The 72,089-nt window shown below is 38.1% G+C and overlaps 1 pseudogene across 1 annotated transcript; it reads right to left on the bottom strand.

Annotated features, from left to right (window-relative positions):
• Positions 1-18,111: 18,111 nt before the first annotated feature.
• LOC149194383 (uncharacterized) lies at positions 18,112-36,164 on the bottom strand (annotated as a pseudogene). The gene is made up of 6 exons (XR_016255088.1): positions 35,995-36,164; positions 19,968-20,075; positions 19,626-19,811; positions 19,465-19,539; positions 19,190-19,330; positions 18,112-18,405 (listed from the first exon to the last, which is right to left on the bottom strand). The product of XR_016255088.1 is annotated as an uncharacterized LOC149194383 (transcript).
• Between the last annotated feature and the right edge of the window lie 35,925 nt (positions 36,165-72,089).

Genomic DNA, 72,089 nt, shown 5'->3' with positions numbered 1-72,089 from the left:
CAGTGTCAAACCAAAATCCTACATACTAATAATTTTACCCTTTTAATTAAAGACTTTAGTTTTTTTATCATTTTTAAAAGAAAATAAAATTATTAAACCCCAAAAATAATATTTTAATCAATTTGATAACATATTAGCGTTAATAATGGCTTAAAGTTCGGGATACAATGTGAGAGCTGTGGTGTGGCTTAGGTAGGTCATCGAATGAGTTGTGTTCTCATCTTAACGATATTACTAAAACCTAACCCGAAGTTTGAGAACTAGAGAAACATGTGTGAGAATTAACATTAATGATCTTCCCCCTTAATGGAAGTGATTTTGTGGTAAGCTTTAGAAGAGTTTCATAATGACGTGTGAGTTTGAGAATCGAAGGGTGAGGGGTAAGAGACACTAATTAAAAATGGAGTCGTTGAGGGGTAAGAGACACTAAGTAAAAATGGAGTCGTCTAACGAGGTGGAGGAATTGCTTGGACAGTTAAAAGTGGCCAGAATCCAGATAAAAAAATTTCAAAAAATCTTGTAGGGGCATTGTTTAAATCGTGTTTTTGATGGTGGAAATGGATTCAGTACCATAAAAAATGTCTAGGACACCTAAAATTTTGAAGTTTAACAACTGTTGTTTGGATTTACAAAAATCCTTGCGGGATTTTCTCTAAATATAATGAGAATTTCCATAAATTTCTAGGAAACTCCTCCGCCTCATTAGACTACGTGGGTAAAAATAAATCATTGTCTCTGGCTTGGTAAAAATAAATCGTTTTCTCTCGCTTGGAAACTTGATCAGAGAAATCTCTATATTGGCCCAGAAATCTCTGTAGATTCAGTCGTCCCCTCCAGTGGGGTGTGTGGGGTGTTGGTAGGACCTGACTTTATTGAACATAAAGGTGAGTTTGTTTAACTTGAATGGCATAAACATGAATAAATTTGGAGGCATCTTGTGGATAAAGTTAGAAGGTAGTAAACATTGTTTACCGATGTGATGACAATTTTGATGATAATTTTGTTGGAATGGTTTTTTTTTCAAAAATTTTAATTGTAAGAGTGTTTGAATGGTGTCTTTGATAGTGGAAATGCATTCAGCACCATTAAAAACCCCTTGGGTCTCAAAATCCTAAAACTTGCAACTGTAACTCAAATTTTTAAATTTTCTACCAAATTTTATCAAATTGTTCCAAAATTTATGTTGTCTTTTGCACAAAAATATCACTTTTTTCAACTACTTGAAGGTAAAATTGCTATAAGTCTATTTTCCATGAGAAGATAAGGAAAATGATGATTTTTTGCAAGAAAAATTATGACATCCACTGTAACGAATAATGCTATGTATAAAGTAGAGTACATTTATTCCAATGATGTTACACATTTAATATTTTAACAAATGGTAACTTGAAGAGTGGTACTTCCCTCTTTTGCAAATGGATTGTCTCCTTTAAATATAACACACCAAGAACGTTTTATTCTTTTATTACCATTACAATCTTTTACAACATAAACTCATGGAAATTATGTCTTCGATTTATTTTTGAATATACAGTTGTGTCTATTTGATGGGTTTTCTCTTTCAACAAGCTCTACACTATTTGATTGATCATCTTCATTTAGATGAGCGACAACTTCATTTTTATGATTACATGGTTTATTAGAATGTCGCAGGAGACCCAATGCAACAACAATTGGCAATTGTTTTTAATCCTTTTTAGGGTGACCAATAGGAGACATTTTTCAAAATTTACACTTATTCAATCGAGAAAAACAATAGATCCTGGAGCATTAATATCTTTCCTAGGACGACACAAGGATACATGCACATTAAAGGTGCAAGGAGCTAGATTAATCAAACCAAGAACAGGTGTGAATTATTTCCATGTGAATAAATTAAGTTGAATTTGAAAGTGGGGTAAGCCTAGTGGATCTAGGAGAATTGATCTCTCTCCTAGTCCTCCCCAAGGAAAAATATGATAAGGGAATAAATAACTAGGGTACAAATGATTTTCAACATTTCAGAAATTTCCAATAATAAATGTTGGTGTCGACATAAGTGAAAATCTCATAAGGGATGTACAAAAAATAAGAGAGTAACTAGGACATGTACTGACATGGGAATTTTGAAAACCGATGGACGAGGTCATTTTATCAATGGGGATTACTTACTTTGAACAAAGCATATACAATGATGGTTGACACTAACAACATCGGAAAGTACCATTTGGGTGTTGAAAAAGGGATGGGAGTGAAACCAATGAGACTAACATGATGAAATGGTAAAAGGGGTATCATGGGGAGTACTGGTGTGCTGAGGAAAAAAATATTCAAACAAAGGGAGACCAATATTAACAATGATTGATGGTTCATCCTATCAAAGATGACACAAATAGAAAAATGACAAGGGGTATTGTGGAGGTGATGACAATAAAAGTTAAACAACAACGACCAACATTAATAACAAAATATAGTCAAACCTACACAAGTGACTCAATGCTAATGCTTTGAACAAAGGTGACACGTGATTGTTGTTAATGTAGAATTGTAGTATCAAGTACTCGAAATAAGATGATGTGAATTGGGTATCAAGTACCTTAGGCCTATTTTATAGGACCCTTTGGTGGAGATAGCTATAGAGTTGTGTGGTGACCCAATGCGATTCATGAGGGAGAAGTCCGCATAAAGGCCATTCAACGCCTTACACTCTGAGCATCATCAAGGATTACTCATATATATGGTTCAACATCATCACATTGGATCGACAATGGATAGTTGGCCATGTTATGAGCAACATATAGTGTTGTCCACTATAGCCAGGTAGATATCATGCTCCAGAGCATCCAGAGCAAGCTCAAGGAGTCAAGGATCGATCATCGATAAGACAGTTGCTTTAGATCAATACTATGATGATTCCTCATGGAGCATCTTCCATCAATGCAACCAGGTGTGGTCATGCCACATTTGGGGTGACAGACTCCCAAGCTATGATGGTGGGTATAATTGATGCCATGCGTGGGTGAGAGACCTGTTGAGTGGATCTACGATGCTTGATTAATGGAGTTTTGGTGGACACAAATAGGATTGATTAATTGTTATTCATATGTTGGTATGGATTTACGATTTGGTCCAGAGATGCCAATCATTCTAGAGCCGCTATGGGGAGAGTAGGTTGTACATTTATATCCTTGCCCTTAGTTAGTTTTATGCATTATATTTTTGTTATGCACATTTATGTATATGATTATGGACTAAATATTTTTGTGTGCTTGCGTAGATATGGGTCCCCAATCACCAGTTCCAGTGCCTTCGAGGCAAGATATGCCACGGGATGTAGTTGCAAAGGCAGAGCATGTGAGGACATAAAGATTCCCGAAAGAACATCATGATAACGAGGCAAGACTAGTTAGTCGAGATAGCGTAGAGATTGAGGGATCTTATGGGGGATGTGTCCCACATAAGATGGCATCTCTTGGGTGATCAAAAGTCAAATTATTGTATGCTTGTGCCAATACGAGTTCCCCCAATGTGGTGAGACATTTTGCGCTGGGCGGAAGTAGCGACTGAGTCATGGTAGCTCAAAAGCAGCAATGGGAGTAGTCGAGACTGGATATATCACCCATAGGATGTCATGGTCTAGGGGTGGAACACGAACCCATGTTTAAGATAGAGCCTCCTCCTCCTTTGAAGAAGCGAAGGATATGTTGGATGTATGTGCTCAAGAGCAGTAGTCCCCTACACATTTTGTACTACTAATGGGGCTTCATGTGTATGTAGACTCCATCCTAGGAGTTTTATATCATTCATAACGTACTATTTTGTTTTGAGACACACACACACATATAGACATGTTTGGTGGCACATGTGTTGTTTGAATGATATGTGACTCACTGTCTTTATTTATAATGCTTTACTGGTTACATAGCTTTGCTTATTATTTTTATGCATGCAATATCATGACGTGTGGTACTATTATAGATACACACACATGTGTATTTATAGTAGATACAATTAACTATGTTGTAGCTTTTAGGGTGCTTCCTTTAAAATAAAGGAGAGATGCAACTCTATTACAAGATTAGCTAGGTAATCGGCATATTGACTGTTCCTTCGAGGCTTCTCATGACTCCATTTACAAGCTTATCACCGGGAACACATTATTATTCTTCGTTGGCGGCTAGGGTTTCCTTAACTTGCAGTAGATGAAAGAAATTGCCTGTGTTTTCTGCATGTGGCGTTTCGGTTCAGGATATCACTAGACAGCGTCATGAGCAAGGGACTGTTTCTTAAGCATCTGTCATGATTAAGAGACGCCCAGAGTTTTGAACAGTGAACACAACGGTTGTGCAAAGATAGACAAGAGGAGAAGAGGGTGAGGGTTCGACTACAGGGGATAAGTGGTCTACTTACTTTGATTACAGATAACGTATGATAATAGGGGATACAATAGCAGGGGATAACAAAATGTTTGCGCGCCCAATCTGATAAATTATTTCCAATCTTTTAATTTTAATAAATGTGTAGAAATTAAAAGTAATATATTTATATATATAGGGTTTTAGCGAAATCAATGTTTTTTTCCCATTTAAATTTAAATTTTCATTAATGACATAATTAGTTATAGTGTTTTCATAAATATTATTGTAATGGCTTCACGCATATGAATATATGAATCTCGAATGAATATATATGTAGACTAGCTTGGTTCCCGTGATCTCACACTAACGAAAACTAATTTCATTTTGATGAGAAAAAAATACTTATAATCAATTGATTCTAACCCAAATCATAATAAAATAAAATATTATCCTCTCAACCGGGTTCTATTCTCATTAATGAGACAATTAGCATAAGGAGGTGTGCAAGTTGATAAGACACAAGAGCTATTGTATTAAACAATGTCTTGTAGTATTTACTTTGAGTTGGTTACTTCACAACCACGAGATGATATCATATTATCTTTAATGGCTGAATGAAAATGAGTAGATGAGGAGGGGAAAGCAAGGATTGTCTTAAAAAATATCATTAAAAAGTCAGTGAAGGAAAAAGCAGTAATAATAGTTTTAAGATAGAAGTAAACATGTGTTATAATAAATAATAAACTAGATCATAATATTTGAAGTTACAAAATACTTGTGTGGATGCATTAAAAAAATGTTTTAATAGAGTTATAGATTTAAAGTTAAGAAAGTATTTAGATTAGGAAGATTTTGAAGATTTTATTAAAAATATGTTAATAAAATGGTTGACAAGTACTATTTTACAGCATAAATTTGAGAGAAATGGAACTAAATAAGAATGTGAATTGATTGACTAGGGTATTTTACTTTTGTAGCATAAACATGACGATGGTTGTTTGAGAAGAGGAAATTGTGTTGGGAATCAATGGGGTGTCTACTTTCAAATATCAAGAACCAAATGAAGTATAATAATTATAGTGTTGCATTATTCGAAACTCAATAAGCATGTCTTTCAAATTTTATAATTAATCTTGGATTGTTATAAGTTTTCCATTTGAAGAGGAAATATTTTATATTTTATGAATTAATGAGGGTCATATAAGTGCTACTTGATCTTTTTCCCAATAGAAATAGCACAATGGAATGAAAACTTGAAAAATATTGTATCCATCGTACAAGCATTTTTAATTCCGAGGACAATGTTATTGGTACTACTCCAATGCATAAATGGATATGTTGATCATGCTTACTCTTGTACTGTTCACGTGACTTCCTTAGTGTCTCACGTACTTGTAGATGGATTTGTGTGAGCTTCTCAACAAGTTTCTCTAGCCTTAAGGCATCTCTTGTGAGATCCTCACTAACTCCTCTTTGTTGTCCATATGCCATATCCAAAGGTGAAGGTGTAAAATGTAATGCCCCTAACTAAACCTATTATAAGTACAACAAAGAGGAGTTAGTGAAGGTGTAAAATGTAATGCCCCTAACTAAACTTATTATAAGTAAAACAATAATCAACATCTTGTTTTTCGTCCACATTCTTGAGTTTCTTCATTTCTTAAATGAAGATTTTCTTTCGTCGGCCAAGCAATGCTATTTATGCAAATGATTTACTAGATTCTTACTTTCTCTGTCATTTATGTAAATGATTTACCAGATTCTTACTTCTTCTTCGTATATGTATTTATTGATATTTTGTTTCTGACATATGGGTTCCTTTTACATTTCATCATCACATGTTCCTTTGTCTACGCCTGTCTTCTAACATCTTAAGAAAATTCCTTCATTCATGCTCTTTCTTTCATTTCCTATTTCACTTTTTAGTTGATGTAAATGGATTAGAGCCAGGGCTTCTCTTCTGATAGAGATTAGATTGCTTTGTGATCAGTCTTTGATTTATGATAGTTTCTGAGCAACTCTGACTCCACCACTCTAAAACAGGACACTCCTTTTGTATCAATGGTGTGGGAAGATGCACCTAACAATGGAAACAAAATAACTCTGCCCCTTTCTCTGCGATACTACTAATCAATTCAGCAGTGCCTCCAATATCTCAAATAAGTTCAATATTTTTAAAATGGTAAGGCATATTCAACATTTTATATGCTGAGCCTTATTCTGTGAATGTAGTTTATTCATAATCCATCAACCAATGTCATTTTTCGGAGTTTGAGATCCATTTTGTGGGACATACTTTGTTTGTATTCTTCTGGGGTCTTAAAACAACATTCACTGGAAATATCAGTCATTGAATCATTTGTAGACAATAAAAATATTTCAGTCTCTCGAATCATTTACCTCACGCCCGGGATTGCCTGCGAGGTGGGTGCAATTGTGAGCGCGGGCGGTGTTTCCTCCAGACGGGTTGCAAAGGAAGATCAGAGCATGTCGAATGAGAGAGAATGTTCGGAAATGAAAATGGGTCTTTTGGCGCGAGTGGAAGTTTGAAAATGGATCCCGATGCACACTGGAGGCTGGTGGGTCTCGCGTTCCCAGAAACGGGAAGCTTGTTGTCGGATTAATGATGCATGGAGGATGGATGCACCCATGACCATCCTTGAAATCCATGGTAGTGCCGGCCTCCATACGGGCATTTAATGCCCTATGGCAGGCTGGTTAGCTCTTTAGGCTGGTTAGGATTTCAGTTTGAATAAATTCAGTTTTCAGCAGCAACTTTATGTTAGATCATATTTCAGTTTGCAGAAAAGGGTGTATTTTCAGTTCAAAAGTTTGTCACAAAGATTATACGACAGAGCATATACATGTGCGGGATTGGCCCAATGAATCAGGCTACTAGTCGATGGTGTTCTTGACATTTCATAAGGAAATACCATCCCCAATTGGAGCCACTGTTAGGTTCCTATAACAATAGGAGTCATAATTTTGAATGGCTAAGGTTAAGCCTTGTAATATTTACATACATTTGCTTTCTGCAAATTTTTTCCATATTGAAAAATAAAAAAATGAAAAGAGGGTATGTTCTAAAAGAAAAATCAAAGGACAAAAAGGCTAAGAAAAGGTCCAAAACAGTGAAAAATATGAACCCCAAAAACAAAATACCATGAAAGTGTGCAAGTCAAAATGCCACTACTATTTAATTTTATGCATAATAATGATTGTGTGCAGTTTTTTATTCATGCCACAATCCATGGTAATCAAACTATTTAATCTTGATTATGCCATGCTTTAAATTTCATATTGATAGTTCAATAATAAAATCTGACCAAACTGTTTAATCTTGGCAGATCATTAGATAGGTAGAGTAAACAAAAGGAGCTCATCAGTTTAATCTGAGCCCTTAGATGATATAAGGTTAGAATTAGATAGTTTCTTGCTTTAAATGAAAATGGATAAGGGTTTGCTAGCTTAAATGCACCCAAATAAAATGAAAGAAAAATGGTAGGATGAGTAGATGGGTAAGTAGAAGAAAGGTTGCAGAAGCATGATGATTGATTAGACAAAAGCACGTTTATCATCTTTCAACATGTATTTCAGATATGAATGAACAATTAAGCATGCATAAGGTTTACAAAGTCAATTAATTAACTTCCCCCATCCATTTCACCCCTTTACTTTACTAATTTCCCATAAATAAATTCTAAGTACTTAAATACTTTAAGTCAAATAGGCTTAGAGCATTTCTCTGACTTTTGGAAGGACTGGACCTTCAGCTTAATGACTTAAGGACAACAAGTACTAGATTCCCCGTCATCAAAAATTTATCTCCCTTCATTCCCCCTCATTTCCCTAGTAAAACCCATTTTCCTAAGGTTAAAACACTATTTGCCTAGGGAAAGTAATCACCCCCATGTAAAACCCATTTTTCCCAAAAACCCACAAAAACACTTTAGCCTAAGTTATAATGCATATATGCGAAAAGCAAAAAAATCACAGAAAACACATTATGCTTAGTGCAATTCATTTCCACCATTTTCATATTAAGTTCTAACTTTTATATATTAATTCCCATTAATACCCTTTCCCATATTTATATATTAAAACCCTTACATTAATATCCCTAGACCTAGTTTTAACTATAAAACTACGAATTTCACCCAAACCCCAACAAAGTTCATTAACTAATCGATTCACGATTACGTTAAGTAAAACTCCACAAATCACCCTTGTTGCCTAAGTTCATCATTAACCCATGCTTAATCACCATACCATCGCAATTAACCCATCCCCCCCTCTTTATCCTCCACGCTCATTGTAGCACGATCACCATCCGATCTGAAGGCCAACATGCAACGCTCATAAGCCATTTCGGGTGGGATCATTTGCCAAACGATACTCACCCGAAAAATTGGTTTTCTGCCCAACCCCTGATGCTACGCCTCATTCAAGGAATGGAATCGAGTGACCCCTCCCAAATACCATCAAGCCCACAAAAGCGGTGCGAAATAAACTGTTTACCGCCATCTCGCTAAATGACAAAATTGTCTACTGTTCACCTTGCGCCAAAAAAAAAAAAAAAAAATCAAACCTTTACCCGTTTAAACACGGGAACCTCAATTTTGCTCGTTTTCGCCTGTGTGTAGTAAAACTCTATGTAACCCTTCTACGCCACCTGAAGCCTCTGCTAACCAATTCAAGCATGGTTTACCTCCCAAAAGCACTTTGGACTCACTCCATAGACCTATAAAGCTCGATAAAGCCATTAATGACCCTCCCTGTCAACCCAACGTTTTCCTAACAATTTTTTTTATTTTACAGGCGATCAAAAGACCACAGCCTTGGATAAACAATCTTAATACTAGTCATAAGACCTTTTTACTCTGATATTATTATCAAATCTTTTCAAACAAAGATGGAAAATAAAACATACAGTTAAAAGATAAGCAGAGGAAACATGAAATTAAATGATTTATTGTTGAAATAGATAGGAAAAACGTAAAATATACAGTGAAGGTAAAAGGACATAGTAAAGAATAGTCAAAGTGTATCAGGGTTAAAGAGTATCAGATTGAAGATCAAGTCAAGTAAAGCAGCTAGCATGAAGACAAACGGCAGGGAAGACAGTTACAAAGCATACAAATTCATGTCAAAGTGAACATAGATGGAAAAACAGAGCGATAAAAGTAAATAGTAAGGGTTAAACAGAGATGAAAACACTTTCACCAGCAATAATGAAGTTTATCCAAAGTAAGAGTGAAAAACAGTTAAAAGAAATTAAAGGTTAAAAGATGAAATCAGAGCAGAAATGGTACATTCTTTATAAATTTCTTGTTTAAGTCATAGTTTTTCATAAACTAGTTCATCCAATCCAAGATGAATTTTACGAAACTGGAGGTGTTTTGTATTCCTAAAAGGCTAATCTAAAAAGTGAGATAACTTCGTGTCTTCACAGCCTATTTTTGCAGAGAATATTGTGAACATCTGGAGCTGAATTTTGGGACACGGAGAGAGGTTTATCTCAAAACCATATTTATCTACAATAACCTCTTTCACTTTTGTCATATCTATCTCGGATTGAGATATACAAAGGTATTAATGGGCCCTAATTTTGCAGAATTGCTGGGGCAGAATGCACAAAAAAATGATGCAATTAGTGAATGGGATGCCTCATCATCAATTAAGAGTTGCTATCAAATTTGATTTTCTCTTCTTTGTCACCCTCAATCCATAAATATAGTTCCAAATAGATTCATTAGTTTTGAGTGTCCTTTATTTAAGTTCTATTAATGTAAAACATTTTGAGATATTTGTAAAACCAATCTTGATATTTTTTCAAGATATTTCAGTTTAGAATTTGACTAAATACTTCTTCACTTGAATTATTTTAGGGGGGATTCCAAGACATTTATGTAGACTTTTTCTCTCAAATCAGAGTCCTATTGTATCAATGACTAGATTGGCTTGCTGGATCAAGGAGTAAAGATCAGATATTTTACAGGATTCTTGTGTAAAGTGAAATACAAATAAGTATTCTCTCATGTTTACTGTTGTTTTTTCTTATGTTTCTTCATAATCTTGTTTTTTCTCTAAAATCTAGATGTATAACAAGGAATTATATTTCAAAAATTGCTTGAATGCACTGTGTCTTGACTGTTTTACATTCTGAATGTTTTCTCCTAAACTATCTTAGCTAGGGAATTCTTAATTGCTCCTTAGCTTTCATAGTTTCTCCTTTGGTCTATAGCAAAGGATTCTTAGTTTCCCTTTGTTCATGATCACCCTTTGTTCTTCATTCTGATCCCGGTCCAAGGATTCTTAAGTGCCCTTTCACCTTGGTTAGAATCATTTCACCCATTAGACCTGAAGATTTGCCTTTTGCTTTGCTAGCCTGGCCTGTGAACATTCCCTTTAATGATCTGGTCCAGTTATACTATCCATTCGTTGACTCCATAGCCCAATGGCTTGAAGACCTAGCTCTATCCATCTGCTCTAAGAATTCTATCACCCAACCTTCAATCCAAAAGCATAACCCCATGAACACGAAGTACTAGCCTAAGATCTCATAAAAACAAAGCTAAATTATAAAGAGAGAGCCCTCTGTGGACTTACGTTGGCTAGAGCCTGAGTCTAAAATATTGGTTTGTGGTTACCCCGGGAGAACTAACATTTTCTTCAGAATTATTTTACAGGTTTAGATCTGATCTATGATGGTGGACAGTGATCAGACACACAAAGGTTAAAATCATCCACCTAGCAACTCCAAATCAATTCTACAATCAAGACTCCACCAGAGGAATGAACCTAAAAGAAGTATATGAAAAGTTCAGGATTTTAAATTGGATTGTTATGCAAGATATTATGTTCTTTCTCATCAAGAAATTTCTTCGATGTATATTATTTTTTAGAGAAGATCTTAGATTAATTTTTTACTATTTCCCTTTGAAAAGTGTAGATATAAAGTCTCCTTACACATTTGAACAGTGGCCTTCTAACTCTTATGAAGATTATTTTCCAAGTGAGGAGCATCAAACAATCAAGACTAATCATACAATCATTGTACATATTCCAATACCTCATAAAGTTCCTGATAGATATAAGTCACTCATCTTACCTTCTACACTCCATGCTTGCCCTAACAATTATTACAAGTATCTCCCTAGGTTCAATGGAGAGAATGATATCACTGCTCAAAAAAATATTCAAGGTTTTGAGAATTATCTAGAATTCTTTGAAATCGATGAAGATGATGTTATTATCAGGCTTTTTGCTCTTTCTTTGCAAATTAGAGTAAAGAGTTGGTTCAAAAATTTACCTATTGCAAGCATCTCAACTTTCCGACAGTTTGCCAAAATTTTCCTTGATAGATGGATAATCAAAGTCAATCTTCTTGTAATCATAGAAGAATATAATGAGTTAAAAGGACAGCCAGATGAAACAATACAACAATTTTCAGACAGATTTAATCAAGCCTAATATTCAATGCCATCAAATATAAGACCTCCCCCTGATTCAGCTCTTTTGAATTACCCAAGATCATTTGATCCAGAGATAGAATTTCAGCTAAGAGAAATAAACCCCTCAACACTGGAACAGATGCAAAACATGGCTGTAGATGTAGAAGTTAATCTGCAAATTAGAAGAGAAAAGTTGAAAGCAGAAGTAGAGGAAAACAACACTGCAGAGGAAAAACTTGACATTTTGATAAAGAAAACAGAGGAAAGGATGCAGAAGATCACGGTGAAATATGAATTTTTTGCTCAAAATCACCATGATTCCACAACAAGACGAGATTGAGAATCATGAACAAATTCCTACTAATTCCAACTACCATAGATGAGAAGATAGATTCATAAAGCAATATGTGGAGGATAAATCTCCTGACCTAATGTGTATGTTTGATGACATTACTTCTTTTGATGATTTTCCCAAATATGATGAGTGTGAGGATAATTATGTTCTTCAAATCCAAACTAACTTTATAGAGCAATTAGAAGGTAGTTTGGGGAATAAGGAAATTCAGTTTCAACAGCTTGAAAACAGTGATCATTTATCCATATCAGCTATGAAATTTAGAAATAATTGACAAATAAAATGATTTATTAATTATTTAGCGAGAATTAAGAATGGTGTGAAATCAAAATAATTATTAAATAGTGATTTAATAATTATTTTAATAATAGAAATAAGGAAATTAAATAAATAGTGATTATTTCAATATTCCTAAGGGATTTAGTCAAATGTGACAAGGAATAATTATTTAAATAATGATTTAATAATTATTCCTAGAGAAAATTAAATAAATAATCATTTATCTAATTATTCTCATGGGGTTTTTTTATTTAGATTAGAAAATAATTTAATAAAAGTGGTTTACTAAATTATTTTCCACAATGAAAGTGATTTTACTATGGTAAAATTAAATCTACATAGTGTATTTTGATCCACCTCGTTAGAAATCGTTAGGTAATCATTTTTTGGTGATAGCAACGTGCTTTCCCCCATCTAAGGCTAATGAAACTCCCATGAGTAGTGTTTTACCATTCTTTGCCACAATCAATATCATGATGGCTATGGCCATTTCCAACCTTCCCTTCACTAGGTACCATCACAGGGACTCTGATGCGAAATTTTACCATCTGTATGCTCTACAGTTGATATTATCCTCTACCACCACTCCCTCCTCCTAGTCCTCCCCTCTGTTGACACATTCTCTAAGGCACTATTTTCTGGGCGCATTGTGGCAGCAGTATTTTGGGTTGACTGGACCCAATTCATTCTTCATGCTCTACGTCTTCCTCGTGTGGATAAAGCATCCCACTCAAGCCATTGTTATTTATCTTTAAATCTATGTTTTTGTTTATGGGTAGGATAGAGACATTTTGTGTCTCCAGCAAAGAGAAACTTTGAGTGGTGCCTTGACTTATCTACCCACCATTCCCCATCATTACATCATGTCTACCCAGTGGAACCACTAGCACCTTAGGGCCTTGAACTTTCACAGACATTGTGACCTGAATGGTTCCTCTGGTTTTCCATCACGATAACATCATCTCCCTTACAATCACCATTGCATTGTAAAAATTGGGGGTCCAGGGAGGCCTCAAAGTGTCTGTTTGTTAGCAGTCTTGCCATGGTTTTCATATTTTAATCTAGCAGATTTGGAAATGCCCTTTCCAATGCACCTATAACATAAAATTATCTCCAAATTTTTGGCCTTAGGGGGCTAAAGCTTGACTTTCCTACCATCTCCAGAAATCTATCTAACAACAACATTTTCATGGCTCTTGTGACAAAGTATGTGTCAATCTCTCCATCCACTAGGCCAAATAAACCCTTAGAAACATAGGGGTCAGCAGAGCATCAATGAGAGGATCAGCGTAAATTGGAGAGAGATTTCCAGGGAAGATTTCCACATATCTCCAAGTCAGAGAGAAGGTTGATTTCTTCTGCAGGAGGTTCGTACATTTGGTGCAAGTTCTCTAATTCATAGGTCTAGGTAGTAGATCATTTTTCGAGTTGTCAGGAATCAGTTCTGAAAGCCAAAGCAAGTTGACTAGTGTGAATGCAAGATCAGTAAAATATCAGTTTCCAGATAGTGTGCATTTCTCGCAACAATGTTTTTTGTGCCTATTTACTAGAGGAGGCCGATTTTTATTTTGAAAGGGAAATGAAGGGTTTCCAAGTCGATCTACCAGTTGGAGTGGTAGAGAAAAATTTATGGATCTTTGACAATGTTTGGCAGGTAGATTATTGTACCCTGTAATTCGCTGAGGATACTAAAATACAAAACCCTCATTTGTTGCATAGGTTTTCCCTTTAGGGTTTTTCCAAGGACGTTAGTCCAAAAACATTGGTGTCATTTTTATGTGTGTGCATCTATTTCTCAAATCCTGATTTATTTCTGCATCATATTTATTTTAATTGTGAAGATGAAAATAGTTAGATACTCATTATTTGTCATTAAATTAATTAACGAAAGATAAATAAATTGCATCAATTAGAAGAATAGTTTCCAATTTATTACAATCATTGATTTTTCACAGTGTGTTCATGAGCTACCTCCTCTTGTAACTCTACTTCTTCAAGAACACCTACCACCTTTGGAAACAAATCTATGGGTGGATCGCAACATCCATCTACACTGTAGGGGCCACAAACTCCTCCCTAGAACTCATTCAACACACCTTTCTCGGAAATCCTTACATTTCCTAATTTATCGAAGTTAATGAATGATCCCATCAAGCACAACCCTTCCTACCGAAATTCCTAAATTTGTTGGAAAACCTAGAGAAGATCCCATTGCTGACATAATAACTTATCATCTTTGGTACTCATCCAACTCATTCGTAGATGATAGTATACATCTACGACTTTTCCAAAGGACTCTTATCAATAGTGTTGCCATATGGTATATAAACCTTGAAAGTGTTGCTTACTATAACTTCTTATCTTTTGTATAAGAATTTTTCAATCGTTATCAATTTCTTGTTGGGTATGAAACAAGAACAAACATACTTACTAACCTCCATCAAGACACCTCCACTCACATCTCTAATCATATACATGTGCAGAGGTGAAGACAAAGGTTGTTTCTAAATAAGCTCCTTGATGAGATGGTTCATGAAGCTTTCATCAAATATCCATTACCTAGAATCGTTGAAGATGTAGCTAATGTAGGAACCCAAACCAAGGAACAGGTAATGATGCATGCCCACCAACTTGACTTGATTTGTTCTCAAGTAGGCACCCTATATGAAATCACCCCTATTGTCTCTCGATCATCGAATGATGTTTTGAAAACCAAGCTAGGATCCCATGTTGATGGTGTGGTGGGGTCCATATCCTCAAGAAACATAAACCAATTGGCCACTTAGATGGTCCAACTGAACATTTTTTCCATTGCCTTGGCTACTAAGCCTACTGCCCAAACTCCTCGTGCTCTTGTTCAAACCTCTAAGTTTAATTTAGTGTAATTCACATCCTTGAAGAATCCTCAACAACCTAGAGGTAGGAAGAAGAAAAACAAGATGAATAAAAATTCTACCAATGAACATATGTTATCTCAAACCCAAGATACTTTTGGGGGTGGCGCCAAAGAGAAAAATAAAAATAACATGTTTGCTTACAAGATTTGTGGGGAAGAACATCTCACTCCTGAGTGTCCTTGGATGGATGAGATTCATAGATATTTCTTGCAGTGAAACCCTGCTTGTCAACCCACTATTTTGACAAATCCTTTTATTGTCTAGCAACAACACATGGTTCTAAACCCTCCACCTCCTCAGGAAGGGGAAAGTAGGGAAAATCCTTCACACATTGCATCATCAACCATGTAGGATATTTTTATGTTCAACCAACTGATCCACGTGATCACCAGAGCACATAGTTATGAAAATAATGAGTGGTCCTTCTACTTAAGAACCCATGATACCTACCCAACCCAATGGCCTCCTTCACATTGAAAAGCCATCATTTAGTGATATGTTTCATCCTCCCAAAGGCACACTTAAAAATTTGATCTATAATCCCAATGCAAGGGCTGCTCACATTTATAGTATTTTTTAGGATCTTTCCCAAGCACCTGTTGCCATGTCCACTCAAAGTTTTTCACAAATTCCATGCATAAAACAAAGCACTTCTAACCACCATTGGTCAAGTAGATCCATCAAACTCAAATCTCATCACTTTTTACCTCACATCATGGAAACGATGCCTTTAGGAACCATTTCCTTTTAGATAATGGTATGTGTTCAGAAATCACATCCTTAAGACAATCTTCTTTGAAGGGGCATCTACATGCATCATGTCATCGAACCGTTGAAAATCTCTTGTATCACCTACTTTGTAGCCATAAACAACTACATTGAAGGCATTTGATGGGCACACCTTGTAACTCCAAGGGGTTTTCCTTCTTTACCTATCGAGCGAAGGGATAAAACAATCTCAATTAAAGTTGAAGTCATCGATGCCCCATCAAGTACAAAGATTGGGTGAAGTTGGTTCTATGTCATGACGACTATTGTTCCATCAGTTTTCATGGTATTTATGTTCTCTCATCAAGGTAAGATTGTCACTATTGGCCAACTCACATATTACAAGCCCGAGTTGTACTTTCATGATAGACATTCAATTTCTTTTGTGGGAGATTCCCCTCACACATTTGAAAATATCAAAGTAGGGATGTTCAAATTCTCTTTGTTAACGGGCACCTTTCCTTTTGCTCCAACATATTCATTGCATTCTACCTCCACTATTAACATGATCTCATCAATCAATAATAAATACCAAGGGCCTCATGATCCTTGGGTGGTGCCTTCTTCATTGGATTTAAACATTTACGTTGATTATATGCCTTTGAGCACCACCAAACTTACTTATCAAGCTATACAAATAGCTATCGACCTTGAATCATGCTTCCAATAAGATATGGAGCTTGATCCATACTCCTTGCCCACATGGACCATTGGTCACCCAAGTTCCATGACTTCTTTAATACTACAATTCCATCTAATGAAGCCATGATGATCTCTATTGACCTTGGGATGAATCACACCATCATTCTTCTTTTCTCCCTTGTTCGAAACACCTAGTTTCATCTCAAAATGTCGAATGGTCAAAAGACTCATCGTGATAGGTGATGTGTTCTCTAAAGGGAACTTATAATATTTCTCAAACCATCCCTATCGATATTTTAGTGAAACCTAAGGTCATGGAAAACATCCTAATGGGTATGAATTGTACTACTAATGGAATCACTACTTACACTACCCTATTCAAATAATTCCATGTCATTTTCGCTTGGTCGTATGAATAAATTCCTGGAATCAATCCCCTGATTGTTGAACATGAAATCATTACATATGAAGGGTCCAAGCCAGTCAAGAAAAGTCTTTCGCTAGTTAACGTTCGTAAAGCGACTACCATTGAGGGAGAAATTGAAATGTTGCTCAAGGCTGAGATTTTATATCCAATTCCCCTGACACGATGGGCTTCTGACATTGTTCCTATCACCAAGAAATAGGGTATTATTTGTCTTTATCAATTATATGGGCTTGAACAAGGCGTTTCCAAAAGACAACTAGCCAACATCGATCTTCGATCTTCTTTTCAATGAATGTGTTGGAAGTGATGTTTTCTCCTGCATGGAGTGATTTTCTAGCTATAATTAGATTCAGATCAAACTGAAGTACCAGCACAAGATGAATTTCATTTGCACTGGGGTACTTTTGTAATATGAAATTGTCATGTAGTCTTAAAAATGTTACAGGTGCAAGGAGCTAGGAGCTTGATCTCAAGGGCTTCAACCACCAAGGGCATCAACCATCCACCATCCAATATAAGGTATGTTCACCATCCTCTTTCTTGTATATTTCAATTATGGATTGCATAAACCCGAAATTCCAGACGTAATGGCGCGAATTTGAAAAAGGAAAACAAACAAATATAGAGTCAATGATAACTACATGGCCAATACTACCTTAAAATCTACAATGGTTGTTATCATGTCAAAATCGGTGCGTCTGTAAAACAAGCTTTGAAACCTTTTGCACTCGCAGGTAGCCAATTTTCAAGCTGCCTTAACCCATGGCTCAACCTTTGTCCATGCACCTTTACCAGTACAAATAATTTAATTACCTTCCAAAATTGCAAGACCCTAAAAGTCCACTTCAGGCTTGCTTACTGACTTAAACTTGACAGGAAATAAGTTCAGAGCAAGGCCCTACAAGCCTGGTATGTGTAAATAAAGTTAAAAAGAATACGACGGATAGGAAAATCAATAGAGAGGCGATCGCTGCGGAATGCCTTTTCTTCGTCTCCGCTTCACAAATTCTGTTGTGGCCGTGCAGCCCAAATTCTTGCACCCCACGCCTCCGCTCGTGCAGCCCAAATTCTTGCACCCCACGCCTCCGCTCGCACTCGCTCCTGACGAAGTGTGGAACGCCATGGTGTTGTCCAGAGTCGTATTGGGCGATATATGGCCGCCCTCTTCAAATTCCTTAAGCCCCTCCGACTGTGCAAACAGTAAATATTTTGAGAGATCCTTCCCCTGGTTTATCAGATGATCTACCTGCTCACACAAAGAAAAAATCAAAATTTGTTATCGACTGCTGACCAATTAACCAAATATTAGAGTGATAAGCAGTTAATCCAAAATATTATAGACTGCTTATGAATTTATCAAAATGTAGTAATGGACTGCTCAACAATTAAAATCAAAATATTATGGACTTTTTTCGAAAAGTCCGGCAAGATTAAACATTTAATGGGCCACTAAACCAGAAATCATATTATGGACATTTTCGGAAAAATCCAGCAAGATTAAATGTACATTTAATGGGCTACTAAACCAGAAATCAAAACACTATACACTGCCCAAAGATTTCACCAGAATATTATGGAATCTTAAACGAGAAATCGAAATAGTGTCTACTGCTAAATAATTTGTCATAATCTTTGCGGACTGCGAAAAAATTGTCGAAAGATTAAGGACTGCTAAACATTTTGTAAAAGAAAAAAGAACATGTAATGTTAAGTAATTACAGACCGCTAACAATTAACCAAATTTTCTGGACATATAAAGAATTAGTCAAAATTTCATGTACTGGTACACCAGAAGTCAAAATATTATGGACTTCTAAACAAGAAATCAAAATATCAGACTGCTGAACCAATTCATCAAAATATTTTGGACTTCTAAACCAGATATCAAAATCTCATGGACTACTGAACCAATTAATCAAAATATAATGGACTATTCAACAAAATATTGTGCTCTATTACTGCCGATTGTTGTTCTTTTCTGAAAAACAGATCGACAATAAGCAGATTTTGTCTTTGTCGCATTTTCTCACCTTGCAAGCCACGGAGCAGAAGCGATAAGGCTCTTGTAAGCTTCTTTCGCAGGTGCTGCAGATGTTTCCAGATCGTTTGAAAGGCCGAGTCTGAGGCCTCTGGTTTAAGAAGACCACCTTTTCACTGTTCGTAGTGTACGCCTGCAAGAACAGATAAAATTCACAAATTTCAGTCCAATTTATACTTCAGGACTTCATATATTCTCTGGATCCGTGAAACGCCGAAGCTTTGAGTGGTTTGAGCAAATTTAAGCTCAGCCATTAGTGTAGCTCACCTGAACATATGAGCAATCGATATATTTCTCCATTTCGTCTAGTCTGATGACATCGTGATAGACATATCTCCGAATCTGCGCGCAGGGAAATCATCATTTCATTAGCAAGATAACCGTTGAATTACGGGGACAATTAGAGCAGAGGTGAAGAATTTTTTTACCTTGAGCCGGCGGTGGCTCTGGTGAAATGGCACGCAGCAAATGCTCCGGCAGCAGTGTAGGCAGAAAATGTTCTTCTGGTTTTTCTTTGCAGTCTCATGAGTGGCGCAGGGCACGAAGAATTTGTCTGTGAGAAGAGCATCCAACCAGGCCGGCCTCTCCTCCTTCTCGCAGACCACAAACCCATCCTGAACACACACAATTCATGCACAATTCCAATCATTTTCACACATTTGGCTCTTGCGGCGGCGCCCAATTGTTACCCCGATGGAACACAGACGAAAACACAGACGAAAACCAGGAAATTTTAAGATCTACAAAGCAGACAGGAAGCATTTACTCACCATGTTTGTAGCCCCCTGCGTGTTGTTGTCGCTGGGAATCTTGTTGTATGCCGCTGCTTGTGCTTATGATGGCTGTTGCAATTCAATGCATCACACTCACAAATATAGCTGGGTGGGTATACATGAGAAGGTTCAAAGGGAGGGAAGGAAGCAGTGAGATTAGGGTAAAGGTGAGAGGGTCAGGGAGCGAATTAGGGTTACTTTCATAACCCTTTTGTCTTCATTATCCGATATATATATATTGCTCTCTTGGTACCCCCGCCCCGCCCATCTAGGTATTCTTTTTCATAAATATGAACTGATCCATACAGAACTAAAAATGTGAGGTTCAAGGTGGCAAAGATGTTTTCCAACTTAATGAGACTGAGCTTATTTATTTTTACCAATTTGTATTTAATAATAATTTTAATAATAGAAATAAGGAAATTAAATAAATAGTGATTATTTCAATATTCCTAAGGGATTTAGTCAAATGTGACAAGGAATAATTATTTAAATAATGATTTAATAATTATTTCTAGAGAAAATTAAATAAATAATCATTTATCTAATTATTCTCATGGGGTTTTTTTATTTAGATTAGAAAATAATTTAATAAAAGTGGTTTAGTAAATTATTTTCCACAATGAAAGTGATTTTACTATGGTAAAATCCACCTGGTTAAATCTTCATTATCCCATATATATATATATATATATATATATATATATTGCTCATTTGTCCCTCTTGGTACCCGTGCCCTAGTACCCCGCCCATCTAGCTACTCTTTTTCATAAATATGAACGGACTATGTGACCTCTTCCACTCCATACACAACTGAAAATGTGAGGTTCGAGGTGGCAAAGATGTTTTACAGAATGGAAAATGTGAGGTTCGAGGTGGCAAAGATGTTTTCCAACTTAATGAGACTGAACTTATTTATTTTTACAAACACGTCTTTTTTTTCTTTTTCTTTTTTTTACATGGGATGATGGGTAATAAATGAGTTAACTGTAAAATTGAAAATGAAAAATAATATTAGTTAATTATTTATATAAATGGATTATTAATGAAAATGTATCTAACAAATAAATAACTAAAACACATTAAACAATTTGAATTTGAAAATGAAAAATAATATTAGTTAATTAACTTTTTATTTTTTTTACATGGGATGATGGGTAATAAATGAGTTAACTGTAAAATTGAAAAAGAAAAATAATATTAGTTAATTATTTATATAAATGGATTATTAATGAAAATGTATCTGACAAATAAATAACTAAAACAGATTAAACAATTTGAATTTGAAAATGAAAAATAATATTAGTTAATTATTTATATAAATGGATTATTAATGAAAATGTATCTGACAAATAAATAACTAAAACAGACTAAACAATTTGAATTTGAAAAGTATAACCATAATTTAGTTATCTTGTTTGAAAAAATCAGGAGTGAATTATTCAAACTAATAAATAAGTTAAACAATTTGAATTTGAAAAGTAAAACAATAATTTAATTATCTTATTTGATACCTGAGTTTTAAAGGAGTCAATTATTCAAGCTAAAATAAAAATTTATTTTTATCAATTATATATATATAGAGTTATGGTTCTGGCCAACGGGTGAGATTAGGTAACATGGGAAGGCGCAAAGTCGGAGGGTCAAGATTGAAAACCAAATTTAAAGCTAAAAGATATATATGTTTTCCATTTTTTTATAACTAATTTTATTTAGTTTGTTAATATTTTCTATTTTCATTTTAAAAAAATATGTAATTTAAAGAATTATAATAATATCAATAAAGAAAATATATTTTTTTAGAATAATAATTCTTATTTTACCAATAATTTAAGTAAATAAACTATTTTAAAATTAATTTCATAAGTTTACGTAACTTTTTAATTATTAAATTATTATTTTCGTGGAGTGGTGGAGTTAAAAAAATAGCCTAGTGGATCTTGTGTATATATCACATCAGTAGATTTTGTGTATATCACTGGATTGAGATACCTCTGCAGTTTTGGTGGTGTAAATCTTATTTCACAAATAATTTAACTAATTAATTCATTTTCAAATTAAGTTCATACGTTTACCTAACTTTGGTAATGTATATCAACCCAGAGTTAAAAGTCCTGAATTATCGCATTAAATTATGGCACACATTTGAAATGTTTCAATTTCACATTTGTTTTAAAATTTATTTATTGAATTGAAGTTACTTTTAAATTTAATATCTCGGCAAAGATGATCTCCATGATAGCAGGAGAGTTGAATTTTATAGTTTAAATAAAATTTTAATACTTAATTTGCAAAATTAATATAATGAACCTGAACATAGGTCTCAAACTACAAGTTGTTGGAATCATTAATGTAGGGTATGTCTCATGATCGATTCCCGCAATTAACACCAATTCATTATAATTTATAGTCGATCATTCTCACTTACAGGGGACTGGGTAGTTTAAAAATGTAGCGGCAAGAAAAAGGTGGATCGACGGGTAAGGGGAGCGGGGCACGGAACTGAGAGCCTGAAATTAGGGTTTCAATTCTAAAACTACAAAGATGCAGGTGGTCATCGTCTTACCGACCTTAAATAAATATTTAAAAAATGAGTTGTCGAGACCTTAAATAAATATTTAAAAAATGAGTTGTCGAGCACGGCCGGTAAATATCTCCGCCAGCGCTCATAGGGACGCACATGGGCTCAAAATTCACAAATTTCAGCCCCCTTGGGTTGAAAAATGCAGCCGCCCATTTCAAATTTAAAAGAAAAAGCAGCCGGTTTTTTTGAGGTATAAAATTTGATGATGTAATGTAATCTTATTTTATTATTTCCACTATTATTTTATAATTTCCTTAGGACGTTCATTTTATACCTAAAAAAAACCCTAATGCACTTGTTGTGTTGAAAGATTTGTTTCTGAATCAGGAGACTAATATAGTTGATCGATATCCTATTTACTCTAACTTGGTTATGATTCTTTCCTCCACCAAGACAAAAATGACGTTATGGTGGCCACTGGGAATAAAGACTACAATAATGTGAATTCCTCAACTGGTCAAGCTACTGATCAACTTGCTAGTTCTACCGCATCTCCATTGGGATCGATCCTACTCCAAATTTGTTTCCTATCGAATTGAAAATTAAGTCTCCCAAAGGCATTATCTATAAATCTTCATTCAACCCTCGTGCAAGAGATGATCATAATTATAACATAGTTGAGTATCTCACTCAAGCTCCTTCAGTTATGTCAGCGCTCGAGGTGTTACAAAATTGTCCTGCCCAAAAGAAGGCTTTACTTTCCACAATTATATGTGTTGATCCCTCATATTCTAATCTTGTAGTTTTTAACCATGAGAATTATACTCCTCGACTTCTAGCATAATTATATTTCATGATTCAGGTTATCGTTCGAAGTAAGACCATCCATCGCTCCATTGTGGAAGAAGGATCTTCCACCTGTATTATGTCACTTTCTTGCTGGAAGGCCATTGGCTCTCCCCAATTAAATAAGTCATCAACTAATCTAAATGATTTTGACGGAAGAGGATTCAAGCCTTGTGGAATTTTGAATTCATTATAAGTAGAATTAGGTGTCAAGAAGGTGTTGGTAGAATTCAAGGTTATCGATAAACCATTAGATTATAACCTTCTACTAGGTTTTACATGGGTTTATGCTATGGCTATTGTTGTTTCAACATATTTCAAAATTATTGTTTTCCCTCATAGTGGAGGTATAGTAGCCATTGATCAACTCACTTTATTTGCCACCAGTTCCCAAGTTACTGGAAGCACCCCTCTTGTAGGAGAAACCCCACATCCATATCAACATGTCGGGGTGGGATTTCTTAAGGATTCTTCCCTCCTGGGAACCTTTTTTCTTCCTCCTCCTCTTCCTCATTCTCTTCCCAAAAACTCTAATCCAGTGTCCTATGTCAACATGATATATTGTTGTACTACTCCATCTAATCCTTGGATAGTGCCAAATGAATAAAACATTGACACTTTTGGTGACTGAATGCTTCTTAGTCCCATTGATCTCGACAATGAAGCCATCTATTTGTCTTGTGCAACACATTCTACTCTCTCCTCTTCGATCAATTGGGTTTATAATTATTTATATTTTGAAACATCCTCTCATCCCTTCTCTCGTACATTTTCTACTTATAAGAGCATCATAGAGATCATGATGTTGGATGATGCACCATAGGACGACCATCACCATCGTTCCTCCTTTCCATATTCCTCCAAGGATAATCTTAGTGAAATCTATTGGACAAATGTAATTAATATGTCTGTGAATTTTGTATCCATCCATGATATAGATTATGAGAATAATTTGTCAAATATTGAAGAGACTATCCTTGTTGATATTTCAATAAAACCCAAAATTGTTGATAATGTACATATTGGTGCATTCTTCTCTCCCAATGAGATTAAGACTTTTAAATCCCTTTTCTAGGAATTTAGAGATGTTTTTCTCCTGGACTTAAGAAGAGATGTTAGGTATTGATCCAAACATTGGTGTACATGAAACCAAGACATATCCTGATGTTAATCTAGTTCGGCAGTGCCTCCGTCTGGTCCATCCATAGAAGGTTGCCATTATTAAAGCCAAATTTGAAAAACTTCTATGTGATAGTTTCATCTACCTACTATCTCTAACTAATTGGGTATCCAACAATTTTCTTGTCATGAAGAAACGGGGAACAATTCGTGCATGTGTCAATTATGGGACATTAATCATGCTTATCCTAAGTATAACTATCCTACCCCGTTCATTGACCATATTTTTCACGAATGTGCTAGCTATGAAATATTTTCATTTATGGCTGGATTTTTCGACTACAATCAGATCAACATTCACCCATTGGACCACCATAAAACTACATTTATTTTTATATGGGGCACATTTTCATATCAAAATCTCCCTTTAGGATCGAAAAATATTGGGGCAATGTTCGTGAGGGAAATGAATTATGCCTTCCATGAAATTTAACACCTTGTACAACAATATTTGGATGACCTGCCTGCTCACTCGAAACATGAGTTTGATCATCTAATGCATCTTAGGGCTATATTTTTATGTTGTCAACACTATAACATTAGGCTAAATCCACACAAGTATGTGTTTTGTGTAATCTTTGTTTGAATTCTTGGTTTCATTGTTTTGAAGCATGGAATTTGTATCGACCCATTGAAAGTCCAAGCGATCCTAGATCTTCCTTCTCCTTCCTCTCTTCTTCAGCTTCAATGACTCTAAGGGAAGGCTAACTTTCTACGAAGATTTGTTCCCAACTACGTTGCATTAACTAAAGGATTTACTCGCTTGTTAAAGAAAGGGGTTCCCTTCCATTGGGATGAAATTTCCCAAAAGGAGTTTGATTCCTTGAAATACTTTTTTATTCAAGAATCATTGTTATATACCCCGGATTACCAATGTGATTACTTCCTATACCTTGCCACTACATTTACTACCATCACTATGGTATTGGTCCAAAAGGAAAATGTAAGGACCAAAAATCCTATCTATTATTTGAGTCATAATATGAATGATACCGAGATCAAGTATACTCACATTAAAAAGTTAACTTTGGCGGTTGTCCAAGTTGTCCAAAGGTTTCATCACTATATCCTTCTTCGCAAGACCATGGTTTTTTTCGACTACAACCACATGACATACATCTTGTCACGACAATCATTGGGGGGTGAGTACTCCACATGGATTGTATTCCTCCAGGAGTTCGATTTTGAGTTCATCAAATCCAATTCAAAGAAATCCTTAGTCTTTGCTCAGGTGATATGCAACCTTCATGCTACTAAAACTGAAACAATGTGTGAGAATGAAAATTCTATTACAGATGAGTCATTATTCCTGATCGATTAATATGAACCACGGTATGGAGAAATTATCATATATCTCCAAGCCCATACTTTTTGCCTCCATACCTCTTGCTTTGACCAATGACGTATCTGATATCAAGCTAAAAACTAGATTATAATCAGCAACACCCTTTATTGTTGTGGTATCGATACGATTTTTTGAATGTGCCTCACCCATGAGGAGGATGTGAAAGCCATGAATGAATGCCATGTTGGGGCATGTGGTGGACATGTGTCTCGTTATGCCACCACACAAAATATTTTGTGTTGGCTACTTTTGGCCTACTACATTTCGTGATTGAATCCTTGCAGTCCAAAAGTGTCATGCGTGCCAGATATACGATCATAAAACCCATGCTCCACCCACTCCTTTGCACCATGTTATCATCGTTGGACTTTTTTCGAAATGGGGAATTGATTTTATGAAATGTAACACTCACTTCACCAGGGGGCATGGCTACATCATTACAGAGGTAGACTATTTTACCACGTGGATCGAGGCGATGCCTACATACAAGAACACGAGTGAAGCAATTGCTTTATTTTTCTTCAATCATTTTTTTGCAATGTTTGGTGTACCACGGGCTATAGTTATAAACCATGGGAAACATTTCCATAATCACATGGTGTATGAACTAATTGCTAAGTTGGGCCTCTCCCATGAAAGCTCAACTCCCTACTGCCCTCAGGTGAATGGGCAAGTTGAGGCCATCAATAAAGATTTGAAAAAAATGCTTCAATGCATGATAGGGATCCAAAAATCATATTAGCATCTTATTCTTTATTCAACCTTATGGGCATATCAAACTTTTGTTCAGACTGCTACCAAGTTCACACCATTCCAATTGGTATATGTTCTAGAATAAATCCTTCCTATTGAGTGTGAAATTCCATCTCTGAAACTTGTTGTTGAGCTTCTCCTTTCCACTTCTACAGAAGAAGAGTGTCTCTTACACTTGACACGCTTAGAAGAAACCCGACATGATGTCGCCATGGCTAATGAGGCCCATAAGAAATGCGTTATGGCACAATATGACAAGAATGTCAAGCCTTATGTCTTCTCAGAAGGTGACATTGTCTTGTTGTATGATCAAGAGTCTAATAAGTTAGGATCGAGGAAGTTCGAGCCAATGTGGCTAAGCCCATACATTGTTAAACATGTTCTTCGTAAAGGGACCTACGAGCTTATTGATTTCGATGAAGTTCCATTGGCACAACCTAGAAATGGGTTGTACCTTAAAAAATACTATGCTTAATTTATTTTTATGTATTTCACTGTGTACATGTGTAGAAATTCCTTGTAGATTCAAACTGCAGATTGTAATATGCTAAAACAATTGACTTGAATCTACTCTACTCATCAACATAAAAAATAAACAATTGATGAAATCATGAAGCATAAAAGAGAAAGAATTCAATCTCGCATAATACAATAATCTTCTAGGGAAAGGCACAGTTAAAAACCATTGTTTGATGTATATTGAATTTATCAAAAAATATGAGAAGATTACAATGCTTTTCTCAAGCCCAACCAACCTCTACACTATCTCTATCTATCTCACTACTTCACAAACAAGCTTCAGCCAATACTTAGTGAAATATACTGCCTACCAAGCTCCTATTTCCTTGTGCATATTCCTAGGGAATTATCCCATATATAATTGGGAAATTACACAAATATGAATTAAGGAATCATATTAGGCTTTCCTCTAATTGCGTGCACCACCTGTACAATTCAGATGATTATACAATTGATAATACATTGTCCTTGAACTCCAATCTCAACTAGGTATTTCTCTAATCCGACAGGTATGAGTTAATTATAAGTGACTCTTTAGTTTATTGGATGATCAGCGTTGGTTAGACCCCAGTACTATAGGTTACACCCCACTACTAGGTCTCCCACCAATTCCTCCATCAATTAGAACTAGTTTAACTGAATTTAACTCAACCAAGACTCCTAAAAAGTAGGAAACACTCTACATGACTCTAGTTAGACTCCCAAATCGAATCAACTGAGCCAACTAAATCAAATTAACTTAGTTAACTATTACAAGTTGATATGAGAATTGGAATTACAATTTAATTCTTATGTTAATTCAAGGACAAAATTAAATTAGGATTTTATTGTTGCATTTTCAACAACATGTTGTATATAGGGTGTGTTGAGTGTGTTTCATTGTGTTCCTTTCAAAGTTTCTTACGATTTCTATTAATCATGTTTACATTTGGTTTGCATATGTCAGCTTCCTTCAACCATATGTTGGTTATGTTGATGGGGCTAGTCATAGTACTCAGAACCTTTCCTCCACACCATGGGCTATATATGCTTTGAGTGGCAAGTTAGTGAGTTTACAAGGGATTTATATTGATCTCTCTACTAATAACATCGTTGAGTATAGCGCAGTGATGGAACTATTTTCTGATGTTATTTCTCATGGTATTTGTCGTATAGTTATTAGACTTGACTCACAACTTGTAGTACTATAGTTGACTAATGTCTATTAAGTTAGAAGTCCAACTATACTTCATATGTTCTTAAGGGTTCACCTTCTAGAAAGACATTTTTATTATAGCCAATATCAACACATTTACAGAAGTCTAACTACATTGACAGATGCATTGGCTAATCGTGTTTTAGACACATATGGCCACATGGCCTTGCATATAAAAAAATATACATGCAGTCAAAACATGGCTATATAGCCTCCAAGTAGACTAATCCTGATTATGCTCATGATAGAAAGAAATTTCATGAGCCATATTGCACAGTAGTTGGTTGATACAACTAGGCACGCTAAAAGTATGATGTTGCAGTCTCATAGGGATCATATTGTCCTTAGTCTCAACTATTCCCTAGGTCTATCCCTCCATGTGTCGCTCAACCTCTACAAGAGTCTCAGCCACATTAAGATCCTGCAATACCTCTCGTCCCCCTGTAGCAACATGTACTCCAATTGGTTCCTGTTGTGGGTCTCCAACATGTTGAAGATAGGATGAATTCACGGGTCGAATGATTCCAACGTCTGCATGTAAAAATCGATAGTTAGTCTGAGATACATAGAAAATACAAAATAAATTGTAAAACTTAAAAATAAAAAAAAAGGATCAAAATGCTTTTTTTTACCTATGGCACCCCATCGCTCTCCATCACGAATCGCGAGATTTGGGTCTCCATGGAAATCCATCCTAGCATATGGATAACCTTTAATCATATTGAGTTTCATGCGTAACCATCAGAAGAATACTGATGTGAAACTCATAGATGATGGACCTTCATGTATGGATATGAGATCCACCCATCTTCTCATTTGCGGGACTCTCAGATCTAGGAGCTCGAGCAAGATATGTTATGGTCGGAGTAATGGAATCTGCTCCAAGGCAAATGAAATTAGAACGGAACCATACCCAAAGCTTTTCAACCATCCATCCTTTGCCTTGGTAAGTTATTCCTTCATGTTTGCAAGTACTCCCTCGCTCAAGTTGAATACTATCGGCTCTATGCAATCTAAAGCATATTACATTTGGGACCAGTTATCCAAATGCAGGGTAGCACTAACAACCATCTAGAAATGATAAACATGATTGTCCTCAAAGGAAAACAAACCACATCCTTTATCTTGATTTTCCCATCTTTGGTTGGTTGGGATCAAGGTATATAGTGTGTACTGATATAGTCTTTGACAGTCTCTCCATCCCTTCCCAAACCACATAACGAGACAAGGGCACCTTTCCTCAATAAACCTGTCAAGAAATAGTTGTCTTCCACCTGTATGCTAAGCATATGTGCTCCAAGCCTAAAAGCGTGTGTCTAAACATACCATGCTCGAACAAAATAATATAATAACTCCAACTATTGCCTCATCCCAAGAAGAAGAAAAAAATCAAAAGCCCACAGTTTCTCAATGCCTAGATGGTGGCTGGATCATTAGTTGCATTCATGTATTATTCTTCGTGTTCACTTTCTCTGCATATCAGATCCATTTTTTTCGATGGAAACCTAAAACATGACAAGAAGAATCATTAGAGTGAATCATATGCAAAAAATTGAGAGAAATTTGAGTGAAACAAGCAAAACAAATTTTTGAAATGCTTCGAGCACACCCTACTAAAGGGATACATTGTGTTGCAGTGCCCTCCACAGTGAAATTTTTTTCTTGCCCAACGCACCTTTCAACATTGTTGTGGTGTGATGGGGCTAGGGCGAAAAATTAAAACCCTAGGTCACCAAAAATTAGAAAAAATATGCATGAAATGAAAAATCAGAATAGTTGAAAGAAAAAGGAAGGTGAGATTTCCTACCTGGAAGTGACGATACTCGAAATGATCCACCGAATTGGCCGCAATCAACTGCAGAAAATCAGGGGAAAAAAGCACTTAGAGCTCACTCACCATGAGGTAAAATGTAAAATGGTAAAAATGGAATTATTTTTTTCCTATTTATGGTCATTTTCATGATTATTTTATTCATATTTTATTATTTTGACCTAAATATGACCTAATTTTACCATGTATAAGATATTTTTAATTTTTTTGTGATGTTCTGAGCAGGTTAACCACTGTTTAATGTATTTTATGATATTTGAATCAAAACATATCATTTTGACCAAAGAGCATACTTTTATCACTTTTTCAGGCTTTGTAAACTTAGGAAAAATGAACATCCTCGAGTCCTATTTCAGCTCTTTTTCAGACTCCAAAAATATGAAAATATTGTTGAGCACTTGTATTTTCGAACTCGTTAAAGTAAATGAAAAGATGTCAAATCAGTATAAGTTTAACCCTTTTCCTGGACTGAGATAGACTATTTACGAAAAATGAATACCTTAGTCGAGCATGGATAAGAGGTTCTCTTGAGTATCATTTTCTACCCTTTCAAACTCAAGGGGCTATTTACAAAAAAGGAACCTTTGGAGTTTTCTTTTTCACCTCTTTTTCAAACTATCTAAACATGAAAAAGGAGTCAAGTTTCACCTTTTATGGACTCGTAAAAACATCAAACATAGATGGACTTGTCGAACATGACAAGACCAAACCACTCCTTCTTAAGGTTCATTAAAAATACTCAAAGGTATTTATCTGAAGGATGAACTTACAATTCAATCATATGTTATCCTCCTAAAGCTTGTCAGAAATAAAGAGGTACTAACTAGAAATGGTTGGGGAATTTGAGAAAATAGGGTACTTTATCTATTAATGGTAGCGAGTCGCTCTTGAACATGACACTCTTCCACTTCATCTTCGTGGTTGTTGGGTTGGGAAATTTGCTTGTATTTTTGGTTCAGCACACCATATCAAAGCCTCAAATTTCATTTTTGGATCAATTCTACCAACTCCATTCAATGTCATTAATATGTTCAAGAGAAGTCAATCAGTTGATATCTGCTATGATACTCTTAAGAATTCATTACATGCCTGTCGTTCTTGAATCAATTCCACATTAGCATAATTTTGTCTCAAATCATGATACTCATTTCGTGTCATTGATGGGGGATACATCAAGGCCCTCATGTGATGAATTTCTTCGTGTCGACATTAGTTCATTATCTAGGAAGTTGACTTAGAAACTCCCTTTGGTACATTGGAGCTTGCATACATCAATGACAAGTTTCCTCGCCCTCGGAAATAGGTTTTCATCATTGGCCTTTGACCAAAATATTTTATCTGGTGTTCGACTTCAACTCATTCATTCACACCATACAGATTGTACTATAGTACCTTAAGAGCCATTAACATCATCGGTGGTTTCTCTCCTGTTTGTTAACGGCTTACATCATTGGCCGACAATCAGATGGTGTCCACCATGTTCGACTTCAACTCATTTATTTGCATGGTTAGATTCATAAGTTGGATGATCGAGTGAATGAGATAGAAGACCTCGGGTCTAGTTTCATCCATCTGGGATGCTCTTTCAGAATGAATGCAAGATTACGAAGTATGATGGCTATGATCATATAGATAGTCCTCTAATCATGAGTCCACAATTTTTCATCATTGGATGAGACTTCTTGATCATTATACATGTAACGTTAGCTTATGTGTTGAGCATGGGTATGCCTCCCTCAACAAAAATATCATGATGAAAATGTATTATAACAGATGATGATCTCGAATATTTCTTCTTGATCTGAAACTTTTGCGCTTTAGGGGGAAACCTCTAATAGGCCATTTTGTCACATGTTTTCAATAGGCCTACAAACTAGATCAATCCACATCCATGAACATTTTTTCATCATCCTTACACAAATCCATAAACATGAACTTTCCAAAAAGTCTGAGTTCCTAGGTGTTACACAGTAATTTGTCACCATCCCTGTTACTCCTCTTGTCGTACCTTGGAGGACCCATCCCGGGAGTTATAAGAAGTGACAAGGGCTAAAAACACTTGCATTATGTTCCCCTGAGTATGTACTCCATGTTCCCTGAAGACACCTTCTGCAAATCATCCCTAAAAAGTGCTCTTTTTCCATTGGCGCAAGTCCACAGTGTCTTACCCGCGCCAATGATGGAGATCCTCAAAAGAGGGCGCGACCATTGGCGCTCTATCTTAGAGCAACAGTCGCGCCAACCAAATTTAGTCGTGCTTTTTGCCTTAATGCACGTCCGACTGTTGTTTCCTTCATTACATGGAGCTTTTCTGAGGATAGAAAATCAGCCTTTTGTCGAGTTTTATCCATCTTTATGGCTTTTGCTAATTCCACAAAAGGTGTCCCAGTTCATCGCATCCTCCTCCCTTCTTCATCTATATAAGCTTGTCATTATGCATTGGGAAAGCTAGTGCTAAGAGAGCTAGAGTAGAGAGAGTGTTGGTGTTAGTGTTATGCTAGTGATTTGGTGATTGAGTTATAGTAGTGATGATTATTGGTCATGGAGAGAATGCTAATGAGTGCTAGAGAGGTTATGCTGCCGGAGAGGAGATGCATGTCAAGACACATATAGTTACTCACCCAGCCAGGAGAAGGGTCGACGTCAGAACAATGGTTGTAACTTTTCCTGTTTATTAATTGATGAGCGACTGCTATTATAGTTCCAATCTCATTATCTGTCATGGTGATATGTTGATTTATTTCCTTTCTGACTGAAATATAGTTGTGCCTTGGTAGTTTCTATGTTGGTATTTGTCTCTTCCTTTGCATGTGCAGGTGTTCGTTTATGATCTGTTGGAGCAAGGGAGCGAGGATATCAACTCTGCTTCAATAATAGCGTTGTACTCCAGGTTAGTCTTCTTGATAGCGAGGATATCAACTCTGCTTTGTTCATAGTGTTAGGCTAGTGGGATCGCCTCTGTCCGCAGAGGGGATTTACCTTACCAACAAATTGGCGACTCCGCTGGGGAGTAACTCTTTGATTTCTGTCTTGCATGTTAATTTTCTTCTGCTTGCTTGAGTGCATGAGCTTCCTGAGTCAGTTTTGAGTTGATTCTTTACTGTTTGACCCATCTGAGCACTGTCAACCCGACCTGAGGTCGTATCATTTATCTTTTTAGTTGGCAAGCTTGATTGGCGCGGTTATTTCTCTGACAGTCGCGCCAGTTGGCGCACGTTGCTCAAAAGCAACTCGCGCCAATTCTGTGGTAGCGCAAGTTGCAGGCTGACAGTCGCGCCAGCTCTGTAAATTTTGCCTGTGTGTGGGTGGAAAGCTCATTCAGTCTCTTTATATACCTCTTTTAGCCTCTGGAACTGTGTTGAACCTCTGCTTGACTGGTTTTAGCCTGTATCCCTCAGCTGTTTGCTTATTTCCAGTGACTTTGCATGTCTAGCCTTCTGTGGGAAGTTTTCGGTCTCTTGATCATCCAGTCAGCTTGTTGATTGTTCTACACCTATCCAGTGCTTTGTCAAAGCTTGATCTTCTATACTCTGAATACTTCACTCCTAGCCTCTTTGAAGTTCACTAGTTTTTGTGTTTTTCCTTGCTTTCATGGTTCATTTTGTGTTTTAGAATTGGTTCTATTTCATTGACTAAATTTGGATTGTGCATATCTCTTAGAATTTGTTTGCATGCATCATGCCATCTTAAAGGGAAGAAAAACAAAAAATCTCTTGCATCATAGTAGTTAGCATTTATTGTTATTTGTTGCTATTGAAAAAAGGAAAAGACAAAATTTCGTTTCTTGTTATTAGCTGCATTAGGATCTTTGTTCTTTGTTGAAGTGATCATTTCGTTTGTGAAAAAGATCTTAACCCTCCTGTAGATAGAATTCATCGAATCAAATGATTTAATTTCGGCATATAGTTTGCATGTAAGAAGTTTTCGAGATATCACATACGGTAGGACCAAAAAACTGAAACATAATCAAAGATAAACTTTAAAATGAACCAAATAAACATAACAACGCATTGGAACATAACGCAAACACTCTAGAGGTCTAGGTTAGAGACGTGTTCCGGCGTCGTTAAACCTGGTAGTCTATCGTCGAGTGGTTGGGTGATTCCTCCACGGTGAAACGGTAGCTGTCAATACGGACTGTGCTCCCACGTACCGTCGAGTATATATTGGGAGACCCCTATAGGAATAAAGCTTTTATCCATAGGAAGCCGTGTCAGCCGCCCTACGATTCGCAATGCAGTGAACACAACATTCACGAAGATCGACCACCCGTACCCTAAAAAGTATTCTGTGGTTTTGCGAAAAGTTTGGCACACCCTCTACCTAGAATTCTAGAGCAGTCACTTTTGATCCTTTTCGGACTCCCTAAATGAAAAGGTGCCTGTGAGCGTCTTGTCACTTCGTGCTCATTAAATATTCGAAGGAGACTAGAGTCATCTTTTACCCTTTTCTCGACTCTTAAAAAATGAAAAGGTTAAGTTCAGTGTCTTAAAAATTTATTGGCCACGATAACATCTACCCAATTAGCTTTTGTTTGCATCAGTCCAAAGTAGGAGTTATCTCGATAAACTTCTCAAGTTTCATCCTGGCAGAATTACTAGTTTCGTCTTCTACCGAAACACCGGTGGTGAGTCTTCCTGTGGTTTTAAGTATACAACCACTTAGTTCTCGTGCCCCAGGTGACGAAGCTTACCAGTATCATTGGAACCCTACGTGGGAACCTTTTGAGGACGGTATCCCTTTTTGGGACCATCCTTCCCCTCGTGGGTCAGTCCCACAAGTTTCATCCGACATGGATGAATTATCCCCTACTACAACCGATGAGTCCGTTGCAACGAGCGGTGAAATTCCCACCTCAACGGACCCTATATATGTCAGTAGTACACCTACTACTACAAATTTACCGCTCGGTTATAAAGCTTTGAGAGATGCTACGCCTTATGGAACTCCGTTCACAGGTCCCATGTGGTCATCCCACACTTTTCCTGCTACGGAGCCTTTTACTCCACAAAGTCACGGTCTATCTGTTACCTCCGTCACAGCCACTCCAACGGTATGTGCAGCCCACTTGACTTCTATTTATAGTCGTCCCTCAGCTTCTTTGTTTGGAGTCTTTGACCCCATGACAAATGTCTCAATGCAGGAGCCATATGATCCATATTTGTCATCTCAACCGGTTGTTGAAGTATCGGTCCCATTGTCAATTGATTGGACCTCCACCTCTTTCCATGGTGGTCAAGTTTTATCTGCACAATCTCCAATACAACCCCCTCAAGACCACCTAGGGCAGTCCATTTATGGAAACCCTTTCGTTACTGCTGCTCCTTTTTCCTCTTTGCAACCTTCTGGTAACTCAGGTCAGTCGTCTTTTCAACAAGTCCAACCTGGTACCCAGCAAGGCCATCCCACTGGACAAAGTGGTCAACAAACCGTTAACCCGAACCAATCCAATGTCCAGTATAGTCCAATGTCTGGACAAGGTACTCAACCACTCGGTCAACCTACTGTCCAGTATTCACAACCCTCTGGGCAGATTGGTCAGCCCCAAACACAGTTGGGCCAACCAACTGCCCAATCTCCTCAACCATCTAGTCTGCTAGGACAACCTTCAACTGTGCAACAACCGTTCCAGCAGGTAGGCCAACCTCAGTATCAGCAGGCCCAACCTTCTGGACAGATCGGCCAACCTCACCATCAACAAGGTTTTCCTTCTGGCCAGGTAGCCCAACCTATAGGACAGTTCATTGGTACTGCTCAGTCTGGTCCATGGCCCCAAATGGGACCCCAACACCCATCTGGCCTTCAAATGCAGGCTGGGTCTCAATCACAAACTTTTCATCCAACCCAGCCTGGTCCTTCAACTCAATTCGGAGCCCCACCACTGTATGGCTACCAACAACCTCAAGGGAAATTTCCGTTTGCCCCGTACCAGAATTACCAACAACCGCAAGCAAATCCCTCACAAACTTATCAACAACAATACGGCACGCCTGCAGCATCATTTGGTAATCCTTATGCTGGGGGGCACTATACAAATCCTTATGGCCAATCCACTATGGGGGCAACCACCACCTGGGTGGAACCCTGGTGCTCCACCCTACCAACAGCCCCAGATGCCTTTCAATCCTCAATTACCATTCTTAGCGACTTTAGAGTTACCAGATGTATCCAAATTAACCAATGATCCTATCCTTCATAATCCTTATTGGCCTCCAGTTCCAACTAAGATACCTGGTGACTGTCCAAAATTCGATGGTAAAGCCAATGAAGATCCACAAGCCCATATTATGACCTATCATTTGTGGTGTTCGTCTAATTCATGGCTTGACGATTCAATTCGACTTCGTCTTTTTCAAAGGACTCTCATTGGCTCTGCCGCTAAGTGGTATATTGAACTTCATCGCGGGTCCTTTCAAGATTTCAATTCCTTGGCTATGGCGTTTCTCACTCACTTCCAGTTGCCCATTCGATACGAAACGGGTACGCACCTCCTCACTTCCTTAAGACAAACGACGGCTACGCATATCTCTGATCATATTCATGAATGGAGACGGCGTAGACGTATGATCAAATTTTGGATTCCCGACCAGCTTCTTACCGATTGGTTTACGACTTCGTTCGTGCCTCCAATAGCTCGGGATATCGCCATGGGGGCGTGTGTCACTGAAGAGCAAGCTATTGCTCGAGCTCAATACCTTGACTTGGTTTATTCTCAGTCAGTTACGTTATATGATTATCTGCCTGATGTCCCAAGACAAGGAACATCTAAAACCCCGCCAACACCCACTGTTGACGGTATCATCGGTTCGGTTAATTCACCCTCTAAGAAAAATACGAACTCTGCAAAGCAAAAAACATCTGCTTCGAATGGACAACCTTCCCAGGCATCGTCTGGTTCGAATGTTACTTCTGAGGTTAATGCCGTCCAATCTAATACGGCAAGCAAGGCTTCGAAAGAGAAGAAAAGAGGGAAAGCTAAAAATAAGACGGAGCAACCTAAGCAGGAAACCCCAAAACCTCAACCTGAGGACGGCACTAAACGCAAACCCAAATATCCTTGTCTTATTTGCGATGAAAATCACTTTACCAGGGATTGCCCGAGGCGGTCCGAAGTTAGTCGTTTATTAAAAGGCACCTCTGGGACTCCTGCGGTGCTCAAGGAGCCCTTTCCCACCCAACATACTCAAAAAACTCAAATGGTGGCTGACCCTACTCAGCCTCCCTCTTCCTTTGGTTCTCAAGTGTTTATGGCTGGTACAATACCCATTAATATCAGTACTCGAACGAAGGATTATTCGTCATCTGCCGGGAAAGAGCCTGAGGTTCCCCCAAGTGCTCCCCCGTTCAGTTCCGGTCCACTCCACATTGAGAGACCTGCCACCGAAACGCCTCTTCGACCCCCTCCAAAAGGAGTACTCCGTAAATCCTCGTATAATCCGAATGCTCGTGCTGCACAGCACTACAACATCGTTGAGGACTTAGCACAGACTCCGTCGGCTATGTCCGCCTTAGAGGTTCTCCAGAGCTGCCCTTCTCAGAGGAAGTCCATGCTATCTGCCATTGGTGGCATAGATCCGGCCGATTCGGATTTAATAACTTTTGACTTAGAACGCCACACTCTAAGACTACCTCCTCAAATCGCCTTCCTCATACAAGTAATTATTAATTCCAAGACAATTCATCGTACAATTATTGATGAAGGTGCCTCAACTTGCATCATGTCCGTTGCCTGTTGGAAAGCGATTGGATCTCCGGCATTGAGCCAATCTCCCACCACCTTGGAAGCTTTTGATGGAAGAGCGTCCCGTCCTTACGGTATACTCCAATGTTTACCAATCTCTTTGGAAGGGAAGACGGTCGAGATGGAAGTTGAAGTTGTTGATGCTACTCTAACCTACAACCTCCTTCTCGGACGTAGCTGGATATACGCAATGCAAGCTGTTGCTTCATCTTTCTTTCGAGTTATTCGTTTTCCTCATCAAGGGAAGATCGTTACCGTTGACCAGCTCTCCTTTTTTGCTTCTTCTTCCGAAGGCACCATCCCGTTCGTGGACCATACTTCCAAATTACCTAAGACTCTGGGAGCTGGACTTTTCAAAGATCCTGATCTTATGGGTGTTTTTCCACTCCCTCCTATAAATGTCGCCTCTGTCAATATGATCGCTACTGGCTCTGATCCGTGGCTCGTACCCCCTACAGACCAAGTAGATTCCTGGGGCGACCAGATGCCGTTGAGTCCTGCCGAGTTTAATTATGTTGAAATCATTGCCGCCTCGGCTCCCTCTTCTGCGCTTACTCCATCCTCAGGACTTCTAGATGAGGCTTCTTCGGATTCTCTAGGAGAAATATTCCTCTCCGACGAAGCTATTATTGAGACCATGTCTCCAGAGGAACCTCCCTGGTACAGTTCTCACCATCGTTCCTCATTTCTCCCTGCCTCGCAGCATTTCCTGACATGCCTCGAGCGGTTCGCTCCTTGTCTCCCATCACAAATCCTTCAAACGCCTATTCAAATTGATCAGGTTTTTTCTGAAGGAAATATGGCAAACATTACACGAACCCAACCCCTCGACATCTCTGTTAAACCCGGGATAGTCGAGCATCTTCATATCGGAGTCACTTGTACTCCAGAGGAGATTCAACTGTATTCTAAACTTTTTCGCGAATTTCGTGATGTTTTCGCTTGGTCCTATGAAGAAATGCCTGGCATTGATTCTAGTATAGTGATACATGAAATAATCACGTACCCAGATGCTAAGCCTGTTCGTCAACGTCTACGCCCTGTACATCCTAGGAAGGCTGCGGCGATTAAGGCCGAAGTAGAAAAGCTTCTTAACGCCGGTTTTATTTACCCTATTCCCCTTACAGATTGGGTATCTAATATTGTCCCTGTAACTAAAAAACAAGGTACAATCCGGGTTTGTGTCGATTACCGTGATATAAACAAAGCCTGTCCTAAAGATAATTTTCCCACAACATTCATTGATCAGATCATTGACGAGTGTGCCGGCAGTGAAATGTATTCTTTTATGGACGGTTTCTCCGGTTATAACCAGATCAATATTGCTCCTGTTGATCAACACAAAACGGCCTTTATTTGCCCATGGGGGACTTTTGCCTATAAAAAGCTCCCTTTCGGTCTTAAAAATGCCGGTGCTACCTTCCAGCGCGCAATGTCGTATGCATTTCATGACATTCGGCATATTGTGCAACCTTATCTGGATGATCTTCCTGCTCATTCAGCTAAACGTCAGGACCACCCTAAACACCTTCGCGAAATCTTTCTTCGCTGTCGGTACTACCGAATCCAGCTAAATCCCCACAAATGTGTCTTCTGCGTTGAATCTGGCAGACTTCTCGGTTTTATCGTTTCTAAAGAAGGCATCCAGTTGGATCCCCTTAAAGTCGAAGCTATTGTCAATCTCCCTCCCCCAAATTCTTTGCATCAGTTACAAAGTTTGCAGGGGAAAGCCAATTTTTTACGCCGTTTTGTTCCCAACTATGCGGAAGTAGCTAAAGGTTTTACGCGATTACTGAAGCGTGATATCCCTTTCCATTGGGATACTACAGCTCAGGAATCTTTTGAGCATCTCAAGAGTTTACTTGTTTCTGCTCCATTGCTTCGTCCTCCGAATTATTATCGCGACTACACCTTGTATTTGGCTGCCGCCGATACCACTATCGGCATGGTTCTTGTCCAAACCGATGATGATAACACTGAACATGTTATTTACTATCTCAGTCGCAACCTGTTAGACACGGAAACTCGATATGCTTATATCGAAAAGTTGGCACTAGCCGCAGTTTGTGCTGTCCAACGCTTCCGTCACTATATTCTTCTGCGTACTACTACTGTGATTTCTGATTGCAACCCCATGACGTATATATTGTCACGCCAGTTACTAGGGGGCAAATACTCAAAGTGGATTGTTATCCTCCAAGAGTTTGACTTGGAATTTACCACTGCCAAATCTAAGAAATCTCTTGTGTTCGCTGAGTTAATTTGTTCTTTGCCATCGTCTTCCTCGACCTCGCCAGCAGAAGACCAAATACCAGATGAAACCCTGTTCCTAATTAGCACCCTCGATCCATGGTACGGAGATATCATCACATATCTGCAAACGTCCTCCTTCCGTCCGGGTGTGTCTAAAGACGCTCGGCGGAGGATTCGTCATCAATCTCAACCCTACCGTATCATCGGAGATACATTATATCGTCTTGGTGCAGACTCCGTTCTTTGCCGTTGTCTTACTCTAGAGGAAGCTGAACGGGTTCTCAATGACTGCCACGCTGGCGCTTGTGGCGGACATATGTCCGATATGCTACAGCCCAAAAAATCCTTCGTGCTGGCTATTTTTGGCCCTCTATTTTCAAGGATTGCATTCTTGCCGTCCGGTCTTGTCATGAGTGCCAGATATACCAGCGGAAAATGCGAGCGCCCTCTGCTCCGTTGCACCCTGTGGTTTCCGTCGGCCCTTTTGCAAAATGGGGAATTGATTATATGACCTGTAACCCTCGCTCGGCCGGGGGGCATGGGTTTATCATCGTTGCCGTTGATTACTTTACTAAATGGGCCGAGGCGATGCCTACATTAACTGAAGACGGTCACACTGCGGCGCAATTTTTATTCAATCATGTTATTTCACGATTCGGTGTCCCTCAAGCCATTGTCACTGATCACGGAAAGCATTTCCATAATCATATGATGTCGGAGTTAACAACCCAGCTAGGCTTGCAACACGATAGTTCAACTCCATACTACCCTCAGTCCAATGGTCAAGTTGAAGTTGTCAATAAAATCTTGGTCACAATGCTTCAACGTATCGTTGGTGTGCATAAATCTAACTGGCATTTGATGTTATTCCCTGCCTTATGGGCTTACCGAACTGCCGTGAAGGATGCCACTGGTTTCACTCCATTTCAACTAGTTTATGGACTAGAGGCTACCCTTCCAATTGAATGTGAAATCCCTTCATTGAAATTAGCCATCGAACTACTTCCCAACACTACCCCGTTAGAAGAACGCCTTCTTTACCTAGAACGGTTAGATGAGACTCGTCGCCTGGCCTCTTTGGCCATCGAAACACAAAAGAAGCGAGTCAAGACTCACTTCGATCAGACCGCCCATCCGCGTTCTTTTGTTGAGGGAGACTTGGTCCTACTCTATGATCAAGCGAAAGATAAGCTAGGCGCAGGAAAACTCGAGTCTATGTGGCTAGGCCCTTATATTGTCAAGAGAGTCCTGCAAAAAGGGGCCTACGAGCTGATTGATTATGAAGGAAACCCTCTTGGGAAGCCCCAAAATGGGCTTTACTTGAAAAAGTACTATGCGTAATGCTGGTATATTTTATTATGTACATACATGTACTTTGATGTGTTGTGTGTCGGTTTTCGAGACATAGCTGCCACTTATTGTGTTTTTCGCTTCTCGTGCAGATGCCGAATGCACCTTTTGTTGGTTTCGCTGATGGTGCCTACCGCAGTACCCGCAGTTTGTCTTCTGCGGCATGGGTAATCTACGATCCTCATAACGAGCTAATAGATTGCCAGGGTGTGTGTTTAGGCCATACTACTAACAATGTTTCCGAATACTGTGCTGTAATCGAGTTACTTGCTAGAGCAATTAATTTCGGTATTCACGCATTGATAGTAAACCTGGACTCTCAACTTGTTGTCCACCAGCTCAACAGGCAATATTCCGTCAGAAACCATCATATACTAAGGTTGTATTTACGTGTAAGGTTGTTGGAAAGACATTTTGATTTTATTACATATCAACATGTTCCGAGACAATTAAACACATTATCTGATGCATTGGCCAATCATGTATTAGATAGACATCTGCATAATTTGTAATTAAAACATTATGTAAGCAAGCACATGAAAACATAATAATGAACCATGAACATATGTATATATATATATACGTGAGTGTCAAATGTTTGCGCCCCGCGCATTACATAATCCAAAAAATAATACATGTCCAAAACTCATACAGCCGTCGACAACATGTCTCTCAAAAACGTGCAAAAAACGAAACCTAGGCGTCTAATCGCGGTGATGCTCATGATAGCATGTCACCGCCCGCACCACACGTCTCAACAGACGATGGGCGCGAGTAGACACTCCCACCGTATGCCTCTGGTACAATCTAGGCACGTCCGTCAGTCTGCCATAATCTGGGATCCCTCGAGTAAGTGCCTCGAGGTTCTGTACTAGGTCCTCATCGTCACCCTCTGCCTGAGGGTCCGCTGCAGGTTGTACTCTCCGTACGTTGTGAGGCAAGTCGGCTGGTCGTTCTGCACCAACGTCTGCATACATATATAGATGTTGTAAGAAACAGACATGAATTATAAAAACTCGAATATGTTAAAACATTGAAAACATAAAAGGTCCTTACCTAGCTCCTCGTCCCAGTCCTCTCCCTCAGGCAACGGGAGGTCTGGATCTCCAGTAAAATCAGTGCCCGCATAGGGCCAGTCCTCCACGACGATCAGCTGGTGTTGGAGCCAAATAAAGAACTCGGGCCTCCAAGACATCTGCTGGCCCCCACCTCCTCTGGGCATAAGTGGTGCCCATCGAGCCAATCTCGGCTCCCGTGGCACTGGATCTGCCACTATACCTCCTGGGATCCGGAATATCGGTAGCCGCTCCAGGAAAAATGATACTATGATGGATCCATATCCAAACTGTTTATTGCCATCACGCTTACACTTGGTAAGCTGCCTCTTTATATTTGTTGTTACTGCTGTGGCCCAATCAAATAATGTAGGGTGTAGACACTCAGTTGCCAGCAGCAAGTGATTCTTGCTGGCCTCGTGGGGTGCCTGTACCCCAGCCGTCCGAGTGATAGTGAATAGTATCACTCGTAGCACCAAATCCGGAATAGTGACAATGTCCACCTTGGCGCTATTAGATCCAAAATGGGCCCCAGGACAAACTCTGGCCATTACCTCCCCCATCTTTTCCCCAGAAGGTCTACTACCGGTCAAGATGGGCCGTGCACCCCGCCGAGATAGTCCAGTAATAAAATAAACATCAGAGACATCCAACTCCAATGTCTGGTCTTTCAGGCGAAATACCTGATCCTCAATATCCCAGGCATCCACAATAAACCTTAGTAACTCGGGCTGTGCACGTAGATATGAGGTAAGGAAGAATTTTTTCAAACCACAATCTCGCAAAGCATCCATGCATGCGTCATCTTCCAATGCCAAAGCATCTATAGCCTCATGTTCCCTTTCTCTCCATTCTATAGCCATTTTGACCAATTCCTGCAACCAAAACACCAAAATGTCATCATAAGATCAATGGTGGAACCAAAAATCAAAGAAAATTGCATTTTCAACGGTCAAAATTATGTCTAAAATGGTTCGCGCAATTGGCGCGACTGTTTTACAAACAGTCGCGACAATGGCGCGACCCCTTTTAGAAAAACAGCCCATTGGCGCGAACCCGCGTGGGAAACTCGCGCCAATGGGCGCAACCCTATTTTTTGCAATACCCCTTACAGAGGATAATTCTGTGGATAGAAAACTGAAAGAATGGAATAAAAATGAAGCTAAGGATGAGGCCTCTTACCTGTTTCAAACGGCGGCTCGAATGGTCTCCTGGATTGGTCGCAATCAGCAGTTGAAATTTGCACCCAAAACCCTCCAACGGTAAACTCACAAGGTAAAAAGTGAAAAGTAATTTTATTTTTTACTATTTCACTATTTATAAATTCTTTTGGCTTAAAAAACACATTAAAATCATATTTTTGTGAATATTTTTATGTCAAAGTAGGATTTTACGCTGTTTTTGTGTGTTGACAGGGATTAGTGCCACTCGAGCAACATAATGAACTCTTTTTTTCGGTTTTTGAGCTCGGTAAAACATGAGAAAAGGTTACTTCAAGGTCCGCTTTCAGCTCTTTTCTGACCATTTAAAGAGGAAAAGATTGCCGAGTCCTTCCTCTTGACTCGTTAAAAAGTGATAAGGGGTGGTCGTTTTAAGTTCTTTTTGTCGACCGTTAAAACGTAAAAAGATTACCGGGTTTTTGTCGTTTCAAACTCGTTAGTGGTTACGAAACGACGTGGTTTTGACCTCTTTTTTACTTTTTCAGGTCAAAGTCACTAATCATGAAAAGTACTCCTCGATCGTAATGATCGGGCGGTTCTTTCGGGTATTATTTTATACTTTTTCGGGCCCGAGAGACACAACTTTACGAAAAAGGACATCCCTGGAGTTTCCTTTTCTGCTGTCTTTTCAAACTCTCTAAACAAGAAAAGACGCCGAGTTCTTCCTTTGTCAGACTCGTTAAAACTTAATGACATCGGATTTTGTCACAACACAAGCATATGCTATCCCCATCAAGCTTGTTAAAAATAACTGGGGTACTCGCCAGAAATGGTGGGGGAAAATAAAATTTTTTGAACCATAATTATTACCGTAACGGCAGTATGTCGCTCTTGAGCATGGCACTTTTTGCTTTCGTGTCCAGGGTGGGGATATTTCATCTCATATCTTTCACTTGCTTCCATGGATTTGGGTACCCTATTTGACCTCTCATTCACTCATCGCCTCGTCATAATGACCTTTGATACATTGATGTCAAATACTGCCAATTCCGTTAATGTGCCGCCGATATGTTCAAGAGAAGTTGACCTCTGCAAATAAACCACCTCCCTCTGATAGTTCGCACAATCTTGATTCACGACATCATCTCTCTGTCTCGTGTCGATGATGTGGGAAACATTATGGCCCACCTTCGACCAAGGTCACTCCCTGTCGACTTCAGCTCATTATCCAGGAAGTTGACCTAGAGACTCCCTTCTGGTGCCTTGGAGCCTGCATGCCTCAATGGCAGGTTCTTCGTGTTCGACGTGAGGTTTTCATCATTGGCCTCCGATCGGATGATTCTACGGGCGTTCGACTTCAGATCATTAATTCACGCGCCGTAGATTGTACCTATAGTACCTTGAGGGCCATTGTCATTATTGGTGGTAACTCTCGCGTCTGTTAACAGTTTCCATTATTGACTGGTAATCAGGCGATGTTCATGCATGTTCGACTTCAGCTCATATATTCACATGCTTGGACTTGTACTCTTGTTCGGGTCGAGATGGAGCGCAAGACCCTGGATTGTGTCTATTGTAATCCAGGCGTGATTCTTGATACTTGACTCATTCACTGGATGGCTGCGACCATACCTGAGTCAAATCATTGATCCTAACCAGATGGCTGCGTCCATACTATGGATCCAGATTATTTATGTACTCTCTTATGGATGGCTGCGACCATGCCACGTACATCATGTAATTGAACTATCAGTCATGTCTCTTAATACATCTCCTCGGCGGCAGTAACTATATGTGCTCTTGTGTGCTCTTATGTGTGTGTTCTTGTAAAGCATTTCACCCCTCTCCACCTCTCGGACTTCATGCTTTAGGGGCATGTTACACAGTAATTTGTCACCATCCCTGTTACTCCTCTTGTCGTACCTTGGAGGACCCATCCCGGGAGTTATAAGAAGTGACAAGGGCTAAAAACACTTGCATTATGTTCCCCTGAGTATGTACTCCATGTTCCCTGAAGACACCTTCTGCAAATCATCCCTAAAAAGTGCTCTTTTTCCATTGGCGCAAGTCCACAGTGTCTTACCCGCGCCAATGATGGAGATCCTCAAAAGAGGGCGCGACCATTGGCGCTCTATCTTAGAGCAACAGTCGCGCCAACCAAATTTAGTCGTGCTTTTTGCCTTAATGCACGTCCGACTGTTGTTTCCTTCATTACATGGAGCTTTTCTGAGGATAGAAAATCAGTCTTTTGTCGAGCTTTATCCATCTTTATGGCTTTTGCTAATTCCACAAAAGGTGTCCCGGTTCATCGCATCCTCCTCCCTTCTTCATCTATATAAGCTTGTCATTATGCATTGGGCAAGCTAGTGCTAAGAGAGCTAGAGAAGAGAGAGTGTTGGTGTTAGTATTATGCTAGTGATTTGGTGATTGAGTTATAGTAGTGATGATTATTGGTCATGGAGAGAATGCTAATGAGTGCTAGAGAGGTTATGCTGCCGGAGAGGAGATGCATGTCAAGACACATATAGTTACTCACCCAGCCAGGAGAAGGGTCGACGTCAGAACAATGGTTGTAACTTTTCCTGTTTATTAATTGATGAGCGACTGCTATTATAGTTCCAATCTCATTATCTGTCATGGTGATATGTTGATTTATTTCCTTTCTGACTGAAATATAGTTGTGCCTTGGTAGTTTCTATGTTGGTATTTGTCTCTTCCTTTGCATGTGCAGGTGTTCGTTTATGATCTGTTGGAGCAAGGGAGCGAGGATATCAACTCTGCTTCAATCATAGCGTTGGACTCCAGGTTAGTCTTCTTGATTCACCTTTGATGCATAACTAGGAACTTGCGTAGCAGCGTGGTTTGTTTGTGGCTAGTTCTGTGTTAGGCTAGTGGGATCGCCTCTGTCCGCAGAGGGGATTTACCTTACCAACACTAGGTCTCACCGATCAAAATTAGTGTTTTAAGCCCTAGTGCACCCTATCCCTTTAGCAACTTGCATTCAACACTGGGTTCTCCTTTCGACACCAGCCCTAGTCAACATTAGTTGCTCCTTGATGGGGGTGTGTTGATTCTATAAATTTGGTAAAATTAAAACGATTTATGAAGCTTCCTCTTCCAAAAGCTTCCATGGGTTGTTTTAACCATTTACTATGGATAAGAGGCTTGATTCCTATCTAATCCTACCTTGGATACTTCACCTCTTATCCCTTGAGCTCATCCTCCCATCATAAGTGGATCTCAAGCTCATTATGGTAAATCCTAAACTACAATCCCTCTCCTATAAATTTACTGCTATCCATAACAGCAGGGTTGGCTTTTAGAGACTAATCATGCCCTCATGCTGCTACCTTGAACCTAAGAGAATCATCATCTTCATGTATTAGGGTGCTATTAAGGTGTGCTTTATGACAAGGAAGGAAAAGTCAACTTGGGGAGAACTCTACAAGATCAACTATTATTCTTGGTTTTAAACTCTCTCCTATTTCTATGAACACAAAGAGTATCTTGTTTTCCTATATGAGTTGTGTTACATTCATATATTTCAATCCCTCACTGATTCATTGAATAGAGTAATTGAATTATGCTACATAGATGTTGTGGATCCTTGGCTTGTTTTGATTGCATATGCAGGTTCCAATTATAACATTCGGAGCTACGATTGGAGCTTACAAGCAAGGATGAAAGTAAAGCTTGTGACGGATTCCAAGTAAGATTCTTTCCCATTCTTCAATTTCTCTAAGGAAAATTCTATATTCTTTGATTTTTATTGTTCTATACCATTCCACTAGGTCTAGGGAAGATACTTTTGTCTACAATCGTAAACTCCATATAATAGGGGTCAAATAGAAGCAAATAAGAGAATAATGAAGAATATACTCGAGGAGGTTATGGATATTATCCTTACCATATTAACATTAAAAGAAAAAATGTAATAACATAGTCTAAAAGGAAGAGAAGCCCAAGTAAGAAAGGCTCACAAAATGTTGATATGGAAGTTGAAAATTCTACTATCCCTCAGTCAGTAGCATTACAAATTACTAAAAAATTAGTGAATAGCAAAGGAGTTGGCTTAAGAGGAACCATCCATTTTCAAAGAGCAACCTTTAATGATGCATAATTCCCATTATTATAAGGAAGAGATAAAATTTTAGATAAAATATATCCATATAAGAATAGGAAAATAACTTGAAAATAGGCTTCAGAAGTGGAAGTTTAGAGAATTGGACCCTTGGACTGCTTAAATTTCATGTGCCCATTGAAGATGTTCTTTCTCACTTTATTTCAAAGAAGGATCTACAAAATATTAGATTAAAAATAAGAATAAATGAACTTAAAGGTGCATTGAGCCCTAAACCTTTGTTTACGAAAACATTATCCATTGTTACTCTAGACCAAGGACATCAACATGGGTAAAAAATACCACCAAATTGCTTAGTGGAGTGAGATTATATGTGTTGGGAAACATCAATAAGTGGCTAAGTACAATACTAGAAGCCTAGGAGGCTAGTTCAAATTTTAGGAACCTTTCACAATGGGTGTCCATTTTAATATAATATTTGCAATAGGATTTGATACATGATGAATATTTTTATTAACATGATTTAAGTACCTATGTTACAGGAGTGTCAAGTTTAAGTGATTTCCATAAAAACCAACAAGTTTACCTTCGAATTGAAAAATAAAATAACTGAAAGCAAGATGGTTGGCAAAGATACAAATGCTAGATATTTAATTTTCAACGGTACAAATATTAATGACAAAGGAAATAAAGCATTCCTTAAGGCACCCAAAATTGTTGAAGGGAAAAAATTAATAAGAGAGTCTACACTTATAGCTAACTAGTAACTCGAGATAGAATTGAGTGTAATTAGACCTTCATGGGTCATTGAGTTTGAAAATCTCATTAATTCTCTAGAAGAAAAAATTGAGTGATGGTTGGTTACTTTCATGAATGATGATGAAGGCCACTTAGTATCAATTGAACATTTGTGTTGTATATATATATATATATATATATATATATATATATATATATATATATATATATATATATATATATATATATATATATATATCAGAGTTAAGCAAGACATCATGGCTCTTCCAAAAAATAAATACATTAAAAAATGGCTTGAAATGTCGTTAACACAAATCGTTAATCTAGAATAACTGTCAAGAAATGGTTGTCCTAGAATAGTTCAAAGTCCCAAATATATATATGTGAAGATCTCAATGCTAAAGTGGAGGAAAGACAAAGACATCATGAAGTCAAATTTGTATCCCATGTTGTAGTGGAGATACACTCTGAAAAATGTGGAGAAACGTATAATGCTATATATAAAGTAGACTACATTTATTCCAATGATGTTACACATTTAATATTTTAACAAATGGTAACTTGAAGAGTGGTACTTCCCTCTTTTGCAAATGGATTGTCTCTTTTAAATTTAACACACCAAGAACATTTTATTCTTTTATTACCATTACAATCTTTTACAACATAAACTCATGGAAATAATGTCTTCGATTTATTTTTGAATATACAGTTGTGTCTATTTGATGGGTTTTCTCTTTCAACAAGCTCTACACTATTTGATTGATCATCTTCATTTAGATGAGAGACAACTTCATTTTTATGATTACATGGTTTATTAGAATGTCGCAGGAGACCTAATGCAACAACAATTGGCAATTGTTTTTTATCCTTTGTAGGGCGACCAATAGGAGACATTTTTCAAAATTTACACCTATTCAATCAACAAAAACAATAGAAAACATGAATACATAAATTTAAAAGCAATAACATATTTACTAATGGAAATAATATTTCCACAATTATTCATATTTGAAGAAAATTTCAAATGGAATTGCATATAAGATTAATTTCATGTCCAACATTTCAGGGGGACCCTCCACCCATCATCATGGACTAGAGAATATTTATTTGTAAAAAAAAAATGGAAAAAATATATTTCAAAATTTAGGATTACAAAGATTTTATGGTTTTCTGAATTATGTTGTTGTGTTGTAAAACGCAACTAAGAATTTCATGTTAAACTTCGAAAAATTGTAAACACATCTTGGAATTTCATTTAGTGAAACACATTTTAGAGCTTTATGCCAAATGAAAATAGATTCGTCCACCCTCCCTAATCTCTCAAACTCACTCCATTTATTTTTAGATTTACATGTCTATTTTGAAATCCAATAATGCATTGAGAAAATTTTGTATTTAAATTTATATGGCTAATAATAATTAATTGAGATTTTTGAGTGGAGAAAAGTATCAAAACTTAAATGTTAATGTGATAAATCTAAATCTTAAATGTTAGAAATATAAATCTAAATACAAATCTAATTCTTAATTCTCACTGCACCATATTTGATACAAAAAACCAACAGTGCGACTCAAAATAATAATGAATTTCAAACCTCACAACTTGCTTCAAATAGATAATAATAACTTTCATTTTAATGTGAGATTGAAGAAAAGAGGGCAAACAGATTTAGAAGAAATTTTCATTAAAGAGCAAGTTTGAAGAAAAGAATGCAAAGGATAAATAAAGGTGTATGGTTGCTATATTAAATACTCTATCATAAGGTGAGAACAATGCTAAAATCCTCACATCAAAACAATTTTGTCTCCTTGCATCTCAAAGTGTCTTAAAGCCTCTGAGGGCCACATCATTTTTTAAGTAATGATAAAGGATTTTCATTTATAGGGAACATCAAGTTCTCCATGCATCACATATCCATTGAAAATTTGCATCGAATATGCGACATCAAATGAGGTTATCCGATGAAGGTTTCATACCTCCAACTCGTATGTTTGTCATAATCATCATCCAATATTCGATGAATATTTATGTTGAATATCCAATGAATATAGGTTCATTGGATATCCGACAAACTTGTAGCTATTATAAAAAAATAGGAGTCGATGAGGATGGTTTAGGTCCATCTCTTTTGCCTCCATAAGTAAAGGTCATCCATTTTGATTGATTTCCAATCACCAACCTATATCACATTATGACCCCCATCATATATTCTCAAACATAAGAGTGAGCCTAAAACTTGTTCCTTATGAACATCAAAGTCAACCTGAAATTGAAAGAAAGGTTTACTATTGAGTGCCAGGAGATCAACCCCAAGGGATTGATCATCATTATTTTATAGATCATACATCACATGCTTGTACTAATGTTAAAGGAATATTTACAATGATTTATTGAAGAACATCAAATAGAATTATATAATGATTTACATGTCTCATTTTGGAAATCAAGTTTATATCAATGCTTAGGAGAAAATTAATTTATGTTAAATTTTTTAATGTGGAGATTTTTGAAGTATCAAAACTTAAATGTTAATGTGATAAATCTAAATCTTAAATGTTAGAAATATAAATCTAAATACAAATCTAATTCTTAATTCTCACTGCACCATATTTGATACAAAAAACCAACAGTGCGACTCAAAATAATAATGAATTTCAAACCTCACAACTTGCTTCAAATAGATAATAATAACTTTCATTTTAATGTGAGATTGAAGAAAAGAGGGCAAACCGATTTAGAAGAAATTTTCATTAAAGAGCAAGTTTGAAGAAAAGAATGCAAAGGATAAATAAAGGTGTATGGTTGCTATATTAAATACTCTATCATAAGGTGAGAACAATGCTAAAATCCTCACATCAAAACAATTTTGTCTCCTTGCATCTCAAAGTGTCTTAAAGCCTCTGAGGGCCACATCATTTTTTAAGTAATGATAAAGGATTTTCATTTATAGGGAACATCAAGTTCTCCAGCGGAAGTGCATCACATATCCATTGAAAATTTGCATCGAATATGCGACATCAAATGAGGTTATCCGATGAAGGTTTCATACCTCCAACTCGTATGTTTGTCATAATCATCATCCAATATTCGATGAATATTTATGTTGAATATCCAATGAATATAGGTTCATTGGATATCCGACAAACTTGTAGCTATTATAAAAAAATAGGAGTCGATGAGGATGGTTTAGGTCCATCTCTTTTGCCTCCATAAGTACCTAAGGTCATCCATTTTGATTGATTTCCAATCACCAACCTATATCACATTATGACCCCCATCATATATTCTCAAACATAAGAGTGAGCCTAAAACTTGTTCCTTATGAACATCAAAGTCAACCTGAAATTGAAAGGTTTGTGAAAGGTTTACTATTGAGTATATGATTAAGTGAATCAATTTAGAAATTTTGATTTCTTCTTGTCTATCTTCATATTTTAGGAGGTTGTTTCACCTAGGACTACTTTCTCTAATATTTGAACCTATTCTAACATACTATCATGTTGTTCTTGTCAGTACAAAAGTTTGGGTTAATAGTTTCCCCATGATGTGCAAGGGGGGAGCATGGAAACATACACCTGAAGTGCATCACAATTTTTTGTACTGTTGAACTATGATCCACTAAAGCTTCCAATGTGAGAGAGAGTGAGAGATGTCATGAAACCCCAAGGGATTGAGTGAGTGATCACCTCTACAAATTGGTACATACAAGTGACATATATATATATATATATATATATATATATATATATATATATATATATATATATATATATATAATTTCTTTATACAAATGAGGCAGGCATGTCACATGCTTGTAATAAATGTTAAAGGAAAGTACAATTTACAATGATGACCATTGCAGAACATATACAATAGTAGAATCTAAATTTCCTAAAATGGGTGATGTTGTAACTATTGATCTAAGTGAGCAATGATAGAGTCACATTGATGGCGATAAGGCTCAGTAACCAAAAAATAGGTAGCCTCGTTAATGGGGGATATGAATGTAACATGTATACCGAGGTCTTCAAGTTGTCATGGGGTCAATGCAACTCATGGCCATGCAAACAAGCATATTTGGAGTCGTGCATGGGTGCATTTAATAAGATCCTCGAGCATTAATGTCTTTCCTAGGACGACACAAGGCTACATGCACGTTAAAGGTGCAAGGAGCTAGATTAATCAAACCAAGAACACGTGTGAATTATTTCCATGTGAATAAATTAAGTTGAATTTGAAAGTGGGGTAATCCTAGTGGATCTAGGAAAATTGATCTCTCTCCTAGTCCTCCCCAAGGAAAACTATGATAAGGGAATAAATAACTAGGGTACAAATGATTTTCAACATTTCAGAAATTTCCAATAATAGATGTTGGTGTCGACATAAGTGAACATCTCATAAGGGATGTACAAAAAATAAGAGAGTAACTAGGACTTGTACTGACATGGGAATTTTGAAAACTGATGGACGAGGTCATTTTATGAATGGGGATTACTTACTTTGAACAAAGCATATACAATGACAAATGACACTGACAACATCGGCAAGGACCATTTGGGTGTTGAAAAAGGGATGGTTCTCTGAGTGAAACCAATGAGACTAACACGATGAAATGGTAAAAGGGGTATCATGGGGAGTACTGATGTGCTGAGGACAAAATTATTCAAACAAAGGGAGACCAATATTAACAATGATTGATGGTTCATCCTATCAAAGATAACACAAATAGTAAAATGACAAGGGGTATTGGGGAGGTGATGACAATAAAAGTTAAACAACAACGACCAACATTAACAACAGTCAAACCTACAAAAGTGACTCAATGCTAATGCTTTGAACAAAGGTGACACGTCATTGTTGTTAATGTAGAATTGTAGTATCAAGTACTCGAAATAAGATGATGTGAATTGGGTATCAAGTACCTTAGGCCTATTATATAAGGCCCTTTGGTGGAGATAGCTATAGATTTGTGCGGTGACCCAATGCGATTCATGAGGGAGAAGTCCACATAGAGGCCATTCAACGCCTTACACTCTGAGCATCAACAAGGATTACTTATATATATGGTTCAACATCATCACATCGGATCGACAACGGATAGTTGGCCATGTTACGAGCAACATATAGTGCTCATAATTTTTATATTTAGAACAAAATAAAAAATAATCAAGTCTCTCTAGCACAACCCGTTGAGGATAGGTCTCGTCAACAAAGCTACTTAGAGGCAAGAAAAGTGATAAAAAATCCAATCAGCTTAGGGTTATTCTATAACTTACATAAATTTGTTAGTGATTTGAAATGACCCAAATTTGAGATATTATCAAAAATATGGATAATTGTACTTTAAATTTTGAATTGAAATTCATAACATTCTATTCTAAAACATAAAAAAACATTACTTGCTTTCCAAGAATTTAATAAAAATTTAAATTTTTTATTTTTATTTTTTTCAGGAAACTTACAACCTATTTGGTACCCCTCAACAACTTAAAATTTCTTTTACACTCAAAAACATAACTACCTAAAAAGATTTTAACAAGTTTAATGAAAAAGACACCTTTAAAATTCACCAAATTCAACTGAAATAAAATACATCACATTTAACCTATATTTTTATAGAATTAGACTACAAATATAAAGGGAAGGAACAGTGATAAATCGGGAAGCCTGAAAAACATGAAGTAAATTTTTCAGATGAAAGATTTATTTTTTAAATTCGTACCTGGCCTTAGAACATTCTAAAAAGGAGTTAACCTGATTTATTCAATTAAATTGAGGTACCCATTTCAAACTAAATCATTCAAGTTTCTTGGCATTCGCCTCAAGTGAAAAGTACGATGCCAAGTTTGCTAAATCGTTCTAAAAAATAAATTTTGAGAGTAGTTCTCTGGGAATAGGAATTTCCTGGATTGTTAACAGTACTTTGAATCTAAATCTAAATAGAAAAAGAAAAGAAATTCAAAATGTTTTGTAGATGCAGTGTTTGAGTTATATTTTTGACTGCAGAAATAGATTTAATACCATCAAAAATTTCTAATACTTAAAATTGTGAAGTTTGACAATTTTTACTTGAATTTACAAAAATCCTAGCCAACAGCCCAAAAAAACATAATCATTAAACACAACATTTTACAGCTTTTTATGATGCTATGAAACAGAAATAAAGAACGCTTGCGTTAATTACATCCCACCTACGTTTCCCAATCTCCTTGCCCAACAAAATCGTCAAATAGCAGGCCTTGCCTGACAAAATCTATATTCATATAATTGTGGCTTGCATCACAGAAATTTCATACACTGCAAATTGTTGATAGTTTTCAAAATTGTCCATGAAATACCATTTAGATGCAGACGGACCTTTCGTCTGAAACTTCCAGGAGTTAACACAGATCAATCCCCTAGTGTTGGTTATACATCACCACCAGAAATTTCAGAGACCGCAGATTTATCCCTAGACTTTGAGTAACCAGAAGTGCAAGATTCCCTCGGAATCGCTTGCTCGAGGCTTCTCATGACTCCATTTACGAGCTCCTCACCGGGAACACATTATTATTCTTCGTCGGCGGCTAGGGTTTCCTTAACTTGCAGTAGATGAAAGAAATTGACTGTGTTTTCTGCATGTGGCGTTTCGGTTCAGGATATCACTAGACAGCGTCATGAGCAAGGGACCGTTTCTTAACCGTCGAGACGCCCAGAGTTTCGAACAGTGAACACAACGGTTGTGCGAAGATAGACAAGAGGAGAAGAGGGTGAGGGTTCGACTACAGGGGATAAGTGGTCTACTTACTTTGATTACAGATAACGTATGATGACAGCGGATACAATAGCAGGGGATAACAAAATGTTTGCGCGCCCAATCTGATAAATTATTTTCCCATCTTTTAATTTTAATAAATGTGTAGAAACTAAAAGTAATATATCTATATATATATCTTTTTCATCCAAATTTAGATTCTCATTAGTGACATAATGAATTATAGTGTTTTCATAAATATTGTTATAATAGCTTCATGCGTATAAATATATGAATTTTTAGTGAATATATATAGACTAGCTTAGTCCCACTGATCTCACTCTTACTCTCTTGCTAAGAAAAACTAATTTCATTTTTCTGAGAAAAAAATACTTATAATCAATTGATTTTAAGCCAAATCATATTATCTTTAACGGCTAAATGAAAATGAGTAGATGAGGAGGGGAAATCAAGGATTGTCTTAAAAAATATCATTAAAAAGTCAGTGAAGGAAAAAGCAGTAGTAATAGTTTTAAGATAGAAGTAAACATGTGTTATAATAAATAATAAACTAGATCATAATATTTGATGTTACAAAATAGTTGTGTGGATGCATTAAAAAAATATGTTTTAATAAGGTTATAGATTTAGAGTTAAGAAAGTATTTAGATTATGAAGATTTTGAAGATTTTATTAAAAATATGTTAATAAAATGGTTGACAATTACTATTTTACAACATAAATTTGAGAGAAATGGAACTAAATAAGAATGTGAATTGATTGGCTAGAGTATCTCAATTTTATTTTACTTTTCTAGCATAAACATGACCATGGTGGTTTGAGAAGAGGAAATTGTGTAGGGAATCAATGAGTTGTCTACTTTCAAATATCAAGAACCAAATGAAGTATAATAATTATAGTGTTGCATTATTCCAAACTCAATAAATATGTCTTTCAAATTTTATAATTAATCTTGGATTGTTATAATTTTTCCATTTGAAGAGGAAATATTTTATATTTTATGAATTAGTGAGGGGCATATAAGTAATACTTGATTCTTTTTCCCAAGAGAAATAGCACAATGGAATGAAAACTTGAAAAATATGGTATCCATCATACAAGCATTTTTAATTCCAAGGACAATGTTGTTGGTACTACTCCAATGCATAAATGGATATGTGTTGATCATGCTTTCTCTTGTACTTTTCATGTGACTTCCTCAATGTCTCACGTGCTTGTAGATGGATTTGTGTGAGCTTCTCAACAAGTTTCTCTAGCCTTAAGGCATCTCTTGTGAGATTCTCACTAACTCCTCTTTGTTGTCCATATGCCATATCCAAAGGTGAAGGTGTAAAATGTAATTCCCCTAACTGAACCTATTATCTTATATTGTGTTAATAACTTACTAACTAAATGATTGTTCTCTATGCTTGATTCTAATGAGTATTGTTAGTATACATACGAGGTATATGTATGCTAGCTACATACCCAAACATTGCATATATGTTAGTATCCTATGAATAATATTAAACTTGACTTATAGTTAAGTTTGATTAGTGGTTAATTGATTAATTAACCCTTAATCTTGATTAATAATTAGTTAATACTTTATTATTAATTATTATTAATTCAACATTTAATTACTTAGGATTCTCTAAATCCATTTTGATTTGATTAGTCCATAAAAGTATATATCATTATTATATTACTACTATTATTTTAGATTAGTATTATTTATCCTTATGTTTTGAAAATGTTTAACAAACTCAAGTTAATTAGAGGATAAGACAATGATAGGAGGACAAGAGAGTGGCTCGAGGCATTTATGGAGGTTGTCATAAAGGGAGAGGTGAAAAGCATGGGGAAGAGGATTTATGACAATTATGATGGTTGGTTGGTATTCATGGGAAAGGGAGGCATAAGTGTGGGGGGGTGGGGAGGTCATGGACATGGCAAGTTTTTTATTTCAAGTTTGGATTCATGTGGAAGGAGAGGTGGGAGGGAGAACCGAGAACAGAGAGGAAACTAGGAGAGGAGAGTGAAAGCTCATACTTGGTTTTGGTTTAGAGTTTGGAGGGTGTTGGATCAATTCTAGGCACCCTACAACTGCAGTTGTACATGAGCTCGAAGAGCTAGGGATATTGTTGAGGTTCCCTAGGCTAGCAAGCCATATAGACTTTTCTAGTTGGCAGGGTGCATATTTAGTCAGGTGGTCCCAACAGGAGCATTACAACCGAGCCACTACATCAGGTATTTTCTTATTATTGTTTAATTTATGTAAATTTCCTATCAAATGTTGTACATGTTTTTAAAGTTTTTAATAGGCTGTAAGAAATACATACATTGAGTTGTCAAATTTCTTTTTTATTGAAGGTTGTGAAATTATGTGAAAATTTTGTAAGATATTTTCATTCCCTGTGTTTGGATGCTTCTTGTTGTAACCCCTCAAATGTTGCACCAAAGTCTTCTTAACTACTTTTGCTTTCTCATATATTTGTGGATGGAACATTGTATACCTCTTCAACTTTGTGTCCATATTCTCCCACAATGCAATCCAAAATGCACTGAGAAATCTAGTGTACCTATCTAAAATGATGCTCCTTGGTCTCCTAGAGTGTGCCTAGAACCATTGAAAGAATAATTTTGTTGGTTCTTTACCATTGATGGTCTTTCTATAAAACATTAGGATGCACATCTTTTTTAACCTATCAACTACCACAAACAAGTAGTCATGTCCCTTCCTGGTTGTTGGTAAACCTCTCACAAAGTCCATGGAAAGGATTTTTGAGAACAAGTGGGTATAGGAAAGCAATGTTATAGACCTTGTTTCTGGTTACTAGGCTTGTTGGTACAACAAAGCATACATCTTATTATGAACCTAGCTACATCTTCTTTCATATTGGGCTAGTGTCCATACTTTTGTAATTTGTCCATTGTCTTCCCTATGTTGAGAATGCAACAAGATGATGGAGCTTAGTGGAAAGGAGTCGCCTTCACTAAGTGGGCCCGCAGGCTATTTTTGGCGCAAAGTCTATTTTTAGACATATGGATCATGGTCTATGAGTTGCAGGATGCTATTTGTGGATGATTGGTCATGTTGGTAAAAATAGATGGACTTCTATTTTTAGACATATGGGCGGAGTCTATTTTTAGACTGTCAGGCTAAAAATAGAACAGTCGAATATTATTAGCTCATAATAATATTTGGACTATAAACATTATCTTATCCTCTTGGAGCACTTCAGTTCGAGCTACAGATGTGGTACATGCAGCTGTCAGAAGGAAATACACTTTTCTTATGGGTCAATTGAGCTATTGCATGATGGACTTCAGTTACAACTCATGTGGTTGAGTTTGGTGGAGTTGATTGAGGAGTTGATGGAGTTGTGTTCAGTTTGACTTGGTTGAACGAGTTGTATTTAGTTTAAGTCCAAATACACTAGTGATGAGTGATGTGAATTAATTATTAATTAATTCACTAATTATTAACTCATAAAGAAACTAAAGAATACATCAGTTAACTCAGTGCATGGACAGTTCAGTGGAGACAGGTGTTATAGGTTGAGATTGCTATCAGTTGTGACTATAGTTGTGCATGAGATTTGCACAATCAATGGATTGAGTATTGCCAATGAGTATTGCGTGGTTCAGCCAAGGAAATACGAGTTTGGATCAGCCATTCTCATCTATTCTTATGCAGGATTGCGCAGTGGAGGCAGGCAAGCAGCGGAGGAGATTTGAACCTGTGATTGATTCAGATCTGAGCTAGTTTGTGTGTAGCAGGTGGAGATAGTACTGAGTACTTGTGAGGAGTATTGTACTATGTATTGTTACATGTTCTCAATCAATATAATATACAGATAGTTGGGGGTTTTCAACTGTATGCTTTCCCCGTGATATACTGTGTTGATATGTGTGATTGATGCTTCAATGTACGCATGCGATTGTTTTGATTCTCCAAATTTATGATCAATGGTAGAGGAGGTTATGTATTATGCATGCATTCCGCAAATAGTGTATAATCAAGATAATCTCTATGAATAAGTGTCATATTATTCAAAATTTCTACATGGTATCAGAGCAGAGTTGATCATCAGATCTATTATTCAGAAAGTGTTTACATTTTATTTCTTCAGGCAGAGTCTGTAATCTGGCCAGGTAGCCTCTGGATTCATCCTTCTTTTGGAAGGTGAGATATCTGGTGAATTCCCATACAGTCAATCTCTATTCGAGAAATACCTTGTTCTCACGAATTTTAGATTAGAAGCGGTTGAGTTTTGAGCTAGTGGAATTCGAATTTGTAGCAGTGTTTCTTGGTCTCAAAGTTGAAATGTCTTTCAACGGATTGCGATTGGAGTGTGCTCTTGAGGGTAGCTCAAATTATATTGAATGGAAAGACAAGATGGAGGCGGTGTTAGATGACAATGGCCTGAAGGAGTTCATAGAGGCTGAGGTCCAAAATCCTACCGATGCTGCTCACGTTGAGGTTTGGAAAAAGAAGATAGCAAAGTGTCGAAGGATTCTGTTGGAGGGCGTAAAGGATCACATTGTGTCCAGCTTGCATGGAAAGGCTTCTCCATACTTGATGTGGAAAGTGTTGACAGATCTAGTCCAAAGCAAGAGCGACCAGAGGAAGTTGGCGCTCAAGGATAAACTCAGAAACATTAAGTGTGAGAAACGAGACAGTATGCCCAAGTATCTCACGAAGTTCACTCAATGTTGGGATGAGCTGGGAAGTGTGTGGGTGACTCTCGACGACGAGGACTTGGTGAGCTTGGCTCTCCTTGGTCTTCCGAAGAGTTGGCATTCCTATCAGGACTTTGTCAATGGTCAGGAGAAATTGCCAGGATGGGAGAGACTTTGGTCAGATCTTGTGAAGGAGGAGATCAGGCGGAATACCAAGGACAAATCTTCATCAAAGGCACCTGATGAAGAAAATTGTGCTTTAGCTGCCAAAGCAAAGAAGGGGAAGAACAAGAAAGCTTCTCATTCTGATGTGAAAGGAAAGAAGCAGGACATGTCCAAGGTGAAGTGCTTTCACTGTCACTAGCACGGACATTATGCCACAAATTGTCCACAGAAGAAGAAAAATAAGCAAGCTGCTAGATCTGCAACGGAAGAGGCCTTAACCTCGCAGTTTGAGCTTGATTTTTGTTGATCACATGCTTGGTATCAAGTGTGATGGGATCGGTATGGTTCTTGGACAATGCTGCATCTTTTCACATGACAGGAGATCGAGATTTGTTTTCTAATCTGGAGGAGAAAGATCTTGGAGTGCACATCGAGATGGGCGATCATGGTAGATACAGTGCGACCGGTATCGGTACCATTTCCTTTGAGAGGGAGTCTTGTAAACCCTTCGTATTGAAGGAAGTGATGCATGTTCCACGATTGAAGAAGAATATTATCTCTGTGGCGATGTTATAAGATAAGGGATATGATGTTGTTTTGAGCAAGGGAAAGGCTTTCCGGCGTAGTAAGACAACTGGAGAAACCCGAAAGATAAGGGTTCGAGTCAGGAACCTTTATCAGTTGCATGTAGATGGCTGCGCAAAAATGGCATACAAGGCAGAAGGATTGGTGAGTCGGGATGATGGCGAGCTGTGGCACAAGAGATAGTTAAAGTACTCTATGAAGAGAGGAACACTAGAATGGTTGGAGAGAGTTCTAAACCTCCACATGGAGAAGGAAGCTCAGAGGACAAAATGGATGAGAAGAAGGATTCCAAAGGGAATGGTGGAACGCCACCTCCATCTCCACCATCCTCATCATATTCCTCATCATCTTCACCATCTCACCCAACATCATCTTCCACTACCACCACTGCCCATACTCATTCCAAAACCCCAAAAGGAAAAACTCCATTATTGAAATTAGACATAAAATTCAAACTTCCCATGTACAATGGAGAAATGAATGCAGAAAAGTTGGACAATTGGATTTGACAATTGGAGGTATACTACAGAATTCATAACCTTCAAGAAGATGACATAAAGATCCAGTTGACTTCACTGAGGCTAGAAGGAGCTGCATTAGTTTGGTGGGAAGCAAAGACTCAAGAGGAAATGAGAATCCATGGTAAGATATCCATTTCTTGGGTTGAATTTTTTTCTACAATTAAAAGACAATTTTATCCTTTAAACTATATGCAAAAAGTCATTATGAGTTGGCAGAATTTTAGGCAACTTAAAGGTCAAACATTCCAAGATTATACATAGGAGTTTAGAAAAAGGGCTTTGTTATTAGGAGTGAATTTGAATTCTCAAGATACACTGTTGATATTTATTGGGGGTTTACATTTGTATCTTAAACACAATATTCTTATGTTCAATCCAACTAATTTGGATGAAGTATGTGTGCAAGCCATGCATCTTGAATCTAGAGGAAATAACACTTGTGAAGAGGATAGTAATAAAAAGCCACCTAAGGGTAAGGAGAAAGAGAAAGGAGGAAAATGAAAAGGAAAGAAGAATGAAAGTGTGAAGAAAGAAGGGGATAAAATCACATGCAAACATTGTTCCAAAGAGGGGCATGATGAATCCCACTGTTGTGTTGAAGCCTCAAAAATTGTTGCTTCAACATGGGTGAAAGCCACCCGGTCCGGACCGTGGTTGGCAGCTCCTTTTCCGTTTGGAGTAGTGGCTCCAGCTAGGGATAATGGGACTAGTTTCCCAATCTATTTAATGCTTGTGCTAATGGGGTGATATGTGATGTTTTAAAGTAACGTCTGAGCTAAAAGTAATCTAATCTAAACTAACAATCACATGCATTTTATCCTAATTTAAACACTATCTAATTATAAATATACCTGAGATTAAATTGATGTATGTGATCTACAATAATATCTTAAAGCAATGGCTAATAAATATCATTCAATTGTGATGAGAAATGAATCCATTTTAACAATAATCGTTTCATACAAAAAGTTAGCCAAAACGATTGTGAAAGATATATCGCATAACAAATTATTCATATATTCAGCATAAAATATAGATCATCATCACACAGAAGTGCAATAATGGCAATCAAGATTTAGACTTTCATACATAAACAATTCGAAAAGAAATCAGTTTTAAGACATAAGTAAAAAGTATTACGAGATAAAAGTACCATTTATAATACGTCCTACTCATGTGTTTCAGCAATATTGATCTACCTTCAGTCCATTCAACACCATCTAAGAGTAAAAAAGTGCAATTTCAGTAGAAAATGCTATATTAGATAAAAATAAATCATGTTTCATTAATTTCACCAAAACTTCCTCAAAGGGACAGAAGTGCATGTTTTGAAGATTGTTTTTGATAAAATTTCTGGACCCCTCTCTAAATGCATGAGAGGGTTTAAATACTTAAACTACAAAACTAAAAGTATATTATTACAAAAATAGTTGACGGGTTTAAACGACCTACCTTAAATTGTGCAAAAATAAAATCAAAATGGAAATAAACAAGGTGACTAGCTATCCTGCATTTGATCCTTCAGATCACAAATATCCATCATGGGTTTGAGCTGTGTTGGTTGGTCGACTTCAGCTTTCAACTGTCTAGTGAATATGACATTGGTCAGTGTTGGCCCCATTTTCTCTGTAGAAGTGATTAGGCATCATAGGGCCATCCATTGGCTGTGAGGTTTTACCAAATGTTACCCATATGCTTCCCAATTTAACCTGGTTGTTTGCCTTATCACTTCTGTTTTTTCTTCCATTGCTTGTTTCCGTTGTAGTTCAAGCTGTTTCGCACTAAGAAGGAAATCTAGAATGGACTCTGCCACAAGGTTGGAACTATGCAAACTTTCATTGAAATTTTATATGACACTGTTTGTTGCTGCCGCCACGTCTGTTGTTGCCTTTTCTGCTTCTTTAAACCAAGAATCCCATCTCGCAAATAGAATTTCTTTATGTGATTCTTCTAGCTTAGGAAAGTCGACTTTTCTCCCATATTCTGTATTCTTCCAGGTGATAAAATTAGAGACCTTTTTAAAGATCTCGTCATATTCAAGTATCATTTCCACGACTTGACTTGTCAATTTATGGCTTGTTTCACAATAATATTTCCATTGTGAAATCTTTTTGCACAATAATTATTTCTGGTGCGTCAGCTAGGAGCTAAGACCAAATGCTTCGGTAACAAACTGATCAATTTTTGGATCGTCTTTATGTAGATCAGTTATTTCCTGTATCTATGCTTCCTTCTCGGCTAAGCTTTTTCGATGTTCTATTTGTATCTATTCAAATTCTTGTTGTAGCTTAGCCAACTATATCTCTACCTGTTGGTCAGATTTTATTTGTTGTAATTGTTGCTCAAGTGACATTATTTTATCTTCCTTTCCTCTAAGCAACATTTTTGCTTTTGTTTCTTTGTCCATGGTCATTGTAGCGTAAGCACCTGAAAACTGTGAGAGTCTAGTAAGATTGGCGGATGGGTGAACGAGTGAATCTTTCTAGAGAACATCTATTGGTTCATTTTTAGGGGTAGTAGCAACTGTGGAGTCCAATTTCCTTTTTTTTCTTTGTCTTTTCACCACGGCCTTATGATGTGGGCTATAAAACACATCTAGAGGGGGAATTTCTCCAATTCTAAAAACTATCTCAGAAGTGGGGGTAATAGGGATGTGCTCTACCTCTTGTGTATTTGCAGTCTCTTCCACTTTTATTTCTTGAATTGTTTTCTATTGCGGAGTTTGAAACTCTGGCGCTTGTTCCTCTGTGTTGAGACTTTTATTGAAAGTGTCCCACTCTTCCTCTAAATCAATTACTAGGGGTTTTATTAACTGTGCGGAGGTAGTAGGGATTTCAACTTTCTTGCTGGCTGAAGTTTCTTCAGCTATCTTCTGTGTAGATTGGGTTGTATCCTTTACTGACTCCATGCTTCTGCTTTTCCCATTTTGCGATGACTGTTGTCAATTCCTGGTAGATTTCTCTTGGGATTCCTCTCCAGAATTGGTCTTAGAATTTTCTTTGGGGTCACCTTCTATAGTCACACCGGGAGTAGGCTCCCTTATAGGTTCAATCAATAATTGGTCCAATGGTACCTTTGCTAACCTCCTTTCTTTGTAACTGTAAAAAATTTCCAGATCCTCACGGTCAAAAAGTAATTGTGCCATATGCTTCACCTCTGTGAAGGTGTTTTTCTACAAAAATATCTCATCAAAGGCATCTTACTCATTATTGAATACTTTTATTTTCACCAGAGTGGTGAAATTTTCGACAGTGCCGAACAGGCATATTGCCTTCTAGGGTATTTAGGTAATCGTAGAGATAGCATGTTCTCTGCTTATATGAATGCATGCCCTAGGTCATGTAATGCAAATTCTCCACACTGTACAGGGAATGTAGGCCAAATGGCCTTTTTTGATTCCTTTAATGTCTTCTCATTCCTCCCTCACTAGTTGTTTGATAGGCTATCTCTCTAGCCATCAATTTGTCTGGAACATAGTATGGGAGGACATGGGGGGAGGTGATGCTGCCAAAAACCCTGATATATGTAAATGTTTCCTCCCCAAACATCTAGCCACCGAGAGGATGTCTACTTTAGCTTCTTGGGAAAACCTAGGGGCATCTCGATTATAAATCCGCTTGTGAATAGGGAGCATAACTCCATGACAAATCTTGAAAAAATGTGTTTGAAAATTGGATTCCCACATGTCCTTGTGGTATATGTGAACGGGAAGTGGATTTCAAACAATCCATTTCCGTTCCATGATATGGAATTTCGAACTAAAACAAATTGTATCCATTACATAGGTGCTTATAAAAAATGGATGGTAAACCCTTGAAGCAACACTTCTTTTCCTTCTATACTCGATAATTGTTTTTTCTAAATTGTCAGACAAAATTTGTGCCGAATTCATTACAGTTGCGTTAAGAGTTGCATCTATTAATGGTAACCACTCTGGGGAGAACTTAGTACTATCGGGTCTGCCAAATAGTCTATATAACATGGCCACTACAAAACTATGAGGGGGAGAAACAGACGAAGTAGTGTACATACTATTTTTGTCTTTCTTGATTTTTTCCTCATTATTTGACCAGGCTTGGGTGCAGTTTTCTAGGTCATCGTTCTCTTTGACAAACTTCTCCATGAACTCTCTAATGTAGATGACTTGTTGATCCGGATTTAAACAGGAACGCAAAAAATTACAGAGATAACCATATACACAAAGATGCAGCGGAAATAATACTTCATTTCATTAATGGAAAATACTGAAATATGCTTACAACCAGAAATGGAAATAAACCAGATAGGGTGATGGTATCTTATCTCTGAGAAGAGATGTGGTGGCTACATGCCTCTGAACTGTGTTACAATGAGGCTCGAAGGCCTATTTATTGTTGAGAAACAATGGAAAACCCTTAACATTCCAAAACCTAACCCTAGGAGATGAAACGCAAACTGTGGGCCCCGTTTGGGTAAATTGGTACATCAACTTCCCGGAGTCGTAACTTTGGCATACGATCTCCGTTTGACCCGTACAATAGCTCGTTAGAAAGATATATCCGAGCACTACCACTTTGGGAAGGGAAACATGGGTCCATGGACCCATGTTGCCCCTATATTTACCAAAAAACGTCGTTTAGGGCCTTAAAACGGCTCCATAAGTTCAGGACCCGAAAAACTGCTAAAAATAGTAAGTTGTGCTACAATTAAGGAAACTGAAAATGCTGAGAGAAATAATGTTGGGGGTCCATGTGGACTTGGCAGGTGGCCACCAATATCCACCTGGATCATTCCTCCCCCCTTAGGAAGCAATGGTCCCCATTGCGTTGAGTTCCTCCATGAGATGAGGAAACTTTTGCTGAACTTGTTCCCTGGTGAGCCATTTGCCCTGCTGAAGGAGTTGGCCTGCTTTAACAACTCGATAAAGTTGGATATTTTGTTGGCGAGTGTTCTTGATCTATGTGTCCATGATCCGATTAGTTGCAGCTTGTTCCATGCAATCTGGATTTAATTCTGTGGGTTTGAGCTGTTCTGCAATGTCGGATGTGTCTAGCAATGGTGGAAAGTATGGCCGAAGGCGGTCCACATTGAACACTGGGTGCAGGCCAAGGAATGGGGGAATGCTGAGCTCAAACGCATTGTCTCCCATAACCTTAGTAATGGTGTAAGGACCATATCGGAGTGGTCTCAATTTCCGATAGGCTCCAGTAAGGCATTCCTTTTGCAAATGCAACCATACTTTATCGCCCACCTGAAACTTGTGTGGCACCCGATGTTGATCATGTCGCTGCTTGTACTTGGCATTTGATTTCTCAAGAATGTCATGGACCTGCTTGCGAATGTGTTGGATGCGCTCAATGAAGCTGGTGGTCTTATCTGTTTCGGACTGGTCATGAGATGAATTTATGTGAGTAGCTGCAAGTGGCATGGCCACATCAATGGGGCATAGTGGCTGGAATCCCAAACCCACCTGAAAAGGGCTATGGCCAGTGGAGCTGTGAAGAGCTCGGTTGTAGCTGTGCTGAAAATAGGGGAGGCTCTCATCCCATGTGCATGGATGCTTTGAGTTATACATGCGCAGAATGTGCACAATCATCCTATTGACAACCTCTGTCTGGCCATTAGTTTGAGGATGGAAGGCTGTGGACCTCGTGAGTTTGGTGTCCATCATTGACCAGAGACTGGATCAAAATGTGCTGAGAAACCGACTGTCCCGATCTAAGATGATAGACTGTGGTATCCCAAAGTGCACCCACACTCGTTCAAAGAAGAGTTTAGCAGTGGCTTCTGCTGTGATATTCTTCTTGCAGACCGCCATAATGGCCATCTTCGAGAACCTGTCGACGACCACAAAAACACAGTCATTTCCATGCTTAGTGGAAGGAAGGCCTGACATGTAATCCATGGAGATGGATTCCCAAGGTCGACTAGGGGTAGGCAACGGGGTATAGAGGCCGTGCTTCTTAATGGTCGGTTTGGCAATGGCACAGGCAGTACATGATGTGATGTACTTCCCAACATCCTGTCGAAGATTTGGCCAGTAGAAATAATTTTTCAGTACTGCCACTGTTTTCTCGACCCCGAAATACCCAGCAACCCGACTGTAGTGTGCTTCCCAAATCATCTTGGCACGCTCGCTTGAAGGAACATAAAGGTGACCCAGGTGGCATAACAGGGCATCCTGGAGGTGAAAATCTGGAACATGCCGACCCTCCAAGAGTGTCTGGTATGTGTGGCCGAATTCTGGGTCGCTTTTGTAGAGAAGTGGCCAATCAGAAGTCTCGTGCCCACAAGGGTTGAGCACGGTGGTTAACACCATGATCGGTGGTCGACTGAGGCAATCTGCAACATTATTGGTGTTGCCCTTCTTATACTTGATATTCAAGTGGAACTGTTGCAGGTATGTAGACCACTTCTGATGGCGATCATTCTGCAATTTTCCTTGGGTCTGTATGAACTGCAGGGGTCGGTGGTCTATGTGGATGACCGTTTCCTTCCCCAAAATGTAATGCTTCCATTGTCGGTAGGCCTGTACAATGGAATACCTCTCTTTATCATAAGTGGGGTACTTCCAGACTGTGTCTGAAAGTGTTTCACTGTGATATGCCACTGGATGTCCATGTTGAGTAAGGACTGCCCCAATAGCATAGTCAGAGGCATCTGTCTCGACCTCAAATGGTGTTTGTAAATCTGGTAATGCGAGCACTGGTGCCGTGGAGAGGTGATCCTTCAACTCCATGAATGCCTTCTGTTGAGATTCAGACCAAAATAATTTTTCTTTCACCCCTCCCTTGGTGACTTGACTCAAGGGCCAAGTAATATGAGAAAACCCCAACACAAACCTGCGGTAGAAGTTGGCAAGACCTAGAAAGCTGCGAAGCTCTGTTAGAGTGGTTGGAGATGGCCAATCCTGAATGACTTGGATCTTGGCTGGATCGACATGCAACCCCTGTTCATCAATGATGTATCACAGATACTGAACCTGGGTCATGCCAAAAGTGAATTTCTCCAAATTGGCACATAGCTTGTGTTGCCGCAGTGTTTGGAGAACCTGTCGGATGTGGTGGAGGTGCTCTTCCCAACTCTGGCTGAAGATCAGAAAGTCATCCAAGTATACTACTACAAAGGAGTTGGTGAATGGCCGCAAGATGTCATCCATTAGCTTCATGAAGGTTGCAGGAGCATTCGTCAATCCGAAAGGCATAACCAACCATTCGAAAAGGCCCTCCTTGGATTTGAAGGCAGTCTTCCACACATCAGAGGGTTCGATTGGTACCTGGTGATATCCTGACTTCAGATCGATGTTGCTGAAATATTTTTCCCCCTTTAGTTGGTCCAGGAGGTCATCAATCCGCGGGATCGGGTACCTATTACGGACAGTGATCTTGTTCAGCGCCCGATAGTCAATACAGAGTCTCCACGTCCCATCCTTCTTCTTTACCAACACGATCGGGCTCCCACAAGGCGATGAACTCGGATGGATGTGACCTTTCTGCAGGAGCTCCTGAATCTGCCTCTTGATTTCATTGTTCTCCAGAACGGACCGCCGATAAATTGGTCCATTGGGTAGCAGCGCACCTGGGGTCAGATCGATGGAGTGCTTGACCTGACAGTGCAGAGGAACCCCTGCAGGGGAGGTGAAGATGTCCTCGTACTCCTCCACAACTTTGTCCATCTGTAGTTGTCGTGCAGAGGGACCCCGTCTGGAGGCCGCGGCCACCGTCTTCTTCTTTCCTTGAGGGCGTATCATCAGGAAAACAAATTTACTGGTTTTGGAAATGATCTTACTGCATTGTTTTGCAGTAATCAAAGAGATGGCGGTAGGTGGTGCTACCTCTGGTATCCTGTACAACTTATTTCCCAAAGTAATAATAACAGCACGGGCCTTGATTCATACACAACATGTCGCTTCAACAAGTATGGTTATCCTAATAATACATCACAAACTTCAAGGGGAGTAATGTCACACAATACCTCATCCGTGAAGGGCTTGATGTTGTATGGAAGGCGACACTGCTGGCTCACGCGAAGATCTCGTCCTTGGTGAAGCCACCCAATGGTGTATGGTTGTGGATGTGCTATGGTCGGTAAGCCCAACTGCTTCACGACCTCTGCCGAAATGAGGTTCTTTTGACTCCCGCTATCAACAGTGAACTATATCGGGGAGCCCTTTACCCACATCTGGGAGTGGAAGAGACGCTCCTCCTCCTCTGGATCTTCGGGTTCATTTTTCTGGATCTTGGCAGTAGCAACAATGGCATTGGGATCCGCATCAATGATCTACTTCCCTTTTTCATTCCCCTTATCGGGTTCTGACTCAGAGTCGGAACATGCATCTGATTCTGAAACCTTTAGCTCAACCGCTAGTGACTGCTTGGCCCGACACTCACTTGTGTTATGAGTGGAGCTCTTATGGAACTCACACCATTTTCCAGTGTCCTCTTTCGGCTTTGCGGCGCTGTTCTTTGCTTGAAGCTTCGGTGGGTTGTCTTGGGTTGTCCCGCCTTGGCTTTGTCCTTTGTTTTGTGGTTTAGGGGCACCTTTCCCTTGCTTTGGATTCGCAGATCCAAAGTCTCACTTCTTTTGTTTAAACTTCTGCTCGACCTTGACGGCATATCGGTATGCTGCGCCAAGCGAGGAGACGTTCAGGAATTTTATTTCTTCCTGGATGTACTTGTGTAGGCAGCCACGGTATTTTGGCATCAAATGTTGCTCTGAATCCTTGATACCCAACTTTGTGCGAAGGGTATGGAAAAGATTGGTGAACTCTGGCACATCTTGGTCCCTTCCCTATCGTATCATGGTCCACTTTATGTATTCATCCTCATAGCTTCCGACAGGGTAGTACTGCTCCTTGATGGCATCCCGGAATGAATTCCAAGTGGGTGCGGCTGAAAATAGTGAGCGAGTACTTTCATCCATCTCCTTGCAGTAGGTTTCCCACCAGTCCTTGATGTGGGGGGCTGCTTTGAGAAGAGCGAAAACAATTTTTTCCCGACTCGAAAATTCATGAACAGAAAAATAACCCTCTAGTAGATTTAACCATTTATATACGACATCTGCGTCTATCTGACCCTCGAATATGGGGATTTCAAAATTAACTTATACCTTAAAGGGTGTGGCGTTTCCAGAGTAGCTGCTGGAAGCCGATGCGTCGCTTCTGGGTAGCCGCTGAAGGATCTGGGCAAAGTTGTCCATCATCGCGTTCCGTTGTCGCTCGAGGGCTTCTTCGAGCAAGATTTTGATGGGATCTCCTGCTCCCTCATCTTTCTTCTCATCCGCCATGGGAAGCCGTCGGGATTTGTGAGGCTGGTCGTGCAAAGGTTCAACCAGTTCAAGCCCTAACTCCTTATATCCCGACCTTGTTGGGGACATGCAAAGAAAAACAGAGAAAAAGCAAACCGCTCTGATAGTGCTGATCCGGATTTAAACAGGAACGCAACAAATTACAGAGATAACCATATACAAAAAGATGCAGTGGAAATAATACTTCATTTCATTAATGGAAAATACTGAAATACGCTTACAACTAGAAATGGAAATAAACCAACTAGGGCGATGGTAGCTTATCTCTGAGAAGAGATGTGGTGGATACATGCCTCTGAACTGTGTTACAATGAGGCTCGAAGGCCTATTTATTGTTGAGAAACAATGGAAAACCCTTAACATTCCAAAACCTAACCCTAGGAGATGAAACGCCAAACTGTGGGCCCCGTTTGGGTAAATTGGTACATCAACTTCCCGGGGTCGTAACTTTGGCATACGATCTCCGTTTGACGCGTACAATAGCTCGTTAGAAAGATCTATCCTAGCACTACCACTTTGGGAAGGGCAACATCAGTCCATGGACCCATGTTGCCCCCAGATTTCCCAAAACGTCGTTTAGGGCCTCAAAACGGCTCCAGAAGTTCAGGACTCAAAAAACTGCTAAAAATAGTAAGTTGTGCTACAATTAAGGAAACTAAAAATGGTGAGAGAAACAATGGTGGGGGTCCATGTGGACTTGGCAGGTGGCCACCAATATCCACCTGGATCACTTGTGGCTTTGGTAGGTGGTACATAAGTCGTAGGTTTTCTAGGGTAAAATATCCCATGACCTCTTGGCTTCTTGTCTTGAATTCTCTATCTGAGATGTCAACTTCATCAATAACCCATTTAACCATGTCGGTATAAGAGATTATCTTTGGGTGTGCAGTTATGCAGTGAGAAAATGAGCATGACATCTCTAACATGCAAGCGTCTGAGGAATCACGTCTGTCAACTATAACCTTTGTTTCCATAATCCTTGGTTTCTCCTCCTCCAATATATTATACATAGCCTCCCAGGTAGAGGTTGCTCCCTCTCTGTTGCATGTAGTATCCGTAAACAGATGAGTCATTTCTAACTTCTCAGAGTTGACTTCCTTTCCTTTCTTCACCATTGTTCTCAAAACTTTGCTCTATGGATTTTTCCTGAAAGTGAAGAACAACAACTATCAGATACAAAAAGATGAACATAAAATGAAATAATGCAAATAGCTTCTAAAGGTGATAAAAGGAGTTTTATTTGAATGCACATAAGAAGATATCATATCACGCTAAATGACTTTTCATAGATAAATGTAGTTATCTCTTACTAAATACCCACTAATGATTCATAATCCCTTAGCTTTAATGCTCGTAAATGTCTGCATCATAAAACGAGAAGAAAGCTTCTAGGGTGGCGAGCCTTTGAACTGCAATGATATCAATTGTGTGATTTGCGAAGTAATATCGCAGATCACAATATCGCATTATGCCTTTTCGCCTTTCTTACCTCCCGCTTTGTTTTTGCAAGATGCAAGATGCGAGTCACTCGTTAGTCGTTGCAAAATGTAGC

Source organism: Pinus tabuliformis, chromosome 2_2, assembly GCF_031772625.1.
Source record: "Pinus tabuliformis cultivar Carrire ecotype Pingquan chromosome 2_2, CPIR1, whole genome shotgun sequence".
NCBI classification, from domain to species: domain Eukaryota; kingdom Viridiplantae; phylum Streptophyta; class Pinopsida; order Pinales; family Pinaceae; genus Pinus; species Pinus tabuliformis.
This window is presented reverse-complemented; position numbering and strand designations above follow the sequence as displayed.